The following is a 72,089-nucleotide window of genomic DNA, read 5'->3' on the forward strand; positions in this document are numbered from 1 at the left end:
TGTCTGGGGCCAGAATGCCAGCACAATACACAACCCAGTTGATTAGTTTAAAGGTTGCGTTGGGGGTGGGAAGAAAATACACATGAATAATTAACACTGCCCAGAGTGTCTGGGCCCAGCCAACACCTCAGAAATGCAAGGAGGTTGATACAGACTCAACACAAAATGCTAATAGCCAGGGCTGAAGTATAGTCCTTCTCAAGAGCACCCATTACTACAATGGATTTCCATACCCACACTGAAACTGATAATACTATTGAAACTATGATTCTGCAAAGATTACCATAAACAAACCATGCTACAAGTCAGTAACTTGTATACCTCTTGTATCACAAGAGGTATACAAGTTTGACATGTACTCTGGGTTGACAGAAGACTTGCAGCTAACCACATGTCTCCCCAGAGCTCAGTTTATTGCACAAGGAAATACCAGTCATTGAGTCCTGATTCGACTGTTTTCCATCCAACAATGGCATTCCCAATGCTAGATGGGAATTCAGAGCAATCCTGCCATGGCACTTAATGTGCTAGTATAACCAGACAGTAAATCAAATGAGGACAGCCAACTTAATGCTCTAGATCCAAAACTAGGACATCTACAGATTCAGGATATTTGGTGGAAAGGTGACCCAGCTCTGAAACCCTGCATATCACTAAGACATGGCTGCAATGGAGTAGCTATCTTCTGCATGGAAACTGGTGATTGAAGGTCAGAGTCAGATGTACAGCACAAACAGACCTTTGGTCCAACTCCACGCCAGCCAGATATCCTAAAATAATCTTAACCCATATCCTTTAAACCTTCCTATTCATGTACCCATCCAAGATGGCTCAAGACTGCAATTATACCAGTCTCTCCCATATCCTCTGGCACTTTGCCATACACACCCTCAGCATGATGTTGCTCATTAGGGTAAGATTTAGGTGCCTTTTAATCCTATGCCCTCCTGACTCCCCACTCCAGGGAAAAGACTATATCCTATCCATGCCCCTCAATTCTAAGCCTCTATGAAGTCACCCCTCAGACTGACTCCAGGGAAAAAACAGCCCCAGCCTATTTAGCTTCTCTTTATAGAAATCCTCCAACCCTGGCAACATCTTGTTAATCTTCTGAACCATTTCAAGTTTTGTAATGAGACCAAAATGCACCAATATTCCAGAAGTGACCTGTACAGACAGGACTTCCCAACTCAATGCTCTGACCATTAAGTAAAGCATACCAAACACCTTCACTATCCTATCTACCTGGGATAGAGGTCCCTTTGTTCAACAACACTGCTGAAGACCTTACCATTAAAGGTATACAAGTCTTACATGGATTTGCCTTTCCAAGAATAAAGTTGTAGCACCTCATTTAAAACTCCATGTCATTCCTAGACTCATCTGATCAAGATCTTGTTCTGAGGTAACCTACACTGTCCACACCTCCAATTGAGAGGGCATGTGCAAACTTATGTTCACATCCAAATCATTTAAATACAAAGTCAGTGGACCCAGCAAAGATCCTCATGGCACACCACTGGTCACAGGTCTCCAGTCTGGAGTAACCCTCTACTGTATCAGTGTCTTAGAGTTTTATCCAATTGGCTAGTTTGCTCTGTATTCCAGGGAATCTAACCAATCAAGCATGAGGAACCTTGTCAAACACTTGACTGAAGTCCATGATGTGAAGTCCACAAAATAGTAAATGGTAACTACATTTTGTTGATTAGGACTCAGATCCCAAACATAAGGGCAAAGCTAAAAAAGGTAGAAGTTGGAATTAGTTGATTTGGCAGTAGTAAATAGCTACAAACCAGGATGGGGATAATTACGTAATAAAAACAAGTTACATATGGGAGTAGTGTACAGTGCCCCTCTAGTAGACCTTGTGGCAAGGTGGAGCATAAAGGAATAATTACTTGAGGCACAAGGACGACTGGGGTGATTTCACACCAAGCCTGGAAAGTAGAAAGAGTAATGGGCACCCAAATTGGGAGGCCTCAGCATAACTGAACTAACTTCATATTAAAACAGGATGCATTGAAAACTAGTGAGCAGGCTGTATACTAGACTGGGCATGGAGCCATGGGGAAAGACCATTCCTGCGGCTCCTTGTGGTCATGGAATTACGCATTAGCACGAGTAGCCTCAAGCTAGAGGGCCATTACTGTATAGAAGCTGGGTTGATAAATTCAGGACAGATCAATAGAATGCTGTGGCAGATGTCTAAAGTGTTCAATGTAAGCCATCCTGGGATGACAAGTTTCCAAATGCTGGATCCACACTTTGAAGGGAAAGATGCACAAGGAGAAAAATGGGCACAAATGAGAAAAAAAAAGTGGTTAGCACTGCTGCCTCACAGCACCGGAGACCTGGGTTCAATTCCCACATCAGGCGACTGACTGTGGAGTCTGCACGTTCTCCCCATGTCTGCGTGGGTTTCCTCCCACAGTCCAAAGACGTGAGTCAGGTGAATTGTCCATCCTAAATTGCCTGTAGTGTAGGTAAGGGGTAGATGTAGGGGTATGGGTGGGTTGTGCTTCAGCAGGTCGGTGTGGACTTGTTGGGCCAAAGGACCTGTTTCCACACTAATCTAAAAATAGTGTGCAAAGGTACATAGCAATCAGGTTTGGACTGAGTGGAGATTAGAGGGTACCAAACATAAAATAGCAACAAGTTTCCTTTGTCTCATACCTCATCAGGAATGATCCTGAGACTGGATGATGAGTCTTTTGTAGATCTCAGGATACAGTGAGACATCCCAGATTTAAGCTAGGAAATGGTAGCAAGGAGAAAAATTCAAAGATGAGCAAACAGTTAGAGCTACAGGCTGGGAAGCGTCCAGGTCCTGAGAGCCTTCACCTTCTAGAAGAGGCATTGGTTTTAATTTCCAAAATATTCTTCATTTGAGTTTAATATATACAACTAATTCAGAAGGAATTAATCTGGAAGGAAGCAAAAACAGGCTGGAAGACTGATAAGACACATCTAGGTATTATCCTGTGAAGAATAATGAGGGCAGCTAGAGGTTTAAGATCAAAAACTGATATGGAGTGTTATGAATGAGGAAAGGCTGGACATGCATCTCAATGAAGTTGGGTGAGTATTGTCCAGTTGATGGAGATGTTCCCTCTTGGGTGGAGATTTCAAATTGGGGTTTGCCATTTAAACCTAAATTTCCCCTCCCTATTTTAGGATCTCTGGAACATTCCTTGATGAGTTAGTCAGAATCTATCCACACCTGCCTTTAATATTAGAGTAATCCAAGTAAGTAGTGGGTGAAAACATTTCAGGGTAAATAGGAATGATATTCAAGGGGAGTGTTATTAACCTGTATTCAGTGGCTAAGCAGCTCCAAACACTATTGTTCCAATGGAGGCCAAACTATTGGATTGGTTCAGTTTGCTTTGGAAGATTCCACAAATCAGTTCAAGTAACTGAACCAAGCTGACTGAAGTGGTATGATGTTTGGTGGATTCTGGATTAGCTCCAACAGCATAGCTTCAGTTCCCAATCCCTCACAAGCAACAGAATTTGCTGATGTTTGCTCTGACAGTTCAAGGACTCATAACATTTCCTCATCTGATTTATTTCTGTTCAGGGCTTACAATTCACCACATGGAGAAACAGCAGTAGCTCTTGGTCTCTTCATGTACATTGCAACCATCACTACGAGCAGGGATAGAGACACCATCAGGAGGCCAATAGCTGCTCCATGAAGAACCCAAGGGGTCCCAGCAACATCTATGGAGTGAGAAAAGGAGAGATCAGAGGATGGTTTCTTTTGCTAGAGGTCACAGGTGACCTATTGCAGAGGCTTCACTCACCATTTGCTTCAAGTTGTTTCTTTGCAATATAACTGCTCCCTCCCAGGAGGATCGGGCCAGGTGCACTCACTACTGTCCCCTCATGGTCATGGGTACTCCTGCGCTGCCCTGTTGGAGACAAAGATTAGACTGTTCTGACCCAAGCTAGGGGAGTTGAGAGCTTGCTCAAAGATCAGAAATGTTACTATGTGAAGAACCATCTGTACTTCATCCAGTTCTGGAACAGGTAGCAAGTGTTTACCTACCCCCACCCCCCCCCCAATCTGATGTTTTAGTGAAAACTGAAGCCTTCATACTTGGAAGTCACTGCTTTCACTCAGGCTGCACTGGCCATTAATTCAAACCATTGAAGTTGGAAAGAACCCCTTTTATGCAACTGTATTTCACTGGTCAGCGAAAAAGAAATATATTTAACTATTGTTCAGTGGTTTATTTGGGAATGGGAAGTGCCAGGAAGGAAGCTCAATATTGCTGTTGGTCTCACCTGGAGGTTTGTGACAAGCAAAGCAAGCATTCACAATGCTTGTTCAAAACAACTATTCCCTCACATACAGTTGAGCAAGTTCTTGCTGTGGATTGTTATATCTCTGGTCCTTCAGAGAAGGGCCATGATTCTGTGGCCATTAAATCCAGGCCTGTTTTCTTATTGACATTGAAGGGGACAAGCCAATGCTTCAGACATGGATTTCAGTTCCTATTGAAATAAAAACCCCTTTGTCTGGACAAGAGGGATCAAGCCTCAGACAGGAGAGCAGAAATTCCTTCAAGCCAGTTACTCCAAATCTGAAGCAGATGGCTTCCCAAGTCAGTGACCAGGAGGACATTCAGCCCCTCAACCTATTCTACCATTTGGTAGTAGATCAGATTGTGTTCTTGACTCCTTCATTCACATGTGGGACATGGCCCAGCCATTTGTGCTCATTTATGGCCAATCCTGAAGTTGCCCAAAGGTGGCGAGCAACCATTGTCTACCCCTCAATCTATCAATCATGCCTAAAGTCTGCCTTAGTGGGCCTGCTATTGAATTGCAACAGTTTAAGGGGGCCTAAATCTCCAGTGGATCACTCATTTGATAGAGTGAGCCTAGCTCTAACCAGAGGTCATCCTACAGCAGTCACCTTATCTGACCCCTCCCCCTCAGCACCACTATGATCATCCATCATTCTAGCAGTCCATACGAACCTTCTGAATGGGTTTGTATGAGAGTGTTTAGAAAGGCAGTGACCCAGACTGTACAGTTTAGAATGGCATCTCACTGGTGAGTGAAGGAACTGTTGGGAAGCCTTCAAGGTGCAGCAGTCACTTGGGAACAAACTATGATCCATATATGGAGAGTCTTTTATTGCTGTTCTTGTCTTCCTGCTAAAGTGGAAAAGCTCATTGTTTGAGCTACAAGAACACTTGCCCACTTGGTGTTATGTGCCTTCAACTGGTCCAGCCAAAGTTCTGACCCATCTGGAAGGCAAAATTCAGCCACTTTGCAGTGGCTCTGGAGTAGTCAAATGAAGGTCAGACCCAGCAAGGACAGAAGACTTCCTGGAAGGAAGTTTTTGAAGAGGCTGACAGTTATATGGTCACCATTAACTAGCTTTAATCTAGAGACTTCTGGAATTCAAGTTACCTATGGGGGTGGGGGAAGAAAGGGGGGAAATTTGACCCAGATCCTCAGAATATTTACCCTGGAGTAGTGTATTGCTAGGTCAGTGACATTAGCATCTATTTCTCTTTTCAAACCTTTACCCATCTCTGCAATCAAATTTAGCTATTGCACATTCACATGAAATGGAGGATCCAAAAGGGATTTAGTGAACTGAATCCCAACAGTCACTTAGTGCTAGCTTAGATGACCAATTCATGCCTTCAGAGGAGAGCTAACTCCCTTAGTTCATGTTATACTCCTGCACTGGGAAGTTGTTTTGCAAACTTTAAATGTTCAGTAAACATGACATCTGCCAATTCTCCTTTATTCATATGGCTCATTACATTCTCGAGACTGAAATACCCTTTGCCTCCCACAAAAGGGGAACTCACTTGGACCACATCTGGTTGTGCAGTCATCCAGAGCAGAGGGAGCGCAAACCTCAGCACTGCAGTGCAAGTAAACCTAGAAAGGAAGGAGAGATGTTATGGGAGCTTCCCAGAGACCAATAGCCCAGGTTGTAGTACAGAGACAGCAAGAGGATTTCATGAGCTTGGCCTCATTCCTTCCATTTGGTTACCTGTCCAGAGAGGGGCTGCTCAGACACTCCATCCAAGAAAACAAACGTCTTCACTTCAAACCGCTTGTGATGGGTTGGGAACTGCAGGCCAGAAGAGAGACCTACTGGGTGTAGGAGGGTCAGATAGTCATCACCTTCATAGGGACACCTGAAACAGGAAGGTTTAGTCACTGACAGGAGTGAGGGATCCACTGCAATAATACCTTGGCCATTTATGGCAGCAGTAATCAAAGCTAGAGTGAAAGTTGGAGATTTTTCCCTTGTTCCAACCCAGTTGGTTCTTCCAGGTTAAAGAAAAGAAAAGAACACCGGGCAGCACAGTGGCACAGTGGTTAGCACTGCTGCCTCACAGCGCCAGAGACCCGGGTTCAATTCCCGCCTCAGGCGACTAACTGTGTGGAGTTTGCACGTTCTCCCCGTGTCTGCGTGGGTTTCCTCCGGGTGCTCCGGTTTCCTCCCACAGTCCAAAGATGTGCAGGTCAGGTGAATTGGCCATGCTAAAATTGCCCGTAGTGTTAGGGAAGGGGTAGATGTAGGGGTATGGGTGGGTTGCGCTTCGGCGGGGCGGTGTGGACTTGTTGGGCCGAAGGGCCTGTTTCCACACTGTAAGTCATCTAATCTAATTGTAAACTCACTACAAACTGATTCTAATTAAGCTATCAAGTTAGAATCGGTCCTATGGTGGTATGGTCCAAACTCATACCCTAATGCACACCAGTTGGAAAGATCATTTGGATCTTAATGATCAATTATTTCAACTAGTCCTTACAGAGTGCAGGTTTAGCCATGTTAACTAGGGCCATTTGTGGCTGCTGCATATATAGTTACTACTTGATCTGAAGAGAGGCATCTGTTCACAGAGGAGTGGGTATAACATGGACAAACAAGTGGATTAATAAAAGGACTACATAGGATTCCTGGTTACAGATGCGGTGTTTCTCTAGCACAGATTGTATTGGACTTATTTCAGGAAAAAACAGCTGTTGAGTTGTGTACATCTGCACACAGTGGGAGATCACCATCTATACTAATTTAGAGTGGGAAGTTAATGGAGTTCAGTATTTCAGCACTCAGGTGGGCTGATATGAGGTTAGATTGAGAACCTAGAGATGGATCAATTGCTTTGATTTTGTTGGACTCCAAGGCCATGGAAACATTTATCCATTAACCTTGTCAGGAACAGCTGATCATCATGGTCTGATGAACTAAAGCCATTAGCCTATCCATTTACTTACCCATCCACCAGGAGACTCCATTGCACCTCATGGTCAGGGGCTGGCACAGGAGTTGCCCAGCAGTCCCGCAGTCTCAGGACTATCATTGGGTCAGTGCGATCCTTCACACGAACCTCAACAAACACCGACTCCTGAAGGATTCTCTGAATGGGGTAGTCACTGTCCCTGTACCACCAGCTGTAGCTGCCATCTAACAGACAAAATAAAAGGAGAACAAACCAAAACACAGTCACTCCCCTGAAGGGATACAATTCCCAGTGCACCTATTACCAGGGCAGCACTACCTGTTGCTATTCGCAGCTCCAGCCTCAGGATCCCATCTTCAGAAGCAGCTAGTGGTGGAGGGAGGGTGTAAACCGAGACATTGATTTGTAACCCTGCTTCATGCTCCCCCTTGTACTTGCACTGGATGTGCAGCCTGTCGAGAGACAGAAATAGGTGGAGGAGTTTCAGTCAGTAACACTTCCCTCTCCATACCAACAAATCCCACTGCCCTCTCACCTGAAGGTGCTGTCCCGGGTTATTGAGCCCAGTGGCCCCCTCTGAATCATCCTCTTCCCCAAGACATCCGTTTCATACACAAAGCTCCCATTCTCCTCCTGCAAGGGAAGACACTGTTTAATAGGGAGCTGGCCCGTTCAGAGGGACAGAATGCTGGAGCCTCCAATACTCACCCGCTGGGTCAAGCCACAAGAGGTAATTGGGAAGTGGAAGGCTACAAGTTCTGCTGTGATGAGCTTAGGCCTGCACTCAGCTTCATGTCCATCTTTCACGTACAGAGATGACAGGTTGAGGGCAGGGCGGGTCAGGTTCCTGGTGATTGCTACAATGAACTGACCATCTGCTGTGCACACTGCAGAGAGAATAGGAATGTTCAGTTTCCCCATTGTGGAAGTGACCTCAATCATTGAGGGATGAAGCCTCAAAACTCCAAAAAAAGCCAAAGTTTGAGTCTTTGGAGAGATTTAAAAAGACAGTAATCCAACATTTGCATGAATCAAAACATCTTACATCATATCTATTACACAGTCACAGGATTCTAAATTTGAGACAGAGTCCTGAAGGGTTACACTTCTCTTCCTGATGCTGCCTGGCTTACATTCTTCCAGCCTCCTGCTGGTTTGTTTTAGGTTCTTGCATCTGCAGTTTGTCTCAAATTTGAGACAGGCACACATTAGTTATCCGCACAGCAGAAAGATCTTTTGGTCCACCCCATCCACAAACTAGTTTAGTTTAGCACCATATCCCTCCTGGAGGGATACACTTCAGCAGTGAAGGACATTCAGCCTCAGATCTTTAGGTCAATGTATGAGTGATTTCAGGGATACACAATGTAGTGTTGACAAGCAGAGACAGTTCAGTACCCATGATCTTCATGGCTTCAAAGATCTTTGTTTGTGTCACACTACATGTGGTCCTTCTACACAAGTCTAGGGGTCAATTTGCCATTCTTTAACAATAGAATGGATCAGCAATCTGTAGACAGTTATAACCCCTACAGTGTGGGAACAGGCCATTTGGCCCAACAAGTCCACACTAACCCATTTCACTACCCTATTGCTCAATATTCCCTGACTAATGCACCTAGCCAACATATCCCAAAACATATGGGCAATTTAGCCTGTCCAGTTCACCTAACTTGCAGGCCTTGACTGTGGGAGGAAAGCAGAGCACCTGGAGCAAGCCCTGCAGACATGAGGGAAGTGTGTAAACTCCAGTCACCCAAGGCTGACACTGAATCTAGATCCTGGTACTGAGGTAGTGCTAACCACTGAGCTGCTAGTATGGCATTATACAATTCCGACTTTGGAAGTGAAACCAGTCTGACTTCATGTTAGGAGTCATGGAAACTAACTAAGGCATCCCTTAAACATCTGACTGAAGAGGTCTGTCTTCTGCTGACAAAAGATCAAGTTATCTTGGGACAGTAACTGATAAATCCCACAATTTCTTTGAATCAAAACCTGCATCTCCACTCAAGCTGATCAAAACCACCAACATCTAGGTTTGTTCAATAATTTGAATCTACTGTATGACCCTTTCATCTTTTAGTTACAAGCAAGTGTCCAATACATTCTCCTCCCTAACACCTGAAGAAAAAGGAGCAGAGCTCTGAAAGCTGGTTTTTAAACTAAAGCTGTTGGATGATAACATACTGTTATTTTATCTTGGGCTGGCCAAGCCTGGCCAACTCAGGCACCTCCACATCATTCATACCCATCCAGATGCCTTTTAAATGTTGGCAAGACACTAGCCTCCACTGCCTCTGGCAGCTCATTCAATACACCACCTGCTACCCTCAGGCCCCTCAAATCTTCTGGATACCCCCCCCACCCCAGAGAAAGAGACCTTGGTGTTTACCCTATCCATACCTGTCTAATGTTATAAACCTATAAGGTCACCCCTCAACCTGACTCCAGGGAAAACAGCCCCAGCCTATTCAACCTCTAGCTCAAACCCTCCAACCCCAGCAACAGCCTGAAGTCTTCTGAACCCTTTCAAGGATTCACCACACCCTTCCAATAGAGGGACAATTGGATACAATATTCCAATAGTGGCCTAACCAATGCCCTGTACAGCTACAACATGACATTCCAACTCCTGTACTTAATGCTCCGAGTAATGAAGGAAAGTATAGCAAACACCACCTTCATTTTGCTATCTGACTACTTTTAATTATAAACCTGCACTAGGTGGTCTGTTCAGCAACACCCCCCCCCCCCCCCCGCCAAGAACCTTTCCATTCAGTGTCCAAGTCCTGTCCTGATTTGCCTTTCAAAATACAACACCTCACATTTAGAGACTAAGTCATGACGGGGGGGGGGGGGGGGTGGAAAGAGAACATTTGGGTTCCTGGCAGTGTCTATGTCCTGTGCAGATTCATGAAGGTGACAACAAGTGAACCCAGCAGCATCAGCAAGCTGGGCCCAAAGCAGACTCAGGAAGCGGGTTCAGGTCAGTGTAGTACCTGGTGGCCTCTGCACTGAGTGATAGTGCCAGGGAGAATGGTGACTTATGTCACAGCAAGGGCAGCAGAGTGGTTAGCAGTGCCTCACAGCACCAGGGTCCCAAGTTCAATTCCAGCCTTGGGCAACTGTGTTGAGTTTGCCCATTCTCCCCCATCTCATGGGTTTTCTCCAGGTGCTCTGGTTTCCTCCCACAGCCCAAAGATGAGAGAGTTAGGGTGGATTGGCTATGCTAAATTGCCCATAGTGTTAGATGGGTTAGCCAGAGTGAACTAGGTCTGGGTGGGTTGCTCTTCAGAAAAGAGTGGGCTGGTTGGGCCAAAGGGCCTGTTTCCATTCTGTAGGGAATCTAATCTAAATGCAGCATGGCAAAGGGACATGACAGATCACAGAAAGGCTGAAGATGAACACTTCTGGCTTGTGATGTTTTGCTTTATTTTTCCATCTTAAGTGATAGAGTAACCATGTTACATTTTTTCCACAAATGAGACATTATATCACATTAGAAAATGTGATACCAGTTTGACAAGTCCTGTCCTATTTATAGCCTCTTGTTAATATCTCCAGCATGAAACCCATTGTAAGTCTCAAACCCCATTTCATAAGTTTTGCTTTCATCAAGCAATAATTATCTATGCTTTCTTAGCAAGCTAGAATAATTCAGCATGGAAACCGACCCTTCAGCCAAAAGGAATCCATGCTGATCATGATACCCAGCTAGTTCCAGTAACCTGGATTTGGGGCATTATCCCCACAAACCCTTCCCATTTATGTACCTTTCCAAGGTTTTATCATGAACTGTTACTATTGTACCTGCCTCACTTTCTCTGGCAGTCCATTCCATATAGATACCACTCTGCCCAAAGAGATTACCCCTCCAGTCATAAGTCTTTCCCCTTACAAGATAAAGGCAATACCCACCATGTGTTAATAGAAAAACATTTAGACTAATAGTTTGCCAATCACAAAACTAATGTTTAATTCACTCAAGTCTCTACTTGAAGTTCAAGATCTGATTTGCTTAAAGTGTTTATAGAAACACCCACTGTTAGACAAACTGGCCCATAGCTGCTAGCACTTCCCTCAGACACCCAAGCTCACTGAAGGTTGATTTACAGCAATTTATCCCCAATGTGGGCAGGCAGGCTGGCTACATAGGCCCTGGCATTTATCTACCTAAGCACAATCTTATTTGACATTCTCCATTGCCTCTACATGGAGGTTTTCAGATTCTTCCTTGGGAAGAACAAGTGTTCCAAGCAACAGCAGCAAATGTGGAGTTTCTACCTTCAGTGAACAAAAATACCCTCTTAGCAGTTACAGCAAGTGATAACCACCTCAACACAACAAACTTTTGTAGTATCACCACAAATTAACCTCTTTCAAAGAGATTATTGTTATTAAAAGTCTGCTTCTAAAATAATCTAATGAGACCAGGATAACATGATCCATCATCAAACCAACCAGCCGCTTCACTCGGGATTATCCCCTACCCGACGAGGGAGGGACAGAGTCATGTTCCCGGGTTATTTCCTCAGGGACAGGTCCCTTTACCTCCCTCCCACTGACTCCCCACAAACAGCCCTTCACCATTGCACAAGGAAACACCAACAAGTCCCGGGTTATTTCCTCAGTGCCAGCCTGGGGTGGTCCTCATGCTTCCCTTCCCTCCCCATTCGGGGTGGGCTCCTCTCCGGGAGGAGGCTGGTCTCCTTACCTGGGCTGTCTCTCAGGTTGTAGAAACAGGATTGCCCGCTGAGACTCGGGGACTGAAAGCAGCAGCCCTGCTTGATGCACTCAGTGCTGTTGATAGTGGCCAGGCCACACGGCAGCCTCCAGCCCGGCTCCGGAGGACACACAGCAGAGACCAGGAAGGGCCGAGCGGCCCAAAGGTACAGACACCAAACCAACCAATGCCCCATCGCGCTGCCTGAATCTGTGCCCGCCCCTGAGCACCAACCCGCTTTATAGCCGCTAATTGGTGAGGAAACCAATCGCAGTGCAGCAGCTCCCTGCCCCACGGGGGGGTCCCCATCCCAATAAATCGATTCATTCTGTCCAGGTTATTGCAATCTGTGAGTGGCCTGGGAACACGCGGCTTATTAAGTAATTCCTTCCTCCGTGTTTCATTCATTCATTCATTCGGATAAACCCTCACTGTTCTTTGAACTTGCCGTTTCAGATCATGTGCTTCCACATAAACCTGTTGGACTGTAACCTGGTGTTGTGTGATTTTTAACAATGAGATCACGGTGTATCAGTGACCTCACTCCATATATCCATAAATAGTTTAGGAACATCTGTCAAACTCAGTTGCAAAATTGGTGTTTTTTTCCATGGGATGTGGGCATTGATGGCAAGGCAGTTATTCATGGAGTGGCTTGGTCAGACCTTTCACAGGGCATTAAAGTGCCAATCGCAGTGCTGTGGGTCTTTAAGTACAATCTGGAATGGGCACCTACCCGACAATACAAATTGCATCATACTCCATCCAAGGACAGTACATCTTTCCAAGGGTGTGGTGGCTAGATTGTTCACAGCCATTGCGTAATTATATATTTAAAAATTACATCTATCCATTGTATTCGACATTTTGAGATTTAAGGTATGCATTTGATGAGTATTTGATTATTTTCTGTACATTTTAATGATCTAAATGCCAGGACTCAAGTGTCTTCAAATATTCCATAATGTTTAGTTATCCCATTTGGGATATTCCCTGTTCTGTTTGTTTTATGTACAAATTACATGACTTACATTTTCCAGTTTGTACCCAATCACATAATCGACCAAGATCACCTTGTAATTTTATCCTTTAGATTAGATTACTTTTAGATTACTTACAGCGTGGAAACAGGCCCTTCGGCCCAACTAGTCCACACCGACCCGCCGAAGCGCACCCACCCACACCCATTCCCCTACATATACCCTGCACCTAACACTATGGGCAATTTAGCATAGCTATGCTATGGTATGGTAGCCAATTCACCTACCTGCACATTTTTGGACTGTGGAAGGAAACCGGAGCACCCGGAGGAAACCCACGCAGACACAGGGAGAATGTGCTAACTCCACACAGTCAGTCGCCTGAAGTGGGAATTGAACCCAGGTCTCTGGCGCTGTGAGGCAGCACTGGTAACCACTGTGCCACCATGCCGCCCATCAGCATTGCTGACAATCTTTAGTCCCTTGCAAACCTGATGATGTGATTTTTTCAACCCAACTCTCAATTCTTAACACAATGTGAATATTCCTTGCAGGGGAATGAGAGTTACATCCTGCTAATCAGAGTGCCTACCTGTTATAGGCAGGCCCAGGTCAGAATAAAAAACTCTTACAGCCTTACCCTCACTCTCCATAATCAGTGTACTTTATGAAAAGGAAGGTGTGGATGTTTTTCAGGCCTTGGTGTACTGCAGCCAATGTAATTAACAGCAGCAAGCATTCCTTTCTGTGTTTAAATAAACAGGGTCATTTGTTAACACAGTCATTGTGAAAGTCTAACTGTTACATCACACCCATGGAAATGAAACAGTGAAGAGAACATTTCTACAACTGGTCAACAAAAGCCAGTTTATATATTTTGTCCTTCTTAGTAAAAATCTGTCATTACATGTGCAATAAGTGCTGTGTTTACATTCTGAAAGAATAGTGTGTGTGTGTTCAGTGGCTGAATTCCAATCCTGGGTTTATTCTAAGATTCTTCCAAAGATATGGATGTTCAACAAGTCATCAATTAGAATTAGAATTAGCCTTTATTGTCACATATATGAATGAGTGCAGTGAAAAGTTTATTAGTTGCTACTTACAGTGCCAACTTAGATATAAGGATACCTAGGCACAGCTTCTTTGATTACAAGATTTTGCTGACATGAGGCACTTGTATGTTTCTCTTCAAGAGATCAAGTATCCGGTCTGGTGGATTTTGAAAAATGCGGAGGAGCCTTTTAAGATGAAACAGTCACCAGATTTTTTTTAAAAGAAAAATGGCTCTTACTGCCTTTGTTTTGTATGCTTGCCTTTATTGGTCAGTGCATTGAGTACAGGCATTGAGATGTTGTGTTGCGGCTGTACAGGACATTGGTTAGGCCACTATTGAAATACTGTGTGCAATTCTGGTCTCTCTGCTATTGGGAGAATGTTGTGAAATTTGAAAAGGTTCAGAAAAGATTTAGGAGAATGTTGCCAAGGTTGGAGGGTTTGAGGTACAGGGAGAAGCCAAATAGACTGGGGCTATTTTCCCTGGAGCATCAGACTCTGTGAGAAGACCTTATAGAGATTTATAAAATCATAAGGGACATGGATAGGGTATGTAAACAATAGGTGTTTTTCCCCAGGGTAGGGGTGTCCAAAACTGGAGGGCATGATTTAAAGTGAGGGGGGGAAAAGATTTAAAAGGGACCTGAGGGGCAACTTTTTCACACAGAGGCTGATGTGTGCATGGAGTAAGCTGCCAGAGGACGTAATAGAGGCTGGTATGGTAAAGTAGGGCAAAGTCAGCATGGTTTCATCAAGGGGAGGTCATGCCTGACAAATCTGCTAGACTTCTTTGAAGAAGTAATGAGCAGGTTAGACCAAGGAGGCTCAGTGGATGTTATCTACCTGGACTTCAAGAAGGTCTTTGGCAAGGTGCCACACAGGAGGCTACTGAGTAAGATAAGGGCCCATGCTGTTAGAGGTAAAAATGCTAGGCTCTCTGGCAGAAAAAAAGAGAGTGGGGATAAAAGGGTCTTTCTGAGAATGGCAGCCAGTGACAAGTGGTGTTCCGCAAGGCTCAGTGCTGGGACTGCAACTTTTCACATTATATATTAATAATCGAGATGAAGGAACTGAGAGCATTCTGGCTAAGTTTGTAGACGATACAAAGGTAGATAGAGGGACAGGTAGCACTGAGGAGGCAGAGAGTTAGGAGAAGGTTAGGAGAGTGGGTAAAGAAGTGACAGATGGAATACAATGTGGGAAAGTGTGACATCATACACTTTGGTAAGGAGAACAGAGGCATGGACTACTTTCTAAACAAGGAGAAAATTCAGAAGTCTGAACTGCAAAGACACGCGGGAGTTCTCATCCAGGATCCTCTCATGGTAAACTTGCAAGTTGAGTCAGTAGTTAGGAAGGCAAATGCAATGTTGGCATTTATTTTGAGAGGACAGAATATAGGGATTTACCTCTGAGACTCTATAACGCTCTGGTGAGACCACATTTGGAGTATTGTGTGCAGTTTTGGGTCCCATGTCTCAGGAAGGATGTACTGGCCCTGGAGCATGTTCAGAGGAGGTTCACAAGAATGGTCCCAGGAATGAAAAGCTTAACATATGAGGAATGTTTGAGGACTCTGGGTCACTCCTCAATGGAGTTTAGAAGGATGAGGAGGGATCTAATTGAAACTTACAGAATACTGAATGGCCTGGACAGAGTGGATGCTGTGAATATGTTTCCATTGGTAGGAGAGACTAGGAGCTAAGGAGCACAGCCTTAGAATTAAGGGAAGACCTTTTAGAATGGAGATAAGGAGAAACTTCTTCAGTCAGAGAGTGGTGAATCTATGGAATTCACTGCCACAGAAGGCTGTGGAGGCCAGGTCATTGAATATATTTAAGAATGAGATAGATAGGTTCTTGAGTATCAAGGGGATCAAGGGTTAAAGGGAGAAAGTGGGAGAATGGGGTTGAGAAATGTATCAGCCATGACTGAATGGCGGAGCAGAATTGATGGGCTAAATGCCCTAATTACTGTTCCTATGCCTTATGGTCTTGCAATTACAACATTTGAAAGGCATCTGGATGTGTACATAAATAGGAAGGGTTCAGAGGGATTTGGGCCAAATGCTGGCTTATGGGACTAGGCCGAAGGCTCTGTTTCTGTGCTGTATATCTCTATGGCTACTGCTGATGTTCTCTTCAGAAAGTATTGTTGTGTAGACTGGCATTGTGGTGTCTCTCTAGTTGGGGATTTTTAAAATTATTTTGTGGGAGTGGGTGTCGCTGGCTGGCCAGCATTTATTGCCCATCTCTAGTTACCCTTGAGCTGTCTCTTGCCGCAGTCCACCTGCTGTGGGTTAATCCATAGTGTCATTGAGGAGGGAAATCCAGACTCTTGACACAGTGACACTGAAGGAACAGCAATACATTTCCAAGTCAGGATGGTGAGAGTCTTGGAAGGGAACTTGCAGGTGGTTGCTTTCCAATGTATCTGCTGCCCTTGTCCTTCCAGATAGAAATGGTCGTGGATTTAGAAGGTGCTTTCTGAGAATCTTTGGTGAATTGCTGCAGTTTATCTTGGAGGTGGTACACATTGCTGCTACTGAGCATCGGCGGTGGAGGGAGTGGGTGCTTGTGGCTGTAATGCCAATCGAGTGGACAGCTTTCTCTTGGATGGTGTCAAACTTCTCGAGTGTTGCTGGAGCTGCAATCCAGGCAAGTGGGGAATACTCCATCACACTCCTGACTTGTGCCTTGTAGATTGTGGATAGGCTTTGAGTAGTCAGGAGGTGAATTATACACCACAGTATCCCTAGCTTCTGATCTGCTTTTGTACCCATGTGTTTATGTGGTGAGTCCAGTGAGTCTGTAGTCAATAATAACACCCAGGATGTTGACAGTGGGGGATTCAGTGATGGTAACACCGTTGAATGTCAAGAGGTGGTGGTTAGAGTGACTCTTATTGGTGATGGTCATAGCCTGGCATTTGTGTGAGACGAATGTTACTTGTCACTTGTTGGCCCAAGCCTGGATATTGTCTAGATCTTGTTGCATTTGGAAATGGACTGCTTCAGTATCTGAGGAGTTGCGAGTGCTGTTGAACATTGTGCAATCATCGGTAAATGAAGCAGCTGAAGATGGTTTGGCCAAGTACACTGTCCGGAGGAAATCCTGTGGTGATATCCTGGAGCTGAGCTGGTTGACATCCAACAAACCGTGACCATCTTCCTCCGTGTCAGGTATGACCCTAACCATTGGCTCCCGACACCCACTGATTCCAGTTTTGTTAGAGTTCCTTGATGCCACACTCAGTCAAATATAGCATTAATGTCAAAGGCTGTCACTTCCCCTCCCCTCTGGAATTCAGCTCTTTTGTCCATGTTTGAAGCACGGCTGTAATGAGGAATGGAGCTGAGTGGCCCTGGTGGAACCCAAACTGGGCGTCACTGAGCAGGTTATTGCTGAGCAGGTTTTGCTCGATAGTCGTGTTGATGACACCTTCCATCACTTTAATGATGAGGAGGAGTGGACTGACAGGTGGAAACTGGCCACGTTGGACTTGTCCTGCTTTTTATTTTTGGACATGCCTGGGCAATTTTCCACATTGCTGGGTAATTGCCAGTGTTGTAACTGTACTGGAACAGCTTGACTAAGGGAGCAGCACAAGCCTTCAGTGCTATTGCCAGAACGTTGTCAGGGCCAGTGGCATTTGAAGTATCCAGTGTCTCCAACCATTTCTTGATATCAAGTGGAGTGAATTGAATTGACTGAAGACTGGTGTCTGCAATACTGGGGACCACTGGAGGAGGCCGAGATGGATCATCTACTGGACACATCTGGCTGAAGATTGCTGCAAAATCTTAGATCTGTTGGTTGTGGGGTTGCATAGCTCTATCTATCACTTGCTGCAAATGTTGTTTGGCATGCAAGTTGTCTTGTTTAGTGGCTTTACTAGGTTGATACTATCTTCAGGTATGTCTGATGCTGCTCCTGGCATGCCCTCCTGCAGTCTCCATTGAACCAAGGTTGATCCCCTGGCTTGATGGTAATGATTCAGTGGGCAATATGCTGGGCAATGAGGTTGCAGATTGTGCTGGAGTACAGCTCTGCTGCTGTTGATGGCAGGTTAGTAAGGGTGATGTCATGTATGTTTTTTCCTCTTGTTGGTTCCTTCACCACCTGCCACGGACCCAGTCTAGCAGCTGTGTCCTTTAGGACCTGACCAGATTAATCAGTAGCACTGCTGCCAAGGCACTCTTGGTGGTGGACATTGAAATCCTTGATCCAGAATACATTTTATGCCCTAACCACCCTCAGTGTTTCCTCTCAGTGTTGTTCAACATAGAGAAGTACCAATTCATCAGATGAGGGAGGATGGTACATGGTAATCAGAGGGAGGTTTCCTTGCCCATGTTTAACCTGAAGCCATGAGACTTCTTGATGTCCAGAGTCAATGCTGAACACTCCAAGGTCAACTCCTTCCTGACTGTATACCACTGTGCTGCCACCTCTGCTGGGTCTGTCCTGCTAGTGGGACAGGACATATCCAGGGATGGTGATGGCGTTGTCTGGGACATTGTCATACTCATGGAATCATACCTTACAGACAATGTCAGGCTGTTGCTTGACTAGTCTGTGAGACAGCTCTCTCAATTGTTGCACTAGCCCCCAGATGTTAGTGAAGAGGATTTGCAGGGTGGACAGGGCTGTTTCTGCTGTTGTCTTTTTCAATGTTGAGGTCAATGCTAGGTGATCCAGCTGATTTCATTTCTTTGAGATTTTTTAGTGATTGGTACAAATTGCTAGACCATTTCAAAGGGCAATTGAGAGTCAACCACATTGCTATGGGTCTAGAGTCACATGTAGGCCAGACCAGGTAAGGATGGCTGATTTCCTTTCCTTCATATTAGTGAAGTAGATGGGCTTTTCTGACAATTGACAATGGTGATCAGTAGATTCTTAATTCCAGATTTTTTTTATTGAATTCAAATTCCACCATTTGCCGTGGCAGAATTCAAACTCAGGTATCCAGAACATTATCTGAGGTTCGAGAGTAATAATCTAGTTATAAGGGTAGGCAATGGCCTTGTGGTATTATCAAACTCTGAAGACAAGGGCAGTCATGTGATGGAGTGCTATTGGTTTGGAAGTACAATAGGTAACAGATGAAGGCCATTTGCATTTACTTGTGGTTGATGGGCCCTTGAATGTCTTGTTTGTTACATTTTGAACTCAGACACAAAAATCTAGAAATCTACAAGGGGGAGGAATGCATAATGAGTTATTCAGTTAGGATCTCTGATACTTGAAATACTGATATATACAGGGCTAAAGTCTCCTAACACATGCCAGCCATTTGTTTGTGGCCATTTTAAAATGGAACAACAGCTGCAGAACTTATATGCCATATTTAAAATAGGCTATGCGAAGGCGTGACACTGCCCACTGTCATTACTGTCTCTTTCAGCTCAGCCAATTTCCCCAAATAAGTTGTTAATTACTCCCTCAATTTTAATGACCTTCAACTTGAGACCAGATAACTAAAGGAATTAAATTAAACGCCTTCAAAACAATCCATATAAATAAACTTGCACAGAAATTTCCCTGCCCACCTCTCTAGTCACCTCTTCAAAAAGAAAATCTAATCAGCTTTTTCAGGCATGATGCATCATTTATAAAGGCTTGTCACAAGGTTTAAAATGGTCAGCTGCTTGTCCAACAGATTTATCTGTTTGCCTCAGTCTCATCATAGTCAAGTGAGCCTTGCCTAGATCTAGAATCTCACAGTTGCTGTTTCAAGTTTCTCCTTTTTAAACATACATTGGACATCATCATCACGGCTCTCTCGCCAGATCGTGGACGATGGTCTTCATTCGATTTATGGGCTCTCAGGTGGCTTAACAGTCCAAATCTTGGCTTTGAAAGTTCTTCTACATTCAGGACAAGTAGTTCCAGATGACAGATTGGGCTTTGGTAGATGCTGCCTTGCTTTCTATTCTCTTCTAGTTCTGCCCATCTGTTGGCTTTGAAAGTTGCTGTTCCTTCTCAGTTGATAGTTTGCCAGAGTTTCCTGTCCTTGGCAATGGTTTCCCTATCATTGATATCGATGTTACATTTCTTCATGTTGGTTTTTAAAAATGTCTTGGAATCTCTTCTGGGAGTAGAAGATTCGTTTTGGCAGATGTTAGTCTTTCATCCATCCATCTTAGTTGATTCTTGATGACATAGGCTTCAATGCTTGTTGTTTTTGCTTCATTCAGCACATCGACACTGGCTCTTGTATCTTCCCAACTGATATTCAAGACGTTTCAAAGGCAGCATTGATGGAACTTTTCAAGTGCCTTCAGATGTCATCAATATGTTTTCCAAGTTTCTGATGCATACGGAAGCGTTGGAATCACCACCGCTTTGTAGACTAACATTTTGGTGTCTGTCTGGATGTTATGATCATAGAGTCATAGAGATGTACAGCATGGAAACAGATCCTTCGGTCCAACCTGTCTATGCCGACCAGATATCCCAACCCAAACTCGTCCCACCTGCCAGCACCCGGCCCATATCCCTCCAAACCCTTCCTATTCACATACCCATCCAAATAGCTCTTAAATGTTCAAGAGTCATGTCTGGATATGTCCAAAAGCTGTTCCAGTGCATTCAAGATGACATTGGATCTTATCATTAAGGTTGATGGTGGAAAAGAGGTGACTTCAAAGATATGGAACAGGGTCTATGCTTTCCAGAGTTGTTTCACCAAATCAAATTGATGGTTCTGTCCAATTTGTCGCAGTTGGTGACAGTTGATCGAGGAGCGGAGTTTCCTTCGAATTGATGGGCAATCCAACTTTCACAAATGCACGGATGAAGGCAGTCAGAATCTGAACCACCATTAGACAAATACTTACACACTAATTTAGGTGGTTATCTAAATTTAGTTCACTAAATATTAGTAAGTCTATTAAGACCGGTTTCCTGCCTGTCCCTCAAATCTCTTACGTGCTATTCTGAGTATCGCAATTTGTATAAAGATTCCTCATTAAAAAATTACTATCTTTGCTACATACTTGTCAATTTTCATAATACATATAACTGATTACTTCATGACTACTGCCAGTCCTCAATCCACTTCTTGATTCTACCTATAAAATCATTACTTGCTACTTACCTCATGAAAATTATTTAATCCTTAATCATTAAGGCAGTTCCTTCCTCTTTACCACTTTCCCAACCTGGAAACCTAGTTGCCAGGTATTTTTCAGCCCCACTCTTTATCAAGGAGCTCAGATTCTGCAGGATATCCCAGAGGTACAACTCCTTCCAAGTAGAGAAGTGGGGAATGGTGTTAACAAAGCCCCTTGTACCTGCAACAGTCCTTCAGGTATGCACCCTTCTCCCTAATCTGCTATTCTTTACACAAAGAGGTTTGTGGTTCTTAATTTGATATGTAGAATCCCTACACAGTGCAGAAACAGGACATTTAGCCCAACAAGTTCACACAGACTCTCCAAAGAGTAACCCTACCATTCCCCTACTTATTACTCGACATTTCCCCTGACTGCGGAGATTCCTAGTTCATTCTCTGATCTTTGTTGTTGGTCCCACTGGAGGTAACTCCACTTTGGAAAGCATGTTGGAGCCTTTGCTTTACCAACAGTTGTCTCCCACTTGTTGCTTACAATTGATCTGTGCCTTAATTATCAAACCCCATACAATCACTGCTTTACTGTCCCCTCCCTGTCAGAGGGCTCACTGTAAAAAGCTGGGGAACTTTAGAATCAGAGTCGTAGTCAGATGTATAGCACGGAAACAGACCCATCAGACCAACTCATCTATGCTGACCAGATAGCCCAACCCAATCTAGTCCCGCTTGTCAATACCCTGCCCATATCCCTCCAAAGGTAAAGGTTCATCTTGGAGTGCAGTTACTAGCGGTGTTCTGCAAGGATCTGTTCTGGGACCATTGCTGTTTGGCATTTTTATAAATGACCTGGAGGAGGGGCTAGAAGGTTGGGTGAGCAAGTTTGCGGATGATACAAAAGTTGGAGCAGTTGTTGACAGTGAGAAAGTATGTGGCAGGTTACAGCGAGATATTGACAAGCTGCAGAGCTGGGCAGAAAGGTGGCAAATGGAGTTCAATGTAGGTAAGTGGGAGGTGATTCACTTTGCTAAGAGTAATAAAAAGATGGGGTACTGGGCTAATGGTCAGATACTTGGCAGTGTGAATGAGCAGAGGGATCTTGGTGTCCATGTACACAGATCTTTGAAAATTGCCACCCAGGTAAATAGTGCTGTGAAGGCGGCATATGGTGTACTGGCTTTTATTGGTAGAGGAATTGAGTTCCGGAGTCCTGAGGTCATGTTACAGTTGTATAAGACTCTAGTGCAGCCACAAGGTGGCATAGTGGCTCAGGTTAGCATTACTGCCTCAGCACCAGGGACCCAGCTTCAATTCCAGCCTCAGGTGACTGTCTGTGGAGTTTGCACACTCATGTCAGAGTGGGTTTCCTCTGACAATCAAAGATGTGCAGGTTAGGTGAAGTGGCTATGCTTAATTGCCCATTGTGTTATGTGCACTAGTTAGGGGAAATGGGTCAGTGTGGACTAGTTAGCCAAAAGGGCCTTTCTGAAATGTTGGGAATCTAATCCAAAACATGACCTCCCACCTTCTGTATTCAATATTCTGACTAATAAAAAGGAAAGCATACCAAACACCTTCACTATCTTATCTACCAGTGACTCCACTTTCAAGGAGCTATGAACCTGCAATCCAAGGGCGTGTTACTGAACAGAGACCTAGGACCTTACCAGTATGTATGTAAGTCCTGCTAAGATTTGCTTTCCCAAAATGCAGCACCTCACATTTATCTGAATTAAACTCCATCTGCCACTTTTCAGCCCATTAGCCCATCTGGTCCAGATTCAGTTGTAATCTGAGGTAACCCATTTCGTTGTCCACTACACCTCCAATTTTGGTGTCATCTGCAAACTGATGACAATATTGCCATGCTCACATCCAAATCATTTACATAAAATGACAAGTAGTGGAGCCACTGATCCTTGTGGCACTCCATTGGTCACAGGCCTCTGGTCTGAAAAACAAACCTTCACTACCACCCTCAGTCAGCCATCTTAAAGCCAGTTCTCCCTGTATTCCATGAGATCTATCCTTGCTCAACAGTCTCGTGTGGGGAACCTTATCAAGCATCTTACTGAAGTCCATATAGATCACATCTACTGTTCTGCCCTCCATCCTCTTACTTCAAAAAAAAAACCTCAAATCAAGTTCTGAGACATGACATTCCACACACAACCATATGACTATCCCAGATCACCTCACCTTTCCAAATATATAATCCTGTCCCTCAGATTCCCTCCAACAACTTGCCCACCACTGACATCAGGCTCACTGGTCTATAGCTCCTTGGCTTGCCCTTACCACTTAAATACTAGCACCATGTTAGCCAACCTCGACTTCCAGCACACTTGTGACTATCAATGATACAAATATCTCAGTAAGAGACCCAGCAATCACTTCCCCAGCTTCCCAAACTTCTAGGGTACACCTGATCAGGTCCTGGAGATTTATCCACTTATGCATTTCAATACATCCAGCACTATTTCCTCTGTAAAAAGGAAATCAAGATTTCAGCATCTATTTCCCTACATCTTCCATGTTCTTCTCCACAGTAAACACTGATGCAAAATACTTGTCTAGTATGTCCACCATCTCCTGCAGCTCCAAAGGCCACCTTTGCTGACCTTTAAGGGACCCATTCTCTCCTGAGTTACCCTTTTGTCCTTCATTTGTGAAAACCATTTGGATTCTCCTTAACTCCATTTGCCAAAGATTTCTCATGTCCCCTTTTTGCGCTCATTTCCTACTTCAGCCTTTATACTCTTAAGGATTCACTTGATCCACCGTCTATACTGGACATGTTTCCTTCTTTTTCTTAAAGACGACCTCAATTTCTCTAGTCATCCAGCATTCTCTATCTACCAGCCTTTCCTTTCACCCTAAATAGGAGTAAATTATCTTTGGACTCTCGTTATCTCATTTTTGAAGGCTTCCCATTTCCAAGTATCCCTTTACCTGTGAACATCTGCCTCCAAATCAACTTTTGCAAGTGGTGTCAAAATTAGCCTTCTTCCAATTTAGAACTTCAACTGTTATATCTAGTCTACCCTTTCTCATCACAATTTTTAAACTAATAGAATTATAGTCACTAGCCCAAAAAAGCTCCCCCATTGTCACGTCAGGCACCTGCCCTGCCTTATTTCCCCAAGAGTTGATCAAATAGTAACAATGATACACTGGCATTATCTCAAATCGTGAAGAAATTTAACTAGTAAGACAAGTTTGAGAACCGATAAAAAGAAATGCAAAAGAAATACTGTGGAAAGAAAATTCCAAGACTAGATCAGGGATTGTTTGGGTTATGCTCACACCCGAGAGATGACGGAACATTAGACCTCGGGAGCATTCAGCAAGAGAAATATCAGTTTTAACATCTGTCTAAACTCCAGCAGTCAGAGATATTGAAGGTGAATTATCATCTTCTGATGGGGTGTAACAGACCAAATACACAAGGGTAGAAGAAAGCAGTGTGTGCAAGAAACAAGGCATGTCCCCTCAAGAATGGATGGATTGTTGGGAGATCGAGAAGTGAGAGAAGGCTGTGCAAAACTGACTGAAAGGACATGGGTCTTCTAGTTCTGAAAATGGTCAGAACTGAAGAGCACCCATTTTGGGGGGTGGTGCAGTAGAAAGGCTATTGATACAGCAACTGATTTGCTTGTATTTCTTCTCTCCTACCCATGGAGTTTATTCACTATGTTAACATTTATTGCACTTCCTTACATATCTCGTGACTGTGAATCAGATTTTTCTTGGAGTTACAAAAAAAAAGTAAAATTGGCTAGTTTTGAAATACAAACTTTGGAAGTCTGAAAAATATAGTCATGAGGAAAAATGAACTCATTAAGCTTGCAGTGACCAACTGAGGTAAGGAGACAGGGTGGAATTACATTATACGCTAGAAGAAGAGGGTGGTAGTTTGGAATGTTGCATCTGGAATCAGTTGTAACAATACTCACTTGCTCAGCAGTGTTGCCTGCACAGTGAACAAGAAAAACTAAGATCAGAAAAGTTGCTGAACTTAAGCTAAGAGCACACTGCAGATCTCACTTAAACTCATCAAGTTACTTCAAAAGATCACAAATACTGAAGAGTTTTCATTTTCTTACCCAAAAAGGAGGGTATAGATGGCACTAAAAACAGCCCAGAGGGTAGATTCAAGATTAAAGGATTTCCTTAAATGGGAAGAGGGAGGAGGTTGGGCTGGTATTCATGGCAACTGGAGAAGAGACCTTTCTGAAAGATTAAAGAACACAAGAGGGTACATTGCTTCTTGTTAAAGAGACCATCTTAAAGACCAAAGGACAGACTCACGGATTTGTTCATTTGAGATCAGGCAGGTTAAAGAAATTCTTCCATGTGGAATTATTTACTGCAGGGGGCTAGTGAGGCTGGATCATTCATTGTATTGATGTGGAGACAGAATGCTAACCTTGAAGGAAATATCAGCCCGTCATTGAAATGGTGGAATAGACTTGGTAGGCTAAGTGGCCTACATCTTAATTGGAACAGAAGTTCCATTTGGTCTGAAATTCTGGCATTTTTGAACAAAATGTTTTATTATAAAATAGAATTCTAACTCAGATTCAGGAATACAGGGTAACAGTTCAATTAAAAAATGTTTCATTTGATTACATACTTCATTCAGCAACATTCAACTTTGATTCAGAGGGAGAACCTGCAATCCAAGTATTTTCAAAGACCACAAAGATGAGCAAGAATGTTTTAACAATTAGTTATTCAAAGTGAAAGATGAAAATGATCCCAATTTACACTTCAGCTACTACAATCAGAACAGTTGAGGCCACTATACTGGCAGGTTTCTCAAAAGACCCCTTGCTGAATTTGATTAATTTCTTTCTAGAGATTCCAGTGAAGAGTTGAAGTTGCAAATTGAAACCTAACCCCCATGAACACTCAGTTTAAACAAGAAAGTGACCTTCACCCAACGTGCAGAGTTACATAAATAAGTTAATAAAGCATTCAGTTTGAAAACATTGTGGCTTCAGAGATAGATTCTCATTCCTCAAATAATTTTTGCATCTTCTGCTTCATCTTTAGTCTTGATACTTTTGGTTGTCTACGGGGGAAAATTGGAGGGAAATTCCAATCCTGTGGCAAAAGATATTCAGGTTTAATAAGGAAGGGGTGGAGTTGGTAACCATAATGAAAGCAGCAAACTGATAACCATGTAAATTGGCTGACATTTCCTCCAGCCTTTCATGTGCTGTCCTCAAAATCATTACCACAAATTGAACTGTGCCAAGTGGATGCTTGTGTTTGGAATGCTAGCTGACAGAAGAGGCTCCATCATTTAGTGACATATAGACTTTGTGCTTTCTGTACAGAATATAATGCTGCACCAGGAAGATAATATCAAACAATATTGATATCAGTCCAAGACCAAACTTAGTTGGATCTCCCAAGATCAGCATCTCTTCATCTAGGAAAAAAAAGAAAGTAGATTAACAAAATTAAATACAGTATTAAAACATTGCAGATGCTGGAGATCTGAAACAATTTAGTGAAATGCTGATCTAGCAACCTCAAAAACAGTAAATGCTTAAATTCAAAAATGACATTCCAAAGATAATTCACATTAATTTCTTTCCACTGTTGCTATCAGGCCTGTCAAGTTCATCCACTCAGTAGCAAAACCAAAAATAAATTGAAACATTAAATATTCATCTTTGCTTGCAGAAGTGGAAGTGCCCAGCTTGATCATAACTAAAAAAAAAAAGAGGCACTAGCAAGAACATGTATACCTCAGGATCAAGACATTACAAGTTGGGTAATCAAGGCTCAGGTAATACTAACAGCATTAAGAATTAATAAGTCAAACCGGGATATGAACTGGTGCAAGTAGTAACAATTGACAAGAGATTAGAGTTACAGGGTGCCTTCACATCCAGCACAAAAGCTATTGCAATAAGAGCCCAATCTGAACCTTAGAGTAACTTATTTCCAGGTAAGGAACAAAGCCTGGAATTAGGTTCTCACATCTATGTTTCCAAAACCCTGATCTATTTATTCCCATCCTGTACTTTGGAACTATGACTCTAGAAGTGTTTGCACACAGTTGATTAGGGGATATGTTAGCATTCAAGGTTGGGAACCTTACCATTGTTATATGATTGTAGAAACATCTGCAGGAGACTAAAAGTGCCTCCAGTAATATCCAACAGTGCATTCCAAATGCTCCAACCAACTGTACTCTTTCTTTGGTAGTTCATGTAGACCTGGAGAAAGATGTTACAGTTTTACAGAAGTGCCAGATCTAAACCAATATTAGAGGGCTTCAATTAAAACAAAATCAAACAGGAATGAATAATACATAAACAGCATTCCAAAGTGGGAGGGACAGAGGTATATTTGTTTGACTTTTGGAAATGTGTTCTCTCATTGGGAAGGCACACTGCACAAATTGGTTGAAGTACAGAGGAAGTGGGGAGGCTGCAGAAGGATCTAGACAGTTTGGGAGAGTGGTCCAGGAAATGGCTGATGGAATTCAACGTGAACAAATGCGAGGTCTTGCACTTTGGCTTTACGAATTTTCTCACCGTTTAGAAAGTAGTCTGTGCTTTTATTCTTTTTGCCAAAGTACAAAGGGATCTGGGAGTGCGAATCGAGGATTCTCTAAAGGTCAACATGCAGGTCGAGTCTGTGATTAAGACTGCGAATGCGATGTTGTCACTTATCTCAAGAGGGTTGGAATATAAAAACACCATTGTGCTACTGAGACTTTATAAAGCTCCGGTTAGGCCCCATTTGGAGGACTGTGTCCAGTTTTGGTCCCCACACCTCAGGAAGGACATACTGGCACTGGAACCTGTCCAGCGGAGATTCACACAGATGATCCCTGGAATGGTAGGCCTAACATATGAGGAATGGCTGAGGATCTTGGGATTGTATTCATTGGAGTTTAGAAGATTAAGGGGAGACTCAATAGAGATGTACAAGATAATACATGGCTTGGAAAGGGTGGATGCTAGGAAATTGTTTCCGTTAGGTGAGGAAACTAGGACCTGTTGACACAGCCTTAGAATTAGGGGGGGTAAATTCAGAACAGAAATGCGGAGACACTTCAGCCAGAGAGTGGTGGGCCTGTGGAATTCATTGCCGCAGAGTGCAGTGGAGGCTGAGACGCTAAATGTCTTCAAGGCAGAGATTGATAGATTCTTGTTGTCTCGGGGAATTAAGGGCTACGGGGAGAATGCAGGTAAGTGGAGTTGAAGTGCCCAGCAGCCATGATCGAATGACGGAGTGGACTCAATGGGCCGAATGGCCTTACTTCCACTCCTATGTCTTATGGAAGTCGCAGTTACAAGCTTTGTCAGCTAAACAAAAATGAACAAACACCCTTGAAGCTCAGAAACCCAATAGCTCCTGCCAGTCACCCATTGTACTCATGAGCAGCTAACCATTCCAGGAATACTGTAGGAATACATTGAAGCACCAATCTGATGGAGCAGTTAATGGGGTAGCTACTGATCCAAACATTAGGAAGGATGTGGAAAGTGGTGGCTGAAAAACCAGTGAAAATTACTTCACTACTTGGATTATTGGGTGTTCCAAGGGACATTAGGCCATTTTGCCTGTTGTTATCTACACTTCACATATACTCCATATTTTTCAATTAACTTAGTACAGTTGGTTTGTTCAGAACCATTTAATCCTGACAACTTTATTCTCCAGGTAGCTGGGATCTTAAACTGCACTGAAGTGAAGAAACTGCAGATGCTGTAAATCAGAAAAAACAGAAGTGCAGCAGTTCTGGCAGCATCTGGAAAGGAATCAAATCAATGAGGAAGGGTCACTGGACCAGAAACATTAACTTAGATTCTTCAGAGATGCTGCCAGACCTAGCTTTTCCAGCAACATCGGTTTTCAGTGACAAACTGTTACAGTCCCTAGGCAGACCATAACAAGTTTGGTCTTCAGATCCAATGGTTTCAACAGCAGTTACCTTCTTTCCATCAGAGGGGATTATCTACCCACAACCTCATTTATTACAAGCAACTACAAACCTCAACTTTAATTCCCAAGATTCACAACTGCAGGGAACTTTGTTTCTTTGCTCCAAATGAGTTGCTCCTCATGCAGAGACCGGTGTCCGGTGTTCAACTCGCTGATCAAACTTTACTTACTGAGACCGTGACATTGAATTTAGGCCCAAAGCCTCTGAATGATATCCATCCCCAAGTTAGGGGCTTGGAAACTTGTACTGCCTCCAATACAAGATCATACTTTTCAGCCTTCCTCAGTTCACCTTACTAAAAACATGCATCAGGACAGAGTAATATCTGGGTAATCTTGGGCCCCACATCTCAGGAAGGATATATTGGCCCTGAAGTTCACAAAAATGAACCCAGAAATAAAAGGCTTAACACAAGGTTTGAAGACTCAGTCTGGACTCAGGAGCTTAAACGAATGAGGGGAATCTAATTGAAACATACAAATACTGAATGACCTCGATATACTGCATGTTAAGAGGTTTCCATTGGTAGGAAAGACTAGGGCCAGAGGGCACAGCCTTAGAGTAAAGGGAAGAACTTTTAGAATGGAGATCAAAGAGAAATCTCAGCCAGGGAGTGAAGAAGGAATCCATTGCCATGGAAGCTTGTGGAGACAAGTCATTGAGTATATGTAAAACATGAGATTCTTGAGATAGGATCCCTCTAAAGAGAATCTCAAACCATCCTGTTGGCTAAGAACAGGAAGTGCCCATTCTCAGCATTCACATCTCCCCTGACTGATCAAGAACTCAAAGAGGGAGTGTGTTTTAGAAATGTATGGGCCACTTCATCTACCTGTACCAGGAGAACCAAGGCAGTCAAATGAAAATGTGTCAAGACACCAGATTAGTTCAGAAACCGACTTAATATCAGAATCTCCTTTGAAAAGCTCCCACTCAGGCTCACCCCTCTACCCCTGTATTTCCCATAGTTAATCCACCTAGTCCCCTCACTCCAAAGGAGGGTGGGGAAACAGGAACACATCCACAGTTTCAATTCCATCTCAGACAGTTACTATGTCCCTGGCACTGAGGCAGCAGTACCAACCATTGTCACTGCTGCCCACGAGATTTCAGCATTTTCCTCTGACTGGCATTAGGCTAACTTGTCTACAATTACTTCTCTCCATTTTGGAAGAGATTTGTCAAATTGTAAAGTGACGGTATCATTGATAAAACCAAAAAATTGAGGAAACAATAATGAGTTCACAACTTTATAGATCTTCATGTACTCCAGGCAATGGAGACCTGGTATGTATTGGATTTGTGCTCTTTTAATCTAGTTTTTTTTTGGCAGATTAATTCTCAAATTTCCTCACTTCTAGAATACGGTCTATGCCTGGTATAAAACTAATCTTTTATGAGCAAGAGTAGCTCTTGAATATGTTGGTGTATGTGTTTACACTTTTGCATCTTTTGCCTGACAGAAGAGGTTAAAAGAGATTATAACTGGGGTGGGAGGGGTCTGTGATGTTGGCTGCCTTCCTGAGGTGGCAAACAGTCAATAGATAGAAGGAAGAGTGGCTTCCATGATGGACTGGGGCAATGTACACAACTCTGGTTTTACTGTTTTAGTCAGAACAGCTGCCATACCAAGACATGGTGCATCTGGATGGGGAGCTGTCCCAGTGGATGGGCTTCCCTGGAGGCAGTGTTCTGGCCAATTGAATTAGGAGTGCTGTAACAGGAGGACTTGAGAGATTTAGGCTTAGAGCCAGAGCCAAGAACAAAAAACAAGGCAGCATTGCAGTGTAGGTTCTCTTTTTAAAGGTAGTGCAATCTGATAGGACAGTATACAAACCAAAACAATTGAGTTGGGGGTGTGGAAGAAAGTCACTCAAGGCAAAGTTAGCCACTCTACTTAAAACATGATATTTGGAACAAGTAGTGAATTAGAGATTAATGGAGTTTATGGTTATAGTTGATAGCCAGAGAGACTTTGTTCAGGAGATTTAATGCAGTGATTTGATAATTGTGGTTTACAACTTACCAGAGAGAAAAGAGAAAGAGTTAGGGTGGTGGGGTCACTTAGCATGAGAGAACAAATACCATAGCAAGAAAATCTTAGTTCAAACGTAGAATCCGTACAGATGGAAGTTACAAAAAAAAGGGGAAGACCACATTGGGCTGGAGTAGCCTTGAGCCCCAAATAGCTTGAAGTACAACAGAAAATGGCAAGAACTATGTGTGTAAAAAGGTGATATTAATTCATGGGTGCCTTTAAACAGAGGTCAGTTAGCAGAGCTTGATTGGCAGAGATATGAGCAAGAATGCACAGCATACTCCGGACAATTTTCTGAGAACAAAGTTGTGGAGCCAAATCAGGAATCAGATTTTGTGTAATGAACACAGTTTAGTGAATCATTACCCAGTAAAAAAGTGATTACAATATGGTAGAATTAGTCCAAAGACAGACATTCAGGCTGTGGGAAGAAACAGCAGAGGAAACCCATATAAGGAGTGTAAACTCCCGACTGTTGCCAAAGGATGAAATTGAACCCAGGCTCCTGGCACAAATAACAGCATGAACCGCTGAGCTGCCCCATTTTGGGCTAATCAACATTTGAAGACAAGTGCTCCCTCACAAACATATGAAGGAGTATCAAGTATAGAGCTCCCACTGACCGCAGATTCATCCATATGGGTGGTGCAAGCAGAGATTTATACTAACAGTTTAATCTACTTAGATAGCATGTCAAAATCTTACCTGAGGGACATATTTCACCAGGACAATGCCAAGTTTGATGTAGGAGAAGTAATAGACAAGTTGAAGCCATGTTATCTGATGGGCTAATGCCATGATAGAGGTGACAAGAGCACACAGCCATGAACCCACCACCAGTGCAGTAGCAATCTTGGATACTTTCTGCGACCCTCTCTATCAGGGAAATAAAGAATAGATCAGTAAACATTTTAGAGAACATCCTTACAAAGCACAGATATCAAAGTTTAGAGCCACATGAGACACTGGGATAGGTGATGAAGATCTACACATCTTAAACAGGAGAGGAACCCTACAGATACAGAAACTTCCCGAGTTGGAGAGCACAAAATGGTCAAAACAGAATCCAAATTTTCTGCACTTGTCCCGTATCTTTGAATGTTTTGATATTTGAAATAATGATCCAAATATCATTTAAAAAAGGTCCCAGCCTCCACTATCTTACTGGGCAGTATATTCCAGATTCCCACCACCTGAGTGAATATCCTCTCCCTCAAAATGGAGTTTCCTGCCCCTTACCTTAAAAGGTAAGCCCTCGTGATGGAACCCTCAAAGGAAAACAGCTGCTCTATTCACCTTATCTACATGCCTCAATCATGTACCTGTTCTTGCACTCTTCCAGTTCTGCTCTAGAAAAAAACCAATCCAAGCCTATACAATCTCAATAGGAATTTCTCCATCACAGGCAACATCCTGGTGAACCTCGACTGTAACCCCCTGTAGTGCAAACACACCCTTCCTGCACAGTACTCCAATTGTGGAGTGAACAAGCTTAAACAAGTCTGTAAACAAGTGTACAGACAACTCCATCACCTCCTTGCTCAGATCCTCAGTGTCATGACTGATGAAAGCAAGTGTCCCATATCCCTTCACTATCTTATTCACAGTCTACAACTTCAGGGATCTGAAGAATTATCTCAATCTGTTCCTAAGCTACCCAGTGTCCTGCCATTCATTACATACTCCCTTATCTTGTTGTTTCTTCTAAAGTGCATCACCTGGTACTTATCAGGGTTAAACAGGCCTGCACATCTGACCAACATATCTGTACCTTTCTGTACTCTACCACCATTTTCACCTACCAGTTTGGTGCCACTTGGCAGCTGGCTTAACATTCCTCCACATTTTCATCTATTGCCTATCAATATAAACAACAAGTCCCAATAACTGGACGCAAGGCTCCCTTTGTCCATTACTGAGCCAGTTTGATCTCTTGCCAAGATTCCCAGAAGTCCATGTGCTTCAGTCTCCCACATGGGACCTTAAATCTATATTCAATCAACTGAACTTCTACATGATCACTTTTCAAAACAATTTCTAACAAGTTGGTCAGGCATGACCTTCCTCTGACAAAGCTATGCCAGCTATCCCTTTAACCCATGTCTTGTCAAGTGGATATAATTCACTTCCTTAGTTCCCTCCCACTGGTTCAACTCTACCATCCCTCTGAGAGTGGCATGAGGGTGATACTTCCCTTGCAGCCAGAGAGGAAAACAATTGGTCTCCAAACCCCTGCAGCTTCTTGCCTCACCTTAGTAGCCTGGGATGCAAATCTAGGCCAGTGCATGGTATCTAATTCAAAGCCAGAGTCTCCAATACCTCCCCATTTCTTATGGGAGACTCTGCAAGTACCGCAGTCCCTATTCCTGACTTCTGCATCTATATTCTCCTTTTCCAGAGAAGGCTGAAGAGAAGTGTTCATTTAACACTAATATCCTGCATCTTTACATAGAGGTTGTCCCCTTGGTCCCTACTCCTTCCCTGGTTAACTTCTTCCCTTTAATGCATTTAAAAAAGGTGATATTAGAATTCTCCCTAATACTGTTTCAAGTCCTTTTTCATGCTCTTTTTGCTACAATGACTAAGTTCCAGCCTACATTTCCTTTATTCAGAGGGCCACAGCTTAATTACTCCCTTAGGAGTTGATAAAAGCCCTAGCTTTTCTTCCTTATCCAGTCTTGGATCATGCTTGACATCCAGGGTTCAGAATTTATTCTTTGGGCATTTCCCTCTGCAGGACACATTTTGGACTGTAGTCTCCCCAGCTCCTTTTTAAAAGGCCCCCTCCCACTGCCCTGCTCTAGACTTACCCACAAAAGGAGCTGTCCCCAGTCTACTGTGGCCAGATTGTGTTTATTAACAATCTGCTTGCCCCAACCCAAAGTCATCTTTCACTCCTTCAAATGTCATCTGGACCATACCATGTGATCACTATCACCCAAGTGTTCCCCTACTACCACAAACTTGTCTAGAGAAACTGCAGAATGCTGGAATCCAAAATAGACAGGCAGGAGGCTAGAAGGACAGCTCAGGCCAGGCAGCAGCAGAGGAAGTTGACATTTCAGGGAGAGGCAGCTAGCTGTCCCTTGTTGGACCTTCTATAGATTGATAGAAAAATTCTCCAGATGCATTTCAAGAAATCAACCCTTAACACTGACTGACTACCCCAATTTATGTTGGGAAAGCTGAAATCCCCTAGTGTATCATCCAGTTATTCTTATACACCTCTGAACTGTCTACATGGTGCCATTTCCATGGTCATTAACAGCCATAATTGCCACTTCTGCCCTGAGTATGCCAGTTAGTGATGTTGCTACTGGCCCAATAACCATGCCCACTCAAGCAACAGTCTCTATCCCCACTGAGCTCCAGCCCCCTCCAGGTCCTAGCTCCAATCCCTGCCAGGTCTTCACCATTCCCTAGACGACCTCCTCACTGGAGGACAAATATTTAGTCCTCAGTAAAGGCCTCACCTTTATCCCTCTATGCTCCCAGAAGGAGTTCAACACATGCTGCGACCTTGAATGTTTCTTCTGCCTCAGAGCTCACATTTCAACCAAGACACCAGCCCACCCACCAAGCACCCCTTCTCCCACCTCCAACACAACCCATTGTGTGTACTAGTGTTGCACCAACTTGATCACAACCTCCCCTCCCATCACCAAGACCATCCACAACCTCAATCTTTGGGGACGTCCAATCCACAGCCTCCAACTTCATTGTCAGTGAACCTCGCACTGTCCAATTCTACCTCCTGAGAGCCACAATCCTGACTGCCCTGGTCAACCCATCGACTCAACCTGCACCTGCCCACTGAACTCATTTCTTCCTACCTGGACAGTCCTGTCCCCTTAATCCAGGAACCCCCACTTGCATTTGTGACACCACCCATGCCATTCACCTCTGCCAAGAAGAGTTTTCTTGGCCCCCAATACCTCCTTCACCATGGACATCCAGTCCCTGCACATATCAATCCACCACCAAGGTCTCCAAGCTGGTTTCTTCCTCATGCCATCCCAACCAGTATCCTTCCACTAACACCCTCATGCCTGATTGAACTGGTCCACACCCTCAACTTCCAATCCTCCCACTTCCTCCAAAGCAAGTGGGCACCAACATAGGACCCAGCTATGCCTGCTGGTTTGTCAGATATGTGGAACAGTCCATCTTTCACAGTTACATAGACACCAACAGCCCACCTGTTCCTCTGCTGCAATGACTATCGTCACCACCATGTGCTCCACAAGGAGCATGAACAATTCAATTTTACTTATACCTTCCACCCCAAACTCAAATTCACCTGGACCATCTTTGAATGGTCCCTCCCCTTTCTGGAAATCTCCACTGTCTCTAGCAACTGACAAGCCTGTTGACTCCTACAGCTACCTAGACTACTGTCCTGGAGAAACGACACCCCCTTATTGCCAGTTCTGTTCTCAGGAGGAGTAATTCCACCTCAAAGACACAGATGGCCTCCTTCCACAATCACCATTTCCCTTCCCACATTGTTGACGATGCCCTCCAACACATCTACACTTCACACACTACTGACCTTGAACCCCACTCCTCCCAAAAAAGGGCCAAACCCCCCCCGCCCCATCCTCACCTTCCACCCCAACCTCCCCATACAACACATCATCCTCCACCACCTCTAAAGAGGCCCTAGAGATATGTTTCCCTCCCCACCCCTATTAGCATTCCAAAATTCCTTGAGACCCCCTTGTCAGGGACCCTACAAGCCACACTGGATAGATGTGGATTTCAACAGCTTCCTCATTTCCCCTCCCCCCACATTATCCCAGTCCCAAGCTTCCAGCTCTGTACAGCCCTCCAGACCTGTCAATCATTGCCCCGTCTGACTTATCACCTTCTTCACCCTCATCCACCTATTACTTTCCCAGCTACCACCCCCACCCCTCCCATTTATCTCAGCCCCGACCCACAAGCCTCATTCCTGATGAAGGGCTTATGCCTGAAATGTTGATTCTCCTGCTCTAATGCTGCTTGACCAGCTATGCTTTTCCAGCAGGACATTACTGCTCTCCAGCATCTGCACTCATTTTCTCCCTGTCTGCAGGTTTACTTGATTCCTCCACTGAATCTTTAGAGGCCTATAACACTCCCAGTAAAGTAGCTGCCCTCTACTGTCCTAACAAAGCCTCATTTGAGGCTCCTTCCAAGATACCATATTACAATTGTAACAGTTTTAGAATTCCAAACAGGAGCAGCATAATGGCAGTGGTTAGCACTACTGCCTCACAGCACCAGGTTCAATTCCCACCTCTGACCAGTGTTTTGAGCTTGCACATTCTGGGTCTGTGAGAGTTTCTTCTGGGTTCCAGAAAGATGTGCAGGCCAGGTGAATTGGTCATGCTAAATTGCCCAGTGTTAGATGCATTAGTCAGGGCTAATGCTTGGGGAGGGGACTGGGTGGGTTTTTTAGATTACATTACAGTGTGGAAACAGGCCCTTCAGCCCAACAAGTCCACACTGCCCTGCCGAAGCGCAACCCACCCATACCCCTACATTTACCCCTTACCTAACAATGGGCAATCTAGCATGGTCAATTCACCTGACCTGCACATCTTTGGACTGTGGGAGGAAACCGGAGCACCCGGAGGAAACCCACGCAGACACGGGGAGAATGTGCAAACTCCACAGAGAGTCGCCTGAGGTGGGAACTGAACCCAGGTCTCTGGCGCTGTGACACCACTGTGCCACTGAAACGGAGTTACTGAGGGTCAGTGTGGACTTGTTGGGCTGAAAGGCCTGTTTCCATGCTGTAGGGAAATCTAATCAAAGCTATCCAAATATGGTCTAACCTTGTGGTCACTGAATCAAGCTACTCCTTGGATCTCAAATATTAAAAGTTGGTTTGTATAGAAGAGGCAGCTGTTTGTCTTTAACATTTGGCTTCACTTGTCTGAGTGACCCAAATTAGAAACTTGATCAGAAATCAGATTTACAGCAGAAGTCCTGCAACCCATCCAGTGAAAAGTCACCCAATTATAATAATTCTCCAGCACTTGGCTCAGTTTTGTATGCTTTGTTAACAGTGCACTTTGGAAGGTTTTGCCACTACCACCCTTAGACAGTTCCAGATTTCCATTACCATGTGAAAAAGGATTTTCCTCCCATCTGCTCTAAATCTCCACCTTTTTGCTTAAGTCATTTATGAAGCTACTTCTCATACAAGGTAATCTGGAATTAAAGTCTAGTGACCATGAACCCACTCATTTTGTTGGAAAAAAACATCTGATTCACTAATGTCCTTAAGGAGAGAAGCTGTCATCCTTACCTGGTCTGGCTTTGTAACTCCAGACCACAACATGGTCAACTCGGAACTGCCCTGTGGGCAATTACAGATGGGCAATAACATGGCCTAGCCAACCACCCTTACTCCCTTAAAATTAGAAATGTTGTAACATAGATGGGGTAGAAATGCAATATAAAGTTTGGAGGGGGGAGGGTTAGATATTGATCAGTGCCATATGACCAAGATACTTTATGTAGTCAAGCAATCTTACATCTTCAATGAGTCAGTTTGCATCACTGCTGCATAGTTACTCACCTCATAGATGAGGCACTGAAGTATTGTAAGTGTGGTTAACAATATAGCATGGATACTGAAAAAGACATCATTTGCTTCTACTGGGTTCACACCATCTGGGTTATGCTCCAGAAATTGTTTCTGTAGAGAGACTAGGTTAATCAGTGACAAATCTGAAAGAACAGTTTGCAATTACAAGGACAATTTTAACCTGGCCAGCTGAAACTAGAGGTAAAAACAATGACTGCAGATGCTGGAAACCAGATTCTGGATTAGTGGTGCTGGAAGAGTACAGCAGTTCAGGCAGCATCCAAGGAGCTTCGAAATTGGGTGTTCGGGCAAAAGCCCTTCATCAGGAATAAAGGATGAAGGGCTTTTGCTTGAACATCGATTTTGAAGCTCCTTGGATGCTGCCTGAACTGCTGTGCTCTTCCAGCACCACTAATCCAGCTGAAACCAGAGTCATGGCCACAGACAGGCTGGTCTAACCTGGTCCAGTGGCTATCTGCTGGTGTATCAGATCAAAGACTGCCCCAAAAGTCTCACATCATGGTTTGATGAGTTGTTGGTATCAAAAGGTTATGTCTATACCACTATCTTTTACTTGCTCATAAGTTTTAATCTAAAGTTACATCTGGAGTGGAGTGCATTGACTAGTAACAATTAATTTCGTAGCTTAGCATATGCATTTTATGCAAAGTTGGGAATCAGATCTATTAAGGCATTTGATTGAACATGAACCATCTTGAGGATGGTGGATTTGAAAGCTTTCTTGCATTGGCACTGGAAGATCAGAACCAGCAGCTTAGAGTTACTCGGGAGAAATAAAGTCCGGTTCTTCACCTAGAAAACTAGTAGACTGCTAGATGAGTAAAAGGTCTGAACAATTGGCTTGAGATGTAAAAAGAGATTTGAGCCAATTGCTAGTTGGGGACTACATTTGTTGTGTTTTATGTGTAAGGAATAAGCTAGACATTAATTGGGCCAATGGTTCACTATGTAATGTGTTGAATTCAACAAATTTGTTTAGTCTGGAAGGAAGGAAGAGTTAAACCCAAGACAGATGACAGTTCTGCAGCCAAACTGAGGACCCACATGAGACAATTTGTGGTTTATGGCAATTATTTGTGGTGAACTGTTGCACCCCCCCCCCCCGAAAAAAGAACCCATTTTCCACAATTTCTTTTCATGCCCTTAATGGTTTAAGGCTTCTAGGCAATTAGAAACTTTACCTTTATACTTGGAACCCAAAAAAGGCTGATGTTAAACACTCCATACGCCAAGTGTCCAGTCAGATTCAGTGCCAGAAAATCAAAATTCAATCCAATCACACTGTTTAAAAGAGAACAAAAATCATTCTAAATTCCAGGCAGCCTCTAGAAATGAGAGCAGCTTTATTCTCTTGGTTGAATGGGTCAGAAGTGATCACATTATTGAACATAATGTATGATTGATCTAAAGAACATGTTTTAGAGAGTCAAACATGGAAACAGATGCTTTGGTCCAATTAGTCCATGTGGACCATAATCTCAAACAATAGTTCCCACCTTCCACAATTGGTCCATATCACTCCAAGCCTCTTGTGTAGGTTGTCTTTTTAAATATTTGGCTGTATTACATCTACAATTCCACAAACCACAAGAAGTTCTGTCTATAAAGTCTTTCTCCCCTCACCTTAAAAATATGCCCAGTCTTGAAATTCCCCACCCTAGGGAAAGACACCTATCATTTACCTTATCTGTACTCATGATTTAAGCCTCCAAGGTCACCTCTGAACCACCTACCCTCCAGTGAAAACTCCCAGCGTATCCTCAACTCAAAACCTCCATTCCCAGTAACACCAAAAATCTCTAAACCCTCTCCAGCTTAATTATGCTTTCTATAAGAAAGTCTGCACACTTCAAATCTGAATGTTCACTTTTGTCTGGTGCTTCACCTTTATGTTTTTGATATTTGACAATTGAGGGGATCAAGGGTTACAGGGAGAATGGGATTGAGAAACTGGTCTGCTCTGCCAATCATGGCAGACTAGATGGGCTGAATGGACTATTTTCTGCCCATATGTTTTATGGGCATACATTTGCAATTCAGCACTTGTTTAAGTGTGTAATGAACAGTTTATTGGGTTTGAAAGTAAACCTGAAGTGGCAGAATGCTGGGGACTTCATATTCTGTCTGGTGTTAAGTGTTGAAAATCAACTAGCACAGAGCTAACAGCTCAGTTATCATCTTGCTGGAGAAGTATTAGATTGAATCCAATGAATCTTCACTACTACCTTAATATAGTCAACCATTTGTCTATGAACTTTTGACAAAGCCAAGTCAGGCTGATAATGAAACTAAACATGGAAATCAGCAAAATATTGGATGTGCATCCCAGAAAGTCATATCTTTGAAAGTCTTAGCTGTTTGAAGCTGCCCTAAAGAGCAAGAGATCAAGAAACTTACCTTCTCAGCAAGAGGGTATTTAAGATAGACAGGTTTTTGATTAGAGGGAAAGAGGGGGTTAGGGGAGAAGGCAGGAGAGAGAGTGGATTTAAGAAACAGCCATGATCAAAATGGCAGAACAGAAATTGATAGGCTAAAGGGCCTAATTGTTCTCCAGATCCAATAGAGAAACGAACAAACAAACAACCTGTGGGTTGTATGCCAGACTGTGGACACTAGTCAAGGGACAGGGTTTATATTTTACCTTTACTAAAATAGGTAAAGAGGTCACCGACTTGGTGTTAGTAGACGAGTGCACTGTTGAGATCACAGGGGAAGGCCCGTTAAATACCCTGTACAGTAGTGTTAATGTACACCAACCAGTGTTACAAGGAACAAGATACAGAATTCTAGTCGACTTAGTTAAGCATCTTAGAGTCCATAGATGGATATGTACAATAGTCCTCAGTCCAACTCATCTATGCTGACCAGATGGATAACCTCTAGTCCCATTTGCCAGCATTGGCCCATATCCCTCCAAACACCTTCCTATTCATATACCCATCCAGATGCCTCTTACAGGTTGCAATTGTACCAGCCTCCACATCCTCTGGCAGCTCATTGCATACATGCACTGCTACACCCCCCAATTTTGGGGTCATTTGCAAACTTACTAATTATACCTCTTCTGCTCACATCCAAGTCACTTGTATAAAAAGTGAAAAGCAGTGGACTGAGCAGATCCTTGTGGCACACCACTGGTCACAGGCCTCCACCCGGTCTACTTTCAAGCCAGTTCTGCATCCAAATGGCTAGTTCTCCTTGTCCATGAGATCTTACCTTGCTAACCAGTCTCCCGTAAGGAACCTTGTCAAAACACCTTACTGAACTCCATATAGATCATGCCTACTACTCTGCCCTCAATCCTGTTACTTCAAAAAACTCAAGTTTGAGACACATTAGTGCTACTGGCATCACAATGTAACTATAGTCTCATTAGAGTTCCATGAATAGACATGCAATAAGATCTTTAGCCTCATTTCTAGAGAGTTGCTTTGTTGTTTCTCCTTTTGTAAGGAGGATATTAGAGTTAATTGACTGGTTTTAAAAAACCAACTTGCTGTAGAATAAATGCATCCTCCTAAAAATCAGGAAAAGGGACTGTTGTTACAGAATTGAGTGTTGAAGGATAATATCACGAAAAAAGATGCTGCCATGCTTTAGTGAACAATATCTAGAGTGGTTTATTTTGCTGGACTGCAGTAGGTTTGATAACCAAAAGACTTACCAATTAGTCTATTGACTGATCAAGTGCACTCTTCCATTAACTTCTATGCAGGCTTAGTCTCCTGGAGATGCATGTGGAAGGAGTCAATTTCAGTTGATCTTTGATGGGGTTTAGCCCAACATAACCTTATATAAACTGATGTACAGCACAGAAGCAGACCCTTCAATCCAACTTGTCCATGCTGACCAGAATTTGAAAGTAATCTGACTTTCAAATTGTGGGGGTGGGGGGGGGGGGGGTAAAAAGGAGGTATGAGACAGTCACAAACCTCCTTCTGGAATGTGCCTATGCAGAAGTAGTCTGGAGAGGAATGCTGTGGTGCTTGTCGAGGTTCGTCCCAAGCAGCACCATGACGTGGGACTCCATACTCTACGGGACGCACACAGACGAACATCAACTGTGCCTGGAGTATCAACTTGGTCAGAGACGCTCTTTGGTCTGTCTGAAACCTGTTGATCTCCCAGCTGAAGGAGTGACCCTGAGTGTTGCAGACTGGCACATTCCAAGGTCCAGGACTACATGTTGAGGGACGTGCTGAAGCTTGGGGCAGCTGCTGCCAAGGCACGGTGGGGAAAGACCACCACATAACATCTGCCTGCCTAAGAACAGGGGGCCCACCCAGTCATTTGGGCTCCACTGACACCTCAAAAGAACTGGATAGTAAGTGTACAGACTTGTATGTAAAAAAGTTTGCTGTCGGTATGTAAGTACAGACATACAATGTGCACAAGAATGGCATGCCCAATTGTAAAGAGATCCAAATAATTTTATGAAAAGTATATTTTGAAATTAAAAAGTTTTACTTTTAGGAGATATGTAAAACTCAGTCTAAAATTTCTGCAAATAATCACCATTTACACTACCTTTTCCGCCGCCAGTTTTCAATAACCTGGGGGTAGAAGGAGATGGACCAAGCCACAAAGTAAATCCATCCAATCACTTGGTTTATTATCACCAGAGCATTGCTGTGCACCACTAGAAATCGCACTTTAACTGGAGCCCTGCAAAATATTTCAGGCCATTAAAAACTTGCTCCAATTAAATTAAGTTACATATAAATTAATGTAAAGACAAGACCCTTCAGCACAAGCCTGTTGTAACTATTCAATGTAAACTTCATGAATAAAATCAACTTTATTAAAATGATCAAGGGGGGGGGGGGGGGGGGGTTAGAAGTTTGCAGGCGGATAATATTTATAAATTGTTAGGTCTTCGTTGGAGCCAGTTCAGGGAAAAGATTCACGAGGTTGAGCCCTGACAAGAAACAAGGGCTAAACATGTTGGGACCCTACTGACTGGAATTTAGAACAGACGATCAAATCTCAGATTAAGGCCCTTTATAGGGTGAATGCTGAGAGGGTGTTTCCCTTAGAGAGAGGGCATTGTCTCAGGATAAAAGATGGTACCAATTTAAGACAGAGGAATTTCTTAGAGGGCTGAGTGTCTTTGGAACTCCTGATCACAGCTGCAGGGACAGAGCTTTTGTGTATATACAAAGTGGAGACAGGTAGTTTTCAGTCAGGGAAGCAAGGATTAAGAGAAAACGCAAGTGGGCAAAGGTGTTGAATTAGCTATGACTTTATTGGCAGCTAATCAAGGTCCTGCTGTAACTTCCCATAAATTTCCTTATGGTCCACAATACTTTCTACTTTAGTGTCATTTGCAAACTTTATCATGCCTTTTACACTCATCCTAATCATACATAGGAAATATAATGGGCCCAGCACTGACTTGAGTCACTCCACTAGTCAGATCTCTAGTCCAACAAGCATCCTCCCACTATTACCTGCTGCTACCTATCATCAAGCTAATTGGGTATCCAAGTTACCAGCGGGCCGTGGATTCCATGCAATCTAACCCTCCAGAGCAGCCTACCATATGGAACCTTAAAGGCCTTACTGAAATCCATATAAACTACATCCACCACCCTACCCTCTTATCCTTCCTGGTCACTTCAATAGTATAACAAATTTAAGGCATGAGCTCCCACTCAAAGCCATGCTGACTTCTCCTGATCAAACCCAGTCATTCAAATGCATGCATCTCCATCTTCACTAGTAACTTACCTGCCACAAATGTTAGACTTACTAGTCTATGGTTCCAGGCTTTTCTTTGCAACCCTTAAGGGCACAACATTCATACCCTCCAGTATTTCAGAACCTCACCTGTAGCTAACAATCACAAAAATGTCAGCTTGAGCCCCTGTAATTTCTTCCCTAGCCTCTTGCAGAGTTCTTGGATATATCTGGTCAGGAGCAGGGGATTGATTCCCCTTCATATATTAAAACACATCCAACACCTGAGATATGGAGTAACCCCAGGATATCACCACTAACTTTCCCAGGTCTTTCTCCACAGTCAAAAATATTCAGTGAAAACCACACCCATTTCCTGCAGCTCTACACATCTATAGTCCTTGAGGGGCCCTATTCTATTTTTTCCTTCTAATGTACTTAAACTCTGGAGTCAGCCTAGGCAGAGAAGATTAAAAAAGGTACCTCATGCCCCATTTTCACCCTCTAATTTCCTCCATACTTCTAGGAATTTCCTTTATCCGAGCTGCCTATTCCCTGAGCCACACTCCGGAGTATCGGTCTCTGGTCATCCAGGGTTCCCATCCCTGCCAACCTTGCCCTTCACACTCAGGAACATATCGACCTCCAACTTTGGCAGCCCATTTGCCACAGGTCCCTTTGCCTACAAAGGAATTACTCCAACCCCTGCACATTAGTGTCTAATTCCATCAAAACTTGCCTTGTTCCGATTTAGAGCTTGAACCTGTGGACAAGTTGTGTCCCTCTCTACTTTAAAGTGAATAGAATGGTCACTGGTCCCAAACTGCTCCCCACTCACCTCAGTCACCTGTCCTGCCCCATTTTCCTCCCCCCCCACCCCCAGTAAGTGGAGCTTTGCCCCTTCTCAAGTAGGGCCTGTTGTGTACTGCTTGAGGAAGCTTTACTGAACACACTTAACTTCCAGCCAACTAAGCCCTTAACATGGAGTCCTGCCCTCTGTTAGAGAAATTAAAATCCCCTACTGTGACAACCCTGTTACTCCTGCAAGTCTCCCCAATCTCCCTGCATATTTGTTCCTGATTCCTGTTGAATGTTTTGGGGTTTGACTATAGGCCCCCATAATGTCACTACCCCCTTATACTCAGGTCTACCCATAAAGCCTAACTGGAGGATCCTTCAGTTATTTCATCTGAATACTACAGTGATACTTACCTAATCACAAATGCATGTCCTTGTCCCCTCTTTCCACTACCTCTGTCCTACCTAAAGGACCTGCACTCTGGCATGTTAAGCTGCCAGTCCTGTCCCTCCCTTGACCATGTTGCTGTAGTAGAAATACTATCCCAGTCCCATATCCTTATCCATGCTCAGAGTTCATTTGCCTTACTTGTAAGCCCTCTTGCATGGAGATAAATGCATCCCTCCCGGTCATGTTCTGGTCTGACCTCTCCAACCTACTATTTGATTGTCTCTCCATCCAGCCTCACTTGCTTGTGTGGAGGACCCCACCCCTACCAATTTAGTTTAAATCTTCCCTTGCAGCAATAGCAAAGCTGGCAGTCATTTGGTCCCCCACCAGTTCAGGTGCAACTTGTCCCTCTTGAAAATATCCCAGAAAAGATCCCAATGATTTAAAAATCTGAATCCCTTCCCAAACTTCTTTAGCCAAGCATTCATCTGCCACATCCTCCTGCTCTTACTCTCCTAATACACAAAAAACCTTCATCCTGATTGTGAAGTTCTACAGTGAAAAGTTCTCAAGATAAACATGGTTGAACTTGGGCACTTCCTAAGGAGAGCGATGGTCAGAACAGTCTCTTCCCATCAGTAGTAAGAATGTTTCACGCAGCAATTCAATGTGGAGATAGTCACACACCTGATCAGTTTGCTGCTGTTGGCCTGGAGGTAGGTAGTCACTTGCCCAACTTCAACTCCTCGAATGGTGAAACGTGTTGAGTTTACATCTTTAGGCAGCCTTATCTGAACAAGAACAATTCCAGTTATTTTAGGGAGAAGATGAAAAAAAGGAGACCAGAATCCTGTCATATTAGGTACATTTCAGTGAGCTTTGCGTAAAGAACACTAAAGATTAGGCTCAATGCTGTCAATAGTTTAAAAGTCTGGATGCAAAGATTGTTATTTTATCAGGAAAGAGTGTTTTAAATATTAAAGACAGGAACCAAAACAGATTGACAGGGTCAGTTAATGACATAATGTGAAGGATGTTAGCAACATGGTTTGGATGAGCAGAGAAAGGAAACAGGGAAGTATTCATTAGTAGAATCTTTAGAGGAGGTAAGGACATTGAGCAAAAGGCAGGGCACAAAATGTCAGTAAAAAAGGATCAGACTGTTGGTATGAGTTAAAAACAATGACTGCAGATGCTGGAAACCAAATTCTGGATTAGTGGTGCTGGAAGAGCACAGTTCAGGCAGCATCCAAGGAGCTTCGAAATCAATGTTGTTTCGGGCAAAAGCCCTTCATCAGGAATAAAGGCAGAGAGCCTGAAGCGTGGAGATAAAGCTAGAGGAGGGTGGGGGTGGGGAGAAAGTAGCATAGAGTACAATGGGTGAGTGGGGGAGGGGATGAAGGTGATGGGTCAGGGAGGAGAGGGTGGAGTGGATAGGTGGAAAAGGAGATAGGCAGGTAGGACAAGCCCAGACAAGTCATGGGGACAGTGCTGAGCTGGAAGTTTGGAGCTAGGGTCAGGTGGGGGGGGGGGGGGGGGGGGGGGGGAAGGTGAAACGAGGAAACTGTTGAAGTCCACATTGATGCCCTGGGGTTGAAGTGTTCTGAGGCAGGAGATGAGGTGTTCTTCCTCCAGGCATCTGGTGGTGAGGGAGCAGCGGTGAAGGAGGCCCAGGACCTCCATGGCTGCGGCAGAGTGGGAGGGGGAGTTGAAATGTTGGGCCACGGGGGCGGGGGGGGTGGTTGATTGGTGCGGGTGTCCTGGAGATGCTCCTTAAAGCACTCTGCTAGGAGGCATCCAGTCTCCCCAACGTAGAGGAGATCGTATCGGGAGCAACGGATACAATGATACTAGTGGATGTGCAAGTAAAACTTTGGATGTGGAAGGCTCCTTTAGGGCCTTGGATGGAGGGGAGGGAGGTGGTGAGGGTGCAGGTTTTACAGTTCCTGCAGTGGCAGGGGAAAGTGCCAGAATGGGAGGGTGGGTTGTAGGGGGCATGGACCTGACCAGGTAGTCACGGAGGGAACGGTCTTTGCGGAAGGCGGAAAGGGGTGGGGAGGGAACTATATTCCTGGTGGTGGAGTCGGTTTGGAGGTGGCGGAAATGTCGGCAGATGATTTGGTTTATGCAAAGGTTGGTAGGGTGGAAGGTGTTCTGTCCTTGTTACGGTTGGAGGGGTGGGGTCTGAGGGCAGAGGTGCAGGATGTGGACAAGATGCATTGGAGGGCATCTTTAACCACTTGGGAAGGGAAATTGCAGTCTCTAAAGGAGGCGGCCATCTGGTGTGTTCTGTGGTGGAATGGTCCTCCTGGGAGCAGATACAGAGGAGGCGGAGGAATTGGGAATACGGGATGGCATTTTTGCAAGAGGTAGGGTGGGAAGTGGTGTAATCCAGGTAGCTGTGGGAGTCGGTGGGTTTGTAAAAAAATGTCAGTGTCAAGTCGGTCGTCATTAATGGAGATGGAGGGGTCCAGGAAGGGGAGGGAGGTGTCAGATGGTCCAGGTAAATTTAAGGTCAGGGTGGAATGTGTTGGTGAAGTTGATGAATTGCTCAACCTCCTTGCAGGAGCATGAGGTGGCACCAATGCAGTCATCAATGTAGCAGAGGAAGAGGTGGGGAGTGGTGCCAGTGTAATTACGGAAGATCAACTGCTCTATGTAACCAAAGAGACAGGCATAGCTGGGGCCCATACATGTGCCCATGACTACCCCTTTGGTCTGGAGGAAGTGGGAGGATTCAAAAAGGAGAAGTTAAGGGTGAGGACCAGTTCAACCAAATGAATGAGAGAGTGTTGGTGAAAGGGTACTGTTGGGGACGTCTGGAGAGGAAAAACAGAGGGCTTGGAGGCCCTGGTCATGGTGGATGGAGGTGTAGAGGGATTGGATATCCATGGTGAAGATGAGGCGTTGGGGGTCAGGGAAACAGAAATCTTGGAGGAGGTGGAGGGCATGGGTGGTGTCTTGAACGTATGTGGGGAGTTCCTGGACTATGGGGGAAAATAGGACAGTGTTGAGGTAGGTAGAGATGAGTTCAGTGGGGCAGGAGCATGCTGAGACAATGGGTCAGCCAGGGTGGTCAGGCTTGTGGATCTTAGGAAGGAGGTAGAACCGGGCAGTGCGGGGTTCCCAGACTATGAGGTTAGAAGCTGTGGGTGGGAGATCTCCTGAGGTGATGAGGTTCTGTATGGTCTGGGAGATGGGGGGGGGGGTGGGGTCATGGTTGAGGGGGCAGTAGGAAGAGGTGTCCTCAAGTTGGCATTTGGTGTAGAGGTCAGTGCGCCAGATTACCACTGTGCCCCCTTTATCCACTGGCTTGATGGAGAGGTTGGGATTGGAGCAGAGGGATTGGAGGGCTGCACGTTGCGAGGGTGAGAGGTTGGAGTGGGGGAGGGACGTAGACAGGTTGAGGCGGTTAATGTCCTGGTGGCAGTTGGAATTGAAGAGGTTGAGGGTGGGTAATAGGCCAGCGCAGGGTGTCCAGGTGGATGCAGGGTGTTGGAGGTGGGCAAAAGGGTCCTTGAAGGTGGGTGGGAGTCCTGATTGTGAAAGTAAGCTCGGAGGCAGAGGTGACGGAAGAATTGTTCGATGTCACGGCTTGTATTAAATTCATTGATGGGTGGTTAGAGGGGGAAGGTGAGTCCTTTTCTGAGGACTGATCGTTTGTCCTCAGTGAGGGGGGGGGGGGGGGGGGGGGGGAGGCGTGGGGGCAAGAATGGTGAAAACTCGGCAGGGCTGGGAGCTGGGATCTGGTGTGGGTGTAGAGCTGGGAGTGGGGGCGGAACCTGTAACTTGAGTGGGTGTGATGGTGGGGGGGGAATGGGGGTGGAGTCATAGGTAGGGGTAATGTTCCCCTCGGGGTTCTGGGGGTTGGGGATAGTGACAGTGGGGTCTGTGGGGGGCAGAATGCAGGTGAGTGGCACTGGTGGGAGTGGACATGGTGGTGACCACGGCAGTAGGGGTGGCGAGAGTCACTGAGCATGTGGCATCAGCGATGTCACATGTGATGCATGAGGAATTGTGAGGGGTGGAAGTGGTTGTGGGAGTGGCCATGATGGGGGTGGCAGCTGCATCAGCCACATGGCTAATGGCATCCAAGTAAATTCCGAGGCCAGGGGAATCTTCTGGAATGTTTGAGGAGCACTGGTTTATGGCGGTGGGTAGTTAAAAAAGTTTGTTGTACTTTGTCAATTTCCATACAGAGTCTTAGTACAAGATGAATGATTATAAAGAACAATTCAAAGCAACGGGGGAAAAAGGTTGTTTATTTGGCAGATAAGTCAGTGCAAGGTGCAGATGAAGTCGAGCCAGGCAGTGATGTTACTGTGCTTGTACAAGACAAGCAGTGGGACCTTAAGAGTCACTCGCCTCAACTGGATTTGAATTTTTCATGGATGCTGCCCCCTGCTGAGTTACACCAGCAATTTCAGCATTGGTTTGAAGTCCCACTGAACACATTAGTCAGTAATGCTGAAGCCCTGCTGGCAGCACATCCTAGACAGGATGTTCACATGGTTCGTGGATTGGAGCTGGCATGACAGAAACCCTACACAACATTCCATGCCAAGGCTTCAGATTTCCCCAGCCCCTACCCCCACATTGTCTTATGTACCAAGAAGCTACAGCAATAAGCTGTTTGACTAGAGTGTACAAAGTATAAAACCAGAAAGAATTTTCTCCTATGAGAATCTCATGGTTGAGCAGCCTGCTAATGAAGTGCTCTCACTGAGTCACTAACTTCAGAGCTGCTGCTTGCTGTCAAAGTACCCTGATTTTCTGAAAGGCCACACCTATTGGTGTCTGAGGAGCTGCCAGATATAAATTTTGGCACCTTCTCTAGTTAAAGAGCCATAACTTGTGGGTTTGGTCAGTCCAGTATCTCAAGAATCTAGCTAACCAGGCAGATGTAGTAAATGTAATCTGTAATGTATTATTGAATAAGCTAGTTGTCACTCAAATACATGCCTCATCCAAGGTGAGGATTTGTTCTTCATCTGGTATTACCAATGGGTAGATGATACAAGTGAGGGCTTAGTGCTACCCCAAAGCAGCAAGCAGAAGTCATGCCAGCTGTGGGCATTTGCAGCCTACAGAAAGGCTAGAACAGGGAGAAGTCCCATAATATCTCTCCATCTTATCTTGCCTTTTTTCTAAGAACAGCCCTGACCAGCCTTGAAGGGGATATCAGTCTGATTTCTCCTTGCTGTTTGCCTCAGTCAGTTCAGAGCACCTTGCCTTTACAATGGCCAGTCCTTCTGCTCAAAGATCAGCTACAATTTCCAATTACTGTACTTACATTTCAGTAATGTTCACATTCAACTCAGGCAACCAACTTTGAATCAACTCGACCAGTGAAAAAGGGAACTTGCAAACCCACATTTGTGAAGAATTGCAAAATATCCTGTTTTATGCAGATAGGATATATGATCTGTATTTAAAAAGTCTGGCCAAAAATCCAAGATTTGGTTCCAACATTTCCAGAATGATTATTTACTTTGAATTGGATCCCTCGTGGGGAAGCAGGCCATTTGGTCCAACAAGTCCACACCAACCCTCGAAAGAGCATCCCACTCCCCTCCTTATCCCTGTAACCCTGAATTTCCCTAGGGCTAGATCACCTACCCCTGCACACTACAGGGTAGTTTAGCCTCGCTAATCCACCTAACCTGCATATCTTGGGGGTAACCTGGACACCCAGAAAAAACCCACACAGACAGGGAGAATGTGCAAACTCCACACAAGCAGTTGCCTGAACCCAGGCCTCTGGTGTTGAGACAGCAGTGCTAACCACTGAACCACCTTTTTGTCACCACTTTTTAAGCTAAAGAAAGCTTTTACTTACTTGCTCAGGTAGTTGAACAATGCAAGTTTGTTTTGAGGAGAAGGTCACATTGACTGTAATCATTACAGTCTCCTGCAGGGGTGCACTAAGATGGATAAAATCAAACCATTGTTATTAGGAGCCACAACATGCTTTTAAATGTACTTTTGGATTACACAAGTGACATGTTAACAGGACCTACCTCAAAGCAATGTTGATATCCTTCATACTGTTGATTTCCAAGCTAACCACCTCTGGCACACTCAGCATCACAGAGGCTTCTGCAAAGCAATGTGACAAGATCATTCATATGTACCTTTACACAAAAGGGTTGTGGCAACGCAAAGGCTTCTTACAGCCCCTTCCAATCTAGCCACCTCTGGAATGAGGTAGGGGATGAGAGTCGACAAAGTACAGTCACCTGCATATTCTCTCCCAACCAGGAACTGCATTGATGTAGTTTCACTGTTTCATCCAAATCCTAGAGCTCCTTTCACATTATCACTGGCTTTAACTACATTTGTTGAACTGCATCAGTTGATACAAACAGCTCACCACCACCTTCAAGGTGAATTACGAACATTGATCTCCAGCAGCATTGCAGTGCGCACTTTCATCTAATTCTAGTCCAGCCAAACAGTCCCTACCCAAGATAAAACAAAGTGCTGAAAGTTTCATCCAAAGAGTCATGGTCTGCAACCTCACTAACCAACACTTCATTCACTCATGGGACATTGACATTGCTGGCTGGACCAGAATTAGGTGAAAGTGAAGACTGCAGATGCTGAAGATCAGAGTCAAGGTTGTGGTGCTGGAAAAGCACAGGTCAGGCAGGAGGAGCAGGAGAGTTGATGTTTCAGGCAAAAGCCCTTCAGGACCAGAATTTATTGCCCATCCCTAGTTGGCTTCAAAAAAGGTATAGCGAGCTGCCTTAGAGTCCATGTGCTGAAGGAGATCTGCAGTGCCATTTGACAGACCACTGTTCTAACAGTACAGGACTCAAAGCTCTCCCCTCACAGTGTTTGGTTTGAATGAGACCTGTTTTTGATCAGAACCAAACTCATTACAATGTTCACAATCTTAATACCTTTTTAGATTCACAAAATATTCAAACTATTGAACGCCCTTTGTTAAATCCACTCAATTAGATGTGTCAACTTGTGTCAAAAGGAACACAAATCAAGAGTTCAAATCTAAGCCAACCAGGAATAGGAGCTTAAAATCTGTAATACATGGGGTTAAGTTAGACTGTAATCTCACTTTGATACTTGCTCTCACCCTTGAAACCACAGTAACTACATTTCTCAGAAAAATGCTCAACCTTCCTTTACCTCAATAATTGGTATTCTTACTTTGTGCAATTCGAAACAAGCCAGTTTGAGGAAAAAAAATGTCTGAAAGGGCCGATAAAAGCAGAACAGTTGTTCCACATGGGAATCAGTACAATTTAGTTACAGCTCCATAGTTGGGAGTATTCCCAGTTGGGAAATACAGAAGAGGCTGGCTTGAGTCAAGGTATTGGGAGACTGTGTTCAGTTTTGTTCTATTTATTTTAAGGCCAACAGATCCTTGGTAAGCAAAGTCCACAGTCCCTAGTGTTACTGGGGTCAAACTGCAGTTAAGAACAGCTGTTACCTTGCCTATAAGAGTCCCTTCCCAAGAAGAGGAAATATACCTCATGCAGTTTTGGAACCTTACTCCCATATCAGAATTAGTTTTGTCACATGAACTCAGTACAGTAAAAGATTTACAAGTCATCATTTACAACACCATCTTGGGTACAAAGGTACCTACATATATTTAAGATCTTGTAAAAGTTCTTAGGGAAAGTATTAAAAAAGTTAAAGTCCAACATTAACTTATTCCTATGATCAACAGTAAAGAAATTAAAAAGTTATAATAAAAAAAGTCTTTCCAACACAGCCCTGCACTAGCTTCGGCCGAGTTCAGGACATAGCTGAGAAGAGAATAAGAAATTTTTGAAAAACCAAGAGGAAAAGCAAATACTTGGGTGAGTCTACTCCACTGCTATCGTGCAGCAGATAAAATATCTAGTTAGATTCTGTTTATTTTCTAGAACCTGCTGCTTTTTAAAGTTGCTCTAGTCCCAGACAACAGGGCTGCTCCCATTAGAAGTGGTTCAACCAGAGGATCCCCACACCTCAGGGGAGGCCAGAGGCTGGGGAGGGAGGAGCATTCATGGAGTGTTTAGCAGGTGCTGTAATTTACTCTACTGTTGGATCACAACTGCATCCCACTTGTCCAGCCAACTGAGCTAACTGACACCCCTAGTGCTAAGTGTACCTTTGAAATATCATGTGACATTATATAGTTTGCTTCCAAGGCCATCTTCTACCACAAAAAAGTTCCTTGCTTTATGTTAAAGTTAGATAGAGTGAATTGTGATTATTAAGCAGTTATGAGCCAGACGACAAGTTGCTTTTTCATCTTGAAATTCATATCTCTTTATGGTCAGTGTTTTCCAGAAACCCTCTGATAATCCCTTCATTCTTAAAGACGGCTCAGCTTTGCTAATACAAAATCAATCCTATTAATACTTGCATGGATTCTGAGAGAGTATACACTTTCAAATAATCTGATGGAACACTTTCCATTGCAAGAATTTAGGGCTACTTTAGTGAAAGATTTTCAGAGGTTCAAATAAATGAAAAAATGTTCAGTTAACAAAAATAAAGCCAAACATGTAATGGGACTTGATGGAAATAGTTAAAAAAACTAAGGTGACAACAAAATAGCTTGGTCAGTGATTATCACACTGAGGATCAGTAGGGGGTCAGGACAGATTTTGCAGCCATTTTATTCTGAAAACTTACCACATTGTAGCACATTGATCAGATTGTAAGAGAGCATCCAGAGGAACACCAGGAGCTTCATGCTGGAAGTTTTAGACCTAAAGTACAAAGAGGAGTTAATGGAAATGGGCTTCCTCAAAACTAACCTATATCAGCATCTAGATATAGGTTACAACCAGACTAGACAAACAAGACTAGACTTCTAACTTAAATTCAGTCCAATCCAAATAGACCATTCAGCAGTACAGTACAATTCCCAAACCTATCATTTGACTTAAATTATATACACATCCAATACCCAGAGAATCCAAAATATAAACCAAAAGGAAAGCCCATGTATGGTCAATTCTTACACTTAAAAAGTTGCAGCTTGTGAATTTAAACTGTTTATGACTGAACAATAATTTCACAATCGTTGGCTATGCTTTTGACAGGCACTCACCTACATGGATGGCCTACCCAATTCTAACAGCAATAATTTGGATTCATCTAGTGGTGGATAGATAGCAGCAAGGACATGTCTATTTTATCCTAGAACTGAAGCTGCTGTCAGAATGACAACTTAGGAACACTTGTTCAAAAAAGGACAGGTGCACAAAGTACAGTAAATGTAAACTCCATGACTGAATTGCAAAGACCTGGGGTGAACCTGAGCCGTCACAGCTGAAGATTTAAAAATCTTGAGTGGGGGAAAAACAAAACAAAAAAGGAAGCAATGAAGAGAAAATGCTGACACTTCAGTAGAAATCTGGGGGATTATATGCTAAACATCAGTCCTTTGTCAGCACTGAGGGCTAGGGCAGAGCATAGAGTGAAAACTAAGCCATTAAAACAATCCTGAATGGCAGATCAAGACCAATCTTTGCTTAGTGCAGAGAGCCAGGCATGTCAGTGTAATCCCACTCAAGTAGCATATAGGATCAGAGCTAGGATAAGCTAAACATAAAACAAAGAATCCCACTCTATAAATTCACCATCAACATTAGTATCACCTAAAAAAGTAATGTTCCACTATTACTCTTCACTGAGCAGAAACATTAAGCTATCAATTTGTTTCTAGGATTTAAGCTATAAAAGGTGGGGGTTGGGACCCAGGGAGTGAGGAGAGATCAACCTGAGACTATTTTATTTGGAAAAGGAGGAGTCAAACAGGTAGGATCAAACCAGAACAAGGTAGGACTAATAAATTAAACTGCATTAATTTCAAAGCAAGAGGCCTAACATGGAAGGCAGATGAACTCAGGAGTGGGATATCATAGCAATTAGAGACATGGCTCCAGGATGGACAGGACTGACAGCTTAATATTCCAAGATACAAATACTATAGAAGGATAGATGAGGGCAGAGGGGGCAGTGGCATTTTTGCCAAGGGATAGCATTATGGCTCTATTTAGGGAAGATATTCTGGGAATACATCCAGGGAGGTTGTTTGGGTGGAACTGAGCAATAAGGAAGGGATGATCACCCTACTGGGATTGTATTTACACCCCCCCTCCCCCCATAGTCAGAAATTGAGAAACAGATCTTACAAATTTTAGTTATCGCTATGGTGGTTATGGTAAGGGATTTTGACTTTGCAAACAGACGGACTGCCACAGTTAAGTGTTTAGATGGAGAGGAATTTGTTCTGTGTACACAAGAAAATTTGGATTCAATGTGGATGTACTGACTAGAAAAGGTGCAATACTTGACCTTCTCTTGGGAAACAAGGCAGGACAGGTGTCCGAGGTGTCAGTGGGGGAGCACTTTGGGGCCAGCGACCATAATTCTATTAGTTTTGAAATAGCAATGGAAAGGATAGACCAGATCTAACCAGAAGTTCTAAATTGGAGGAAGGCTAATTTTGACAGTATTGGGCAAGAATTTTCAAAATCTGATTGGGGGTGGGGGGGGGGGGGGTGGGAAAGAAAGAGAGAAAGGAAAGAAAGAAGGGGAAGGAAGGGAGTTGTGGCAGGTGCTTGCAGGTAAAAGACAGCTGGAAAATGGGAAGCCTTCAAAAATGAGATTTGTGTCCAGAGAAAGTATATTCCTGTTAAGGTGAAAGGCAAAGCTGGTGGGTGCAGGGAATGCTGGACGACTAAAGAAATTGAGGGTTTGGTTAAGAAAAAAAGTAGCATGTGCCAGCTATAGACAAAGATCAAGTGAATCCTTAGAACAGTATAAAGGTAGGAGTATACTTCAGGGAAAATTGGAGTGCTAAAGGGGACATGAGATAGCTTGGGGAAATGGGGTTAAGGAGCATCCAATGGGTTTCACAAATACATTAAGGAAGAGAATAGGGCCCTTAAAAAATAAATCAGCAAAGCAAATTGTGTAGAACTACAGATAGGAGAGATACGGAATATTTTGCATCATTGTTTACTGAGGAAGAGAACAAAATATAGAAAGATGGTGACATCATGGAAAGTGTCCCTCTTCGAGGGGGTCGAAATACAACGGTGGATAAATCCCCAGGAATGATCAGGTGGAGCTTAGAGTGCTGCAATAGGATCTTGATCAGCAGGGCCAATGGGCTGAGAAGTTGTAGATGGAGTTTAATTCAGATTAATGGGAGGTGCTACATTTTGGAAAGGCAAGTCAGAACAGGATTTATACACTTAGTGGTAAGGTCCTGGGGAGTGTTGTTGAACAAAGACCTTGAAGTGCAGGTTCTAGTTCCTTCAAAGCAGAGTTGCAGGTACATAGAATAAAAAAGGTGACATTTGGTATGCTTTCCTTTATTAGAGCACAGAGTAAAGGAATTGCAAGGTCGTGTTGCAGCTGTACAGGACATTGGTTAAGCCATTTTTGGAGCAATGTGCACAATTCTGGTCTTCTAATCAGAAGGATGTTGTGAAACTTGAAAAGGTTCAGAAGACATTTACAAAGGATGTTGCCAGGGTTGGAGGGTTTGAACTATAGGGTGGGGCTGTTTTCCCTGGAACGTCAGAGGCTGAGAGGTGACCTTAAGGTTTATTAAGTCAGGAAGGGTATGGTTAAGGTAAATAGACAAGGCCTTTTCCCTGGGTTGGGGGGAGCAAAGGGTCCAAAATAGTGGGTATTGGTTTAGGGTGGGAGGAGAAAGATGTAAAGGGAGCTTAGGGGCAACTTTTCAATGGGGGTGGTGCATGTAAGGAATGGGCTGCCAGACGCAGTGGTGGAAACTGGTACTATTATATTTAAAAGACATCTGGATGGGTATGAACAGGAAAAGAAGTTTAAGAGGGATATGGACCAAATGCTGACAAGTGGGACTAAATTAAGTTAGGATATCTGGTAAGGACAGATGAGTTGGACTAAAGTCTGCTTCTACGCTGTAGATCTGTGTTTTGTGTCGGAGTTATTTTTATCTTATTTACAAATGAAAACCACACCCTCTCCAACTCAAAGCCTGGTTCAGTCTGACTCAAGTACATTTTGACTGGGACACTCTCTCCATAAGAGAAGGGATCTTTCCTAATTTGTGTTAGAAAAGTGAACTGGAGAGGTGGGAAGGGAGTAAAGATGGGGAAAATAATCTTCTCACCCAGGAGGGTAATCATGTCGAGTGTTTCATTTCAAATTGTAGCCAATTGTGATTCTTGTCTGAAGACTGATCACAATGGTGCTTTACAAGCTTGAATGCAGTTTCAACTAGTCTTTTATCTGGAACACCCAATATCATCGGTGTATCAAGGCTCCAGCTGGTCCAGTAAAGCTCCAAGTCATTAATCATAATCTTGGACATGATAATGGAGGACAAGAGTGATGGCTGTGCTTTTCATATTGGGGTTGACACTGTTGACCATGGTAGTAGAAACATGATCTTGTATTCAACCCCATTGCCAGATGTTCACAAAATAGAGACTTTATCTCAACCTACAAGCTCAGTCAGCAAGTAGTCCCTTATGAGTAAGGGAGAAATGTAGATGAATCAGCCTAAAAACTAAGTGGGGCAGGGACATTTTGTTGAAGAATGTTTTGCTGACTTGTGACAATTTGATCCCCAAATCCAAGTAACCGGATCCACCTGCAGATTTTTTAATCTGAACTTCAGAGAGGCCATGACACCTCTGGAGCTCATGGAATTCAAAAGTGGGCTTTCTGACCCAGATAGAAACATCCCCATGAAGGCCTCAGTATCTCGTGCAACCTACATCCAACAGATCAAGCACTGTCACTATTCTTATCTAATATCAGGCGTCTTTTTGGTTCTGCTGAGGCAATAATGACAGGCCTTAGAGAGCTGGCCACTAGATAAAGAGCTTATGCTGAAAAAGTCTCAACTCCCCACACCTCTGATGCTGCCTGACCTATTGTGCCATACTTTGACAGATCTCTAACAACTGGAGTCCTCAATCTGATTGGATAACCTCATGTTAGTTGGCTAATGGCTCACTAAAACTGATCAATTGTCCACATTTTGTCATATTGCTTTAACATACCTAAGACCCATTCTATTACTGCTATTCTAGACACCAGGAGATGAAAACCAACCAAGTCCTGGGCCAGTTGTAAGCCAGTGCCACACCACCTTATTGGATTAGCAAAAATGGTTAAACCTTCCTTGAGAGAGAGAGAGAGAGACAAGTTAGACATGAACTTGGGCATTATGGCCCACAAGTAGAGACATCACCTCATCTACCCAACCAGACCCCATCTCTATTAGGTAAAAACAATGACTGCAGATGTTGGAAACCAGATTTGGGATTAGTGGTGCTGGAAGAGCACAGCAGTTCAGGCAGCATCCAAGGAGCAGCAAAAATCAACGTTTCGGGCAAAAGCCCTTCATCAGGAATAAAAAGGCAGAGAGCCTGGTGTGGAGAGACAAGCTAGAGGAGGGGTGGGGTGGGGAGAAAGTAGCATGGAGTACAATAGGTGAGAGGGGTGGGGATAACATGATAGGTGGAAGAGAAGATAGGCAGGTAGGACAAGTCATGGGGACAGTGCTGAGCTGGAAGTTTGGAACTAGGGTGAGGCAGGGGAAGGTGAAACGAGGAAACTGTTGAAGTCCACATTGATGCCTTGGGGTTGAAGTGTTCTGAGGCAGAAGATGAGGCGTTTTTCCTCCAGGCATCTGGTGGTGAGGGAGCGGCAGTGAAGGAGGCCCAGGACCTCCATGTCCTTGGACGAGTGGGAGGGGGAATTGAAATGTTGGGCCACAGGGCAGTGTGATTGATTGGTGGTGTCCCAATGTTCCCTAAAGCACTCTACTAGGAGGAGCCCAGTCTCCCCAATGTAGAGGAGATTGCATCAGGAGCAACAGATACAATAAATGATATTGGTGGATGTGCAGGTAAAACTTTGGATGGATGTGGAAGGCTCCTTTAGGGCCTTGGATGGAGGTGAGGGAGGTGGTGAGGGCACAGGTTTTTAGTTCCTGCAGTGGCAGGGGAAAGTGCCAAGATGGAAGGGTGGGTTGTAGGAGGGAGTGGACCTGACCAGGTAGTCACAAGGGAACAGTCTTTGCAGAAGGTGGAAAGGGGCAGGGAGGGAAATATATCCCTGGTGGTGGGGTCTTTTGAGGTGGTGGAAATGTCAGATGATTTGGTTTATGCGAAGGTTGGTAGGGTGGAAGTTGAGCAGTAGGGGTGTTCTGTCCTTGTTATGGTTGGAGGGGTGGGGTCTGAGGGCAGAGGTGCGGGAAGTAAATGAGATGCGTTGGAGGGCATCTTTAACCACGTGGGAAAGGAAAATGTGGTCTCTAAAGGAGGCCATCTAGTGTGTTCTGTGGTGGAACTGCTCCTCCTGGGAGCAGATATGGTGGAGGAATTGGGAATACGGGATGGCATTTTTGCAAGAAGTAGGGTGGGAAGAGGTGTAATCCAGGTAGCTGTGAGAGTCGGTGAGTTTGTAAAAAAATGTCAGTGTCAAGTCAGTCGTCATTAATGGAGATGGAGAGGTCCAGGAAGGGGAGGGAGGTGTCAGATGGTCCAGGTAAATTTAAGGTCAGGGTGGAATGTGTTGGTGAAGTTGATGAATTGCTCAACCTCCTCACAGGAGCCCGAGGTGGCACCAATTCAGTCATCAATGTAGCAGAGGAAAAGGTGGGGAGTGGTGCTGGTGTAATTACAGAAAATCTACTGTTCTATGTAGCCAAAGAGACTGGCATAGCTGGGGCTCATGTGTGCCCATGACTACCCTTTGGTCTGGAGGAAGTGGGAGGATTCGAAGGAGAAATTGTTAAGGGTGAGGACCAGTTCAGCCAAACGAGCGAGTGTTGGTGGAAGGGTTAAAAAAAAAAAAAAAAGGGTTTGGAGGCCCTGGTCATGGCGGATAGAGGTGTAGAGGGATTGGATATCCATGGTGAAGATGAGGCGTTGGGGGCCAGGGAAACGGAGGTTGAGGAGGTGGAAGGTATGGGTGGTGTCTCAAACGTATGTGGGGAGTTCCTGGACCTAGGTTGGGGGAGGGGGGGGAGGAGAAAATAGGAGTGTCGAGGTAGAGATGAGGTCAGTGGGGCAGGAGCATGCTGAGATAATGGGTCGGCCAGTTGTGGATCTTGGGAAGGAGGTAGAACTGGACAGTGCAGTGTTCCTGGACTATGAGGTTGGAAGCTGTGGGTGGGAGTTCTCCTGAGGTTCTGTATGGTCTGGGAGATGCTTTAGTGATGGGGGGGCGGTTATGGTCGAGGGGGTAGTAGGAAGAGGTGTCCTCAAGTTGGCGTTTGGCTTCAATGGTGTAGAGGTCAGTGCACCAGACTACCACTGCACCCCCTTTATCCACTGGCTTGATGGTGAAGTTGGGATTGGAGCAGAGAGATTGGAGGACTGCGCATTGTGAGGGTGAGAGGTTGGAGTGGGGGAGGGGGGGGTAGACAAGGTTGAGGTGGTTAATGTCCTGGCAACCATTGGAAATGAAAAGATCGAGGGCAGGTAATAGGCCAGCACGGGGTGTCCAGGTGGATGCAGTGTGTCAGAGGTGGGCAAAGGGGTCCTTGAAGGTGGGCAGGAGTCCTGATTGTGAAAGCAAGCTCTGAGGTAGCGGAAGAAGTGTTCAACATCACGCCGTATATTAAATTCTTTGATGCATGGATGGAGGGGGATGAAGGAGTCCTTTTCTGAGGACTGATTGTTCATCCTCAGTGAAGGGAAGGTCTGGAGGGATGGTGAAAACTCTACAGGGCTGGGAGCTGGGATCTGGTGTGGGTGGAGCTGGGAGTGAGGGCAGAGCCAGTAACTGGAGTGGGTGTGGTGTTAGGGGGAATGGGGGTGGAGTCTGAGCAGGGGTGGTGTTCCCCTCAGGGTCTGGGGGCCAGGAATGGCAACAGTGGGATATGTGGGGGGTGGGGGGGGGTGGCGTGTCAGCAGAATGCAGGTGAATGGCGTTGGTGGGGGCGGAAGTGGTGGCAGACATGGCAGGAGGGGAGGGGTGGAAGTCACTGAGCATGTGACATCAGCCATGATGTGAGGGGTGGAAGTGATATCACATGTATGAGGAACTGTGAGGGGTGCAAGTGGTTGTGGGAGTGGCCATGATGGGGATAGAAGTGACATCAATCAGCATGGGGGTGGCAGCTGCACCAGCCACATGGCTAATGGAGTCCAAGTAGTTCAAGAGGCCAGGGGAATCTTCTGGAATGTTTGAGTGCTGGTAACAAACTTATTTACCCACCTCCATAACCAGCACTCTTCAAACATTCCAGAAGATTCCCCCACCTCTTGAACTACTTGGACTCCATTAGCCATGCAGCTGCCACCCCCACGCTGATTAATGATGTCACTTCTGCCCCCATCATGGCCAATCCCACAACCACTTCCACCCCTCATCATTGCTGATGTCACATGCTCTGTGACTTCCACCACTCCTACTGCCATGTCTGCCACCACCAATGCCACTCACCTGCATTCTGCTGACCTCCCTCCCCACCCCCTCCCCCCCCACATATCCCACTGTCACCATTCCCAACCCCCAGAACCCTGAGGGGAACATCACCCCTGCTCATGACTCCACCCCCATTCCTCCTAACACCACACCCCCTCCAGTTACTGGCTCTGCCCCCCTCCCCCACTACATGCAGCCCTCCAATCCCAATCTCACCATCAAGCCAGCGGATAAAGGGGGCGCAGTGGTAGTCTGGCACTGACCACTACACCACTGAAGCCAAACGCCAACTCGAGGACACTTCTTCCTACCGCCCCCGCGACCATGACCCCATTCCCCCCTCACCAAACCATCTCCCAGACCGTACAGAACCACATCACCACAGGATATCTCCCACCCACAGCTTCCAACCTCAGTCCGGGAACACCACAGTGCCCTGTTCTACTTCCTTCCTAAGATCCACAAGCCTGACCACCCTGGCCGACCCATTGTCTCAGCATGCTCCTGCCCCACTGAACTCATCTCTACCTACCTCGACACTGTCCTATCCCCTAGTCCAGGAACTCCCCACATACGTTCGAGACACCACCCGCACCCTCCACCTCCTCCAAGACTTCCGTTTCCCTGGCCCCCAACACCTCATCTTCACCATGGATATCCAATCCCTCTACACCTCCATCTGCCATGACCAGGGCCTCCAAGCCCTCCATTGTTTTCCTCTCCAGACGTCCCCAACAGTACCCTTCCACTGACACTCATTCGTTTGGCCGAACTGGTCCTCACCATCAATTTCTTTCAAATCCTCCCACTTCCTCCAGACCAAAGGGGCAGTCATGGGCACACGTATGGGTCCCAGCTATGCCTGTCTCTTTGGCTACATAGAGCAGTTGATCTTCCGTAATTACACTGGCACCACTCCCCACCTCTTCCTCCGCTACATTGATAACTGCATTGGCGCCACCTCATGCTCCCACGAGGAGGTTGAGCAATTAGTCAACTTCAACACATTCCACCCTGACCTTAAATTTACCTGGACCATCTGACACCTCCCTCCCCTTCCTGGACCTCTCCATCTCCATTAATGATGGCCAACTTGACACTGACATTTTTATTTTTACAAACCCACCAACTCCCACAGCTACCTGGATTACACCTCTTCCCACCCTACTCTCTTGCAAAAATGCCATCCTGTATTCCCAATTCTTCTGCCTCCACCGTATCTGCTCCCAGGAAGAGCAGTTCCACCCCAGATGGCCTCCTTTAGAGACCACAATTTCCCTTCCCACGTGGTTAAAGATGCCCTCAAACACATCTCATCCACATCCCGCACCTCCACCCTCAGACCCCACCCTCCAACCGTAACAAGGACAGAACACCCCTGGTGCTCACCTTCCACCCTACCAACCTTCGCATAAACCAAATCATCCACTGACATTTCCACCACCTCCAAAAAGACCACCACCACCAGGGATATATTTCCCTCCCCACCCCTTTCCATCTTCTGCAAAGACTATTCCCTCTGACTACCTGGTCAGGTCCACTCCCCCCTACGACCCACTCTCCCATCCTGGCACCTTCCCCTGCCACCGCAGGAATGGTAAAACCTGTGCCCACACATCCCCCCCTCACCTCTTTCCAAGGCCCTAAAGGAGCCTTCCACATCCAAAGTTTTACCTGCACATCCACCTATATCATTTATTGCATCCGTCACTCCCAATGTGGTCTCCTCTACACTGGAGACTGGGCGCCTCCTAGCAGAGCGCTTTAGGGAACATCTCCGAGACACCCGCACCAATCAACCACACCGCCTTGTGGCCCAACATTTCAACTCCCCCTCCCACTCTGCCGAGGACATGGAGGTCCTGGGCCTCCTTCACTGCCGCTCCCCCACCAGATGCCTGGAGGAAGAACGCCTCATCTTCCACCTCGGAACACTTCCACCCCAGGGCATCAATGTGGACTTCCAACAGTTTCCTCATTTCCCCTTCCCCCACCTCACCCTAGTTCTAAACTTCCAGCTCAGCACTGTCCCCATGACTTGTCCGGACTTGTCCTACCTGCCTATCTTTTCCACCTATCCATTCCACCCTCTCCTCCCTGACCTATCACCTTCATCCCCTCCCCCACTCACCCAATGTACTCTATGCTACTCTCTCCCCACCCCACCCTCCTCTAGCTTATCTCCACGCTTCAGGCTCACTGCCTTTATTCCTGATGAAGGGCTTTTGCCCGAAACGTCAATTTTGCTTCTCCTCGGATGCTGCCTGAACTGCTGTGCTCTTCCAGCACCACTAATCCAAAACCACATCTCTATTGTGCAAGGCATTTCTAGTGTATTTTGGTTTTAAACTTTGGTTATCCTAACTGCAGCTGGAAATAAGGTGAACATTTGAGGATGTGATGCCAATCAAGAGCTGCTTTGTCCTGGATGGTGTCAAGCTTCTTGGAGCTACACCATCCAGGCAAGTATTCCATCACACTCCTGATGTGAGTAATGCAGATCAGGGACAGGCTTTGGAATAACAAATCAGATGGAGAGTCATTTACTATTTGATCTCTATTCTGACCTGCTCTGGTTTAGATAGTGAGCCCAGTTCAGTTTCTGGTCAATGTTGTAATTTTGGGGGGAGGGGGACTTTGATGTAAGTGAATAGAGGGACAACAGTTGGATTCTCTTGCTGGCAGTCGTGATTACCAACTTTAAGTGTTCATTTTTACACAGTCCAAACTTGGATATCATCCATGTCCTGCTGTATTTATCTATATTCCTTCAGTGTCAAAGACATCAGTGTACAATCATCCCAACTCAGACTGAAGGGAAGGCTGTTGAAAAAGCAGTGAAGATGGTTGAATTTTGGACACTACCCAGAGAAACTGAGCTCTTGTGGCAGTGGTAGTGTCCCTTCCTCTGAATATGCCACTCCTGGTCCAATCACTTTCTGAACAGATTACTATTAGCTTAAATCCATTGTACGTTACCAATACTCACCTAGTTCTTTTTGGGTGGGAGTGGGAAGAAAGGATTTTCAACCAGAGCTCTCTGGAGAGAGATACAACCAAAAGGAAGGGATCTAAATGGCACAGTAATGTTATAGACTCACTCCTGTATTCTAGGCAGATTTCCTGGGTACATGATATTCCATCTGCTATGCTAAGATTTAAATCCAAATTCCATTGCAAGGCTCCTACAGCACAGCAGCAGTGTCCTCACTTCTGGACTAAGAAGGTCATTCAGACCTGGGTAATAATATCTGAACAGGTTGAACTGTGAGCAACTCCAGCAGAGATGTTAGCGTGCAAGAGAGCTTGTCTGAAACAATTGCCGAAGCATGTGAGCTAGGCAGGACTTCATGTGTTCAAAAGGGTCTCCCTTCCAATCCTGAAGGACTTCAGTTTCACTATGGCTCCTTGGTGCTACCCCTGTCCCAACATTTAAACCAAGTCTGTAATAAGGGTCAGGAGCAGAGTTGCTGTGGTAGAACCCAAACTGGGCATCACTGATTAGGTTAGTGAGTAGGTGCTGCTTGATAGCACTGTTGATGACATCTTCCATCACTTTACTGATGGAAGATTAAACTGATGGGGTGGTAATTGGCTGGGTTGGATTTGTCCTGCTTTGTATGCACAGGACATATCTGGGCAGTTTCCCACATGGCTAGTGTAGGAGCTGTACTGAAAACTAATCATCTAGCTCTGACTTTCCAAAAGTTGTGCTAGGCCTCAAGATAGATTTACTCCAACTACCAAATTAAAATCCAATCCGACACTAATCAGGTCATCCATTAGACTTGCATCCAAAGGGACTGCAAGCCTAGACAATGCAACCTGTTCTCAATTAAGTTCAATTAGCCAAGGCACAATTCTAAATGCAATTCCACTGCTGCTTCTTAAATGGTCATTACATTCTGAAGGAGCTCAGAAGTGAGCTTAGTACAGAGTCAGCTGTACAGCACAGAAACAGACCCTTCAGTCCAAGCTAACCAAATATCCTAAATTAATCTAGTCCCAATTGACCCATATCCCTTTCAACCCTTCCTATTCACGTACCCAGCCAGATGCCTTTTACGTGTTGTAACAGTATACTTCAATGGTGGCTTAAACAGAGACTACCTCAGTCCTTTGGTGAAGTTCTCTTGTTAGAAAAAAAAAGGAAAAAGTGCTATCAGCCCATTTCCATTTTTGCAACATTAGTTGTGTGATTTATTAAAATCAAGTCAGCTTCTATATAGGATCAAAAAGACTGATCTGAGGTCCAAACTTCCATATATGACAGAGCATGTCAAACCATATACAGTTCGAATGTCCACTGCAATACAACCCAGTTCAAGACTCAGAAGGTTAACAGACTGCTATTTAGCAGAGATTCAAAGCACATCATAAAGGAGCACCAGTAGAATTCAGCACAACCACGAGGGAAAAAACATCAGACAAAGGTTGGTTAAAGCACCATCAACGAGCATTTTAAAATGAGTAGAGACAGGCATAGGCAGCTGAAGGCAATGCTTTATATTGGGGAAAAATAAGACAAAATAGAAAGAATTTGAGCAGATATAAATGGGGTCATAGGAGGGACATTTGCACTCCATTTTCATTGGAAGGGAAGGGACACAGTCAGCAATTAGGGAGTTGAACAAGTTGCAGAAGTCTTCAGCTGTCCCAATATTTAGTTCACATTTCTGGTCAGGTAATTGTTTGTTGGAATGCATGCCAGACTCCAAGAACAGAAACCAAGAGCATCAGCACTGAGGTAGAATGAAATATTTTTAGCACATTTAGAATCCAACATAGTTCACAAGTTTAAACAAAAAAGTTGAGCACTTTCCAAAATATTAGCAGCATTCAATAGAGTCAGTGATACAGAATGAAAATCAACTCCAGATTAATCAGGCCTATTGAACTTCACTTCTAATAAAAGAACTCATGAAATTTAAAAGTAGCCAGTGGATGAGGGACCCAGTTCCTCAATAGTTCAGAGCTAGCATTGTCTAGTAGAATTACACATTAAAGAACTTTAAAACAAAACAGAAGTAGGACTTCAAACAAAGTCTCTTGATTGTGGTAGTGTCCATACATCTGGAACAGGAAGCCCAGGTCAAGTCATATCTGCACCAAGTGGTATGTAACAACACCTGAAAACATTGCTTAGAAAATACAGCAAAAATTTTCAGGGCAGTATGAATATTTTGTAACCAACACCTCACAGATGTTGCAATTTATTCAGACAGAGAGAGAGAGAGAACCACACCCAAAAGTGTGGAATTAAAGAAGGACATTACATCAAAACTAATTAAATAGCCTCCCAAACAGCCTACAAACCACTAAAACAGAGCCAAATATACTTACAGAAAAACCTGCCCCTTAAGAGGCACCAGCACACCACCCACTCCCAAAATACAAAATAATCCACACCTAATCAAACCTGACATTCCAGAGGCCTACTGTTGCAGCTTTTATATCAACTTTCAGACTCAGGTACCCAGGCTCCTTCTAGAGGCGGAGCCAAGATAATTGACTTCCAATGGGATTGTTTGGATCTTCAGTGCCTCAATGATGGGGTTAAAAACCACTGACGAGGTAAGGGCGGGAGCGGGACAGCAGGAACTTGATGGGTGAGTGGCCAAAGTGAGAGTAGTGGATCACGATAACTGCCCTTGGCTCCATCTCTATTCGCTCACACTCTCGACAATACAGCAGCGGGGTAGGCGACTGATGGTTGAGGATTATTTGTGTTTGGGAAAGTAGACCAATTCATCCAGGGAAAGCTTCCCGTCTCCCCGCAGCGGCCTGTGGGGTCAATTTCAGGAGTGGGATCCTCAGTGTATTCCCCCTCAGCATGTGTGGGCGGAGCCGCAATACAGTTACTATCCCTCGGAAGGTCATGGTGAAACAAAGTTTGATCAAGCTGAGCACCCTCCAAAGAAAATCAAACAGCAGACGGATCAAAGGAGATTGTGGTAGTGTCCATACATCTGGACCAGGAAGCCCAGGTCAAGTCATATCTGCACCAAGTGGTATGTAACAACATCTGAAAACATTGCTTAGAAAATACAGCAAAGATTTCAGGGGCAGTATGAATATTTTGTAACCAACTCCTCACAAATGTTGCAATTTATTCCCTTTAAATCCCTTTACTCCCCTCAGATGAAAGTGACCACATTCAGAGGCACCGTGACTCAGTGGTTAGTCCTGCAACCTCACAGCCCAAGGTACCCGGGTTCGATTCCAGCCTCGGCTGTGTGGAATTTGCATATTCTCCCATCTCTGGGTGGGCTTTCTCCCACTGTCCAAAGATGTGCAGGTTAGGTAAATTGGACATGTGAAATTGCCCATATGTTCAGGGATGTCTAGGTTAGGTGCATTAGTTAGGGTAGTGAACTTGTTGGGCCTGTTCCCACACTATGTGGGTTCTGTGATTTGATTTGTTTTGCAGTTTAATGTGGATAAATGTATGGTTATCCACTTTGGTGGCACAAACAGGAAGGCAGATTACTACCTAAATGGAATCAATTTAGGTAAAGGGGCAGTACAAAGAGATCTGGGTGTTCTTGTACACCAGTCAATGAAGGTAAGCATGCAGGTATAGCAGGTAGTGAAGAAGGCTAATAGCATGCTGGCCTTCATAACAAGAGGGATTGAGTATAGAAGCAAAGAGGTTCTTCTGCAGCTGTACAGGGCCTTGGTGAGACCACACCTGGAGTACTGTGTGCAGTTCTGGCCTCCAAATTTGAGGAAAGACATTCTGGCTATTGAGGGAGTGCAGCGTAGGTTCACGAGGTCAATTCCTGGAATGGTAGGATTACCTTATGCTGAAAGACTGGAGTGACTGGGCTTGTATATCCTTGGGATTGGACACTCTGGAGGCAGGAAACATGTTTCTGCTGATGGGTGAGTGCCGAACCAGAGGACACAGCTTAAAAATACAGGGTAAACCATTTAGGACGGAGATGAGGAGAAACTTCTTCACCCAGAGGGTGGTGGGTGTGTGGAATGCTCTGCCCCAGAGGGCAGTGGAGGCCCAGTCTCTGGATTCATTTAAGAAAGAGTTGGATGGAGCTCTCAAGGATTGTGGAATCAAGGGTTATGGAGATAAGACAGGAACAGGATACTGATTAAGGATGATCAGCCATGATCATATTGAATGGTGGTGCAGGCTCGAAGGGCAGAATGGCCTACTCCTGCACCTATTGTCTATTGTCTATTGACCAACGACAAAATAACAGTGAAATTATCAAAGTTGGAATGATGGTGACAAATTTGGAAATGTTAGGTTTCTAGGCCATCTCCCTCCATGTAGTTTGGTATCTGTCTGAATCTGGTCTTCAAGCCATTAACCTCAGGTCAGTTTCAGGAAGGCTGAAACCATTGCCTTTTGTCCTGTCCATGATTTCTACTTCCACTCCAGCAACAGGTATACCTTCAATCCACATCCACCTTCTCAGCCCTGGACCATCTCCATAGCTTTATACCCTGTTTGCTCATGAACTCTCTGTCATAAATTACACCATCAATCCAACCAAACACATCTTACTGTTCAAATGCCCCACATGAATCAGAAACTCAAGACTCATACTCCAACATTGCTCTGTTCAGTCTCCTATTCGTTACCTTCTTTAGGGCGGCATGGTTTGTCAATAGTTAGCACTGCTGCCTCACAGCTCCAGAAACCTGGGTTCGAGTCCAGCCTCGGGTGACTGTCTGTGTGGAGTTTGCACATCCTCCCCGTGTCTGTGTGGGTTTCCTCCGGTGCTCCAGTTTCCTCTTGCAGTCCAAAGATGTGCATGTTAGGTCAATTGGCCATGCTAACTTGACCATCCTGTTCAGGCGAGGTGGGCTGAATAGCCTGCTTCCACACTGTAGGGATTCTATGAAACTTCTATAAGCTGTGTCCATGGAAGCTCACAGCCTGGAGAGATTGTAACATTCAAGATACACGATTGTTGCTGTGTTTGATATTACCTAGGAGCTGGACCAGAACCATGTTAGAGGTCAATCAGATAAATTCAAGGGACAGTAAATTCACAGCCAGTTTCGGAAAGGTGGAAAGGCACAGCTGAAGACGGTTGCCCTCTCCATGGTGCTGAGCAGTGCTGCTAGCCAGCTCCATTCAGTTGGAGTACAGTCAGCGCTGAGGGATTGGGGACTCAGTGAAACTCCAGGGGAGCTGAAATTGTGCTAATGATTGGAACGCTGGAATGCAGTCTTGTGAAGCACAGAAGAATGTTGACACAGAGAAGAGATTGAATATTTGGGAGGTGGTTGTCTGCAGCATAGCTGCGGAGCTGGGGACCATGTTTCGACACTGCAGTATAAACTCATCACAGCAGGGTGTCAAGTCTTGGCAGTAGGTCAGCTCAGCTATAAAGAGGACCATGAAGATTGGTTATGATTGCAGATCTTAGGGAGATCTCGGATAGTGTACCTTTTGGGTGGGATTCAGACCCATGGAGCAGCTCTACTCCAGCAGAGCTATCAGCTAGAACTCAGCCTCGCCCGAGATAAGAGAGGCTGAGATTTATTATGTGAATAGCAGTGGTTAGCACTGCTGCCTCACAGCGCCAGGTACCCAGGTTCAATTCCAGCCACAGGTGACTGTCTGTTTGGGGTCTGCACATTCTCCTCGTGTATGTGTGGGTTTATTCTGGGTGCTGTGGTTTCCTCCCACTGTTCAAAGATGTGCAGTTTAGATGGATTAGCCATGAACATACAAGGTTACAGGGTTGGGGTCAGGGGTTGGTCTAGGTGGGATGCTTTTTGAAGGGTCAGTGTGGACTTGATGGGCCACTAAGGGTTCTATGATTCTAATGAGGGAGAAAGAGGTTTGAAAGATTTTTTGTGACTCAAGTGGTCATTTTCATCTGAGGAGTTGCAGACAAATCTGAGATTAGATTAAATTAGATTATTTACAGTGTGGAAACAGGCCCTTCAGCCCAACAAGTTCACACCGACCTGCCGAAGCACAACCCACCCAGACCCATTCCCCTACATTTACCCCTTCACCTAACACTACGGGCAATTTAGCATGGCCAGTTCACCTAACTTGCACATTTTTGGATTGTGGGAGGAAACCAGATCACCAGGAGGAAACCCAGATCTGATTTAACTCTTGTTAATTCTGGTTAAGTTTATTTTATTTTGGGAAAACTTGTGAAATCTTGAGGCTTTACCCTCTTAATAAGCACCTGGGATTTCAAACTTCATTTATTTTGAACAAAAATGTGACTGGTCTTTTATTAGATGCTAAAATAAATTTGGTGGAATCATCCAGAATTGTAACAAGGCCCCAGTCTGTTGGTTTCAATCCTATCTCTCACCAAGTCCTATTGACTGAATGCTGATCTACAATGACTCCTGACCAGCTTCAAAATTGATCAAGAAGTAGGATAATTAAACTAGATTACTTACAGTGTGGAAACAGGCCCTTCTGCCCAACAAGTCCACACCGACCCTCCGAAGAGCAACCCACCCAGACCCATTCCCCTACACCTAACACTACGGGCAATTTAACGTGGCCAATTTACCTGACCTGCACATCTTTGGACTGTGAAAGGAAGCCGGAGCACCCGGAGGAAACTCACGCAGACACGGGGAGAATGTGCAAACTCCACACAGACAGTTGCCTGAGGCAGGAATTGAACCTGGGTCTCTAGCACCCAGGGAGTTTAGGGAGCAGTGCTAACCAGTGTGCCACCCATATAGCGGTACTATTAATTCATCAGGAGAAGAATTGATTTCAGGAGGAAGATTATTGATCCAAAGGTAAGATTAGGCATTTGGTTAGGCCACACTTGGAGTATCATGTTCAGTTCTGGTCGCCATTTTACAGGAAAGATGTGGAGGCTTCAGAGAGGGTGCAGTTTACTGGGATGCTGTCTGGATGAGAGGATTTGAGCTATAAAGAGAGGCTAGAAAAACTCTGAAGAGGTGGAGGCTGAGGGGAGACTTGATAGAAGTCCGTAAAATTATGAGATGCATAGATATATCACAATCTTTTTCCCAGAGTTGAAATGTCTAATACTTGGGGTGGGGGGGGGGGGTGGTGGTGGGGTGGAGGAGGGCTGTATTTAAGGTGAGAGGGGATGTTCAAAATAGATGTGAAGGGGAGAGATTTTACACAGAGAGTGGTTAGGAATGAGGAATGCACTGCCAGGTTGGTGGTGGAGGCAGATCTGATGGAGGATTTTCTTAAGATAAGCAAAGAAGGAGGGATATGGACCAAGAGCAGGCAGAAGGGCATCATGTTTAACACAACATTGTGGGCTGAAGGGTCCGTTCCAGTGCTGTACTGTTCTATATTCACTGTTAGGTTATATTTTTGTGTATGATTTTTGATCAGTGTTCCGAGTTGGGTAAGTGATGGGCATCTTAGTGTCTTTCTAAGAATCTAATCTTGCTTGTAAATTTACCATTTAAATCATAAATTTTATTTCAGGTTGAGCAGAACAATCATTCTCTCCAGCAGAGAGTAACTGGTTTGTTAATTAAGAAAATTTGCTCACCTTGTTTTTTTCTGTACTGAGTATAAATGAGCTCAAGAGTATGTAAAAATAGGCATCTCATTATGAGCGGTACAGTGGGATCAGTGCTTAGCATTGCTGCCTCACAGTGCTAGAGGCCTGGGTTCAATTCTACTCTCAGGTGACTGTGTAGAGGTTTGTGCATTCTCCTCAAGTCTGTGCGGGCTTTCTTCTGCAGTCCAAAGACGTGCAGTTTATGTGGATTGACCGTCCCAAATTGCCTATCGTGTCCAAGTTAGGTGATTAGCCATTGGAAATATGTGGGGTAGGGCTGGTTGGAGAGTCAGTGTGGACTTGGTGGGCCAAATGACCTGCTCCCACATTGTAGGGATTCTATAACATATCACTGCATACAACTTTAACCATAGTACAGGCAGCTGGGTGAGTGAGGGGAATTGTCATCTCAGTCAAAAGGTTTCATTTTGTTTGTCTTTCATAATTAAAATTGAACTGAAATAGACTGCTTACATGCTAAATTTCATGCTGCAGAGAACTTTAAGTTAATTAGCTAAGGAAACTGCTCTTTTTTTCCCTACCTGTGGCTAAGTTGATTTGAAGCATTTAAATACTGACATCTCACTGGGAAGGTAATTGTCTGGTGGTACTATCACTGGA

General features: G+C 44.6%; 2 protein-coding genes across 2 annotated transcripts; both read right to left on the reverse strand.

Annotated features, from left to right (window-relative positions):
• Positions 1-3,565: 3,565 nt before the first annotated feature.
• On the reverse strand, positions 3,566-12,232 carry LOC140494387 (zona pellucida sperm-binding protein 4-like). The gene is made up of 9 exons (XM_072593579.1): positions 11,947-12,232; positions 7,938-8,116; positions 7,765-7,862; positions 7,548-7,681; positions 7,264-7,453; positions 6,029-6,176; positions 5,841-5,913; positions 3,810-3,917; positions 3,566-3,726 (listed from the first exon to the last, which is right to left on the reverse strand). Exons 1-9 carry the CDS (start codon positions 12,149-12,151, stop codon positions 3,587-3,589), a joined length of 1,275 nt encoding a protein of 424 aa, XP_072449680.1. The 5' UTR covers positions 12,152-12,232; the 3' UTR covers positions 3,566-3,586.
• A 14,118-nt stretch (positions 12,233-26,350) lies between these two features.
• LOC140494870 (cystinosin-like) lies at positions 26,351-53,252 on the reverse strand. Its single transcript, XM_072594544.1, has 10 exons — positions 53,200-53,252; positions 50,568-50,646; positions 50,387-50,471; positions 45,235-45,338; positions 42,207-42,344; positions 38,861-38,960; positions 37,650-37,769; positions 31,784-31,954; positions 27,184-27,301; positions 26,351-26,505 (listed from the first exon to the last, which is right to left on the reverse strand). Exons 1-10 carry the CDS (start codon positions 53,234-53,236, stop codon positions 26,351-26,353), a joined length of 1,107 nt encoding a protein of 368 aa, XP_072450645.1. The 5' UTR covers positions 53,237-53,252.
• Positions 53,253-72,089: the final 18,837 nt, after the last annotated feature.

The sequence above is a fragment of the Chiloscyllium punctatum genome, chromosome 24 (genome assembly GCF_047496795.1).
Source record: "Chiloscyllium punctatum isolate Juve2018m chromosome 24, sChiPun1.3, whole genome shotgun sequence".
Taxonomy (NCBI): domain Eukaryota; kingdom Metazoa; phylum Chordata; class Chondrichthyes; order Orectolobiformes; family Hemiscylliidae; genus Chiloscyllium; species Chiloscyllium punctatum.

Coding starts and splice junctions, on each gene's coding strand:
- LOC140494387 (XM_072593579.1), bottom strand. CDS start 12,151: ATGGGGCATTGGTTGGTTTGGTGTCTGTACCTTTGGGCCGCTCGGCCC. Junction 7,682..7,764: donor ACCCGGGACAGCACCTTCAG/GTGAGAGGGCAG, acceptor GTCTCTCGACAG/GCTGCACATCCAGTGCAAGT. Junction 3,918..5,840: donor CACAACCAGATGTGGTCCAA/GTGAGTTCCCCT, acceptor TGTCTCCAACAG/GGCAGCGCAGGAGTACCCAT.
- LOC140494870 (XM_072594544.1), bottom strand. CDS start 53,236: ATGCTCTCTTACAATCTGATCAATGTGCTACAATGTG. Junction 50,472..50,567: donor GATATCAACATTGCTTTGAG/GTAGGTCCTGTT, acceptor TATCCATCTTAG/TGCACCCCTGCAGGAGACTG. Junction 31,955..37,649: donor TTCAGTGCCTCATCTATGAG/GTGAGTAACTAT, acceptor TTTCCCTGATAG/AGAGGGTCGCAGAAAGTATC.